Source organism: Anomalospiza imberbis, chromosome 26 (genome assembly GCF_031753505.1).
Source record: "Anomalospiza imberbis isolate Cuckoo-Finch-1a 21T00152 chromosome 26, ASM3175350v1, whole genome shotgun sequence".
Classification (NCBI taxonomy): Eukaryota; Metazoa; Chordata; class Aves; order Passeriformes; family Viduidae; genus Anomalospiza; species Anomalospiza imberbis.
This window is the reverse complement of record NC_089706.1, coordinates 897,278-968,775: the sequence shown is the minus strand read 5'-3', so window position 1 is coordinate 968,775 and position 71,498 is coordinate 897,278.

Below are 71,498 nucleotides of genomic sequence, written 5' to 3'. Positions count from 1 at the left end.
CTCGGAAATGCTCAGGGGTGGCACCAGGGGCTGTTGGCGTCCCTGCCCTCCTCCCAGGGATGTCCCTCTGCCCGGTTCCTGCGGAGGTGACATCGCTCAGCCAGCGCCACCTGAGCAGTTTAGAATGAGGGCTTGAGCTGGGAATGACGAAATATAATAAGGGAATAACGCAAATGCCCGGTTGTGTTAGAGGTCAAGGCACTGAGAAGTTAATTACCAGCCCCTGGGCACAAGGGAAGTCACCAAAGAATCCAAAATTCTGTGGTTGAGCCCTTGGAATTTGGCCTCCATCTCCCATAGACATATGGATCCTTTTCCTCTACCATAAACTAAAAGCTAATCCATCCTGTAGAGACAGCAGAAAAATCTGTATAGCAGATTATAAACAGATTTAGATGATCAGAGGACAGTTCTGTGCTTTTATATGGTTATTTTTTAAGGTTTAAAATCAAAAGAGAGATAACTTTACCAACGAGAGCTCACAGGCAGACACTCCTTTATCTTGCCATCCTACACACTCCCAACCCAGAGCTTTGCTGGAAATCTTTGCTGAGTATTTTGGGTAGCAAATGCCTGGTGAGGAGACATTCTGAGCATGTCAAGTGGAGGAATTTTTCTCACATTCCTTAAAAAAAATATCATTCCTCTCATGTTTTGAGAATTTCACATCTGTGAGGGTTTTATTTTTTGAGGGTTTTATTTTTTGAGTTCTAGAATGAAACACAGGCTGCTGTCTGAGGATGTGGGGTTTGATCCTGGGCTTGCTTCATCTCGGGGCCTTGGCAGTGTCCCTGCCTGACACTTGTCATTACCATTCCTCTCCATCCCCCTTCCCCTCCCTGGCAGCTCCTCCAGTCATGTCAATACTCATTTTTCTTTGCCACAGTAAGTTGGTTAATCAGACCTTTGAAAGCAAACTTTCAGCTGGGTATTTGTATGCAGCCCCTCGACAGAAATGCAGATTTGAGGAGGCAGCCATATGCAGGCGTGAAGGGAGCAGCTGTTCTACAATCAGGGGTAATTTAAAATCAGGGGGAAGGTGAGAGAAGGACGACACGAATCCAAAGTCAAGGGTTTTTTGTTGTTGCTGCAAACACAAAAATGATGTTTTACTTCACACCTCCTGGTCCCACGGAGAAAACACTGCTTGTCTTCTGGGTCACTGCCACCAAATGCCACCTCTCTGTTCCCAGATGTCATTTCAGAGTTGTGCCGTGGCTTTCTGCACTGAACAGGGAACTCATCCCGCACGTTTTCATCTTCCAGATTTTTGGAAGAAAGAGAATTCCTTAAAGTTCACCCAGTTCCAAGTCCTGCCATGGGCAGGGATCCCCTCTGTACTCTGGGTGCTCAGAAAGGCAGAACTCCCTGGGAACTCCTGGGTCTCTCTTTTCCTGGCCAGGAAAACCCAGCAGAAATAGGATCAATTCCTGTGGAACCTATGGATCAGTGGGTCAGGATGAGGTGAGGGCAGAGCTTTGGGCTGGCTCCACACCCAGGGCTTCAGCTCCCCACTCCTTTTAGAGCTGCCAGCCTTCACCTCCACAGAGATCAAGTTTTGCCTTCACTCATTTTAAAAGGATCAAGAAAGGAAAATAAAAGTAATTTTTTTTTTTTTTTTTTTTTTTTTTTTTTTTTTGCAATTCAGTGCAATCCTAATCAATTGTGACAGGACCTAGAGAATATTTTCACGGTGCCAATTACTTAAAGGGCAGAGATGCCACAGTGCCATTAAAGGAACAGCTCCTGCAGCTCTCGGGGACACGGCAGAACAAGGTACTAAATGTTGTTCCACTCGTTCCATGAAATAAAGGATTGGGTCATTAACCTTACCAATGTCAATGTGTTGTCACTATCAAATTCAGCTAAATGAGTGTCCAAGGTAATGGTGAGGAGCTCACTTCCCACTGAGCAATGCATTAGTACATTAGTGGCTGCTAAAAACGAGAGGCTGGGTGAGGAGCTGGGAGCTGAGCCATGGCTGGGGCTGGAAGGGACAGGGACAGCCTGGGTGGGACAGCCAGAAATCCAGGGGGACGGTCTGGGTGGGACAGCCAGAAATCCAGAGGGATGGCCAGGTGGGACAGCCAGAAATCCAAAGGGATGGCCAGGTGGGACAGCCAGAAATCCAAAGGGATGACCAGGTGGGACAGCCAGAAATCCAGAGGGATGGCCAGGTGGGACAGCCAGAAATCAAGGGGGACAGCCTGGGTGGGACAGCCAGAAATCCAGAGGGATGGCCGGGTGGGACAGCCAGAAATCAAGGGGGACAGCCTGGGTGGGACAGCCAGAAATCCAGAGGGATGGCCGGGTGGGACAGCCAGAAATCCAGAGGGATGGCCGGGTGGGACAGCCAGAAATCAAGGGGGACAGCCTGGGTGGGACAGCCAGAAATCCAGAGGGATGGCCGGGTGGGACAGCCAGAAATCAAGGGGGACAGCCTGGGTGGCACAGCCAGAAGCCCGGGGGGATGGCCTGGGTGGCCAGCAGCAGATTGATGCACTCACACTTGCACTCCACAGCCCATGAAATGGCTAAATGGGAAATTTATGGAAGCAAACTCTGGAGCTGGAAACATGCATTACAGGAGCAAATGTTTGCAAACTTCCTTTGCAGCAGGGTTTCAGCTCGGGATATAAATATCTCCAAGGAGCTGCCTGTGCATCCTCGCCGTGAGAGTCACCTCTGCTCAGCTCCCCCAAAAAATGGGCATCTGCAGAGCTGAGGGCAGCTCTGCTCTGCTGGGATCCCCCAGGGAAGGCTCCAACACCCCCTTGGCCCCAGGGAGGGGGAAGCTCTGGGATCTGCTGCATGCCAGAGCCCAGGGATCAGTTCAGGGATGGCTGAGCTCGATAACCCCTGGCACTGATGTGTGTGGAGAGGGGAAAAATGTTTCTAAGGAAAATGGACACTGCTTCAAAGAGAAAAAAAATGATCAAAATCCTTGGCCACGGTAAGATTTCAGTATTTTTAGTTAAAAGGCAATGTTCCTTCCTGATCATTCATGGGAGCAGGGATAATACAGCCTAGAATCATCGGATGTTTCGGGTTGAAAAGGACCTCAAAGCCCACCCAGCGCCACCCCTGCCATGGCAGGGACACCTTCCACTGTCCCAGGCTGCTCCAGCCCCATCCAGCCTGGCTCTGAACGATTCCAGGGATGTAGCCAGAGTTTCCCACAGCAGACATCCTTCAATCCTTGCAATCCTATTCTAATTTTCCAGTGAAATGGAAGGCAGAAAATACACAGATTTAAGATGTGCAGAGGTGGAAAAAACCCACCAGGATACTGGGCAGCTCTGCCATCATTCCTGGGCCGACTTCTATTTCATAATTAATAACTTAAATGGGGTAATTTAAAATTGTTAATTCTTTTCACAGAGCCTGCACGAGCGCAGGTGATGTCAGACACGCTGTCAGCAGGAAGGTTAAATACTCCTGGTAGTTGCTAATTACCTAATCACTATTGCCATCTCGTATGGATTCTGCCCGAAGCGCAGGTCGCATTCTGCCTGAGCGGGGTGCTTGGGGAAGGGGCTGCAGAGAGACCCCCCCCCCCGATGGCTGCAGAGATGTCAGGGTCTGCTGGCAAGACCCCAACAGTGTGAAAGTCCTTGTTCCTCTAGCCCGGCAGCCGAAGAAAAGGTCTGGAATGCGTGAAGCCGAGTTTTCAAGGTTGTTTATTTTTTCTTATCTATAATATTTTCTCTCTGACCACGAGGTCTGTCTGGTATAGAAGCCATGGCAGTCTGCCCTGAGCCCCGGGCGTCTCCCACATTATATACTCAAAACTACGTGTACCATGTTCACAGTTCCGGTACCAATACCTAAAATCTGTGTTGGACAGTGTGTCCCCATCCTAAACCAACAGTAAAGTGTCACCATCACAGCAAGACATGGAGGACAAGAAGGAGAAAGAAAAGGCTAGGGCACGCCCAGATTCCTCCATCTTGTACCCCTGAATTACATTCTAAAAAACCCCAAAATTCTACTTTTCCACCCTGTGTCAATTCCCCTATCACACTACTCAAACCCTTGTAGCTTGTAATTCCTCACACAGAGTTGGCAGCCTTTTCCATGGTCTAGAATGGAAGCCACAGGTGGTTTTGACTTGGTGCCAAGGTCCCTGAGCCCCCTGCCAGGGTCTCGAGGCATCCGGGGCAGCCAGAGGGATGCTCTGGACTCCGACACGGAGACTGTGACTGGCTGCAGGCAACCAGGGGGGAGGAGAAGCCCCTGCTCAGGCTGTTTGTCCCCAGCTCGGGCAGAGCCTGAGGAGCAGCAGAAGATCCAGGGATGGTTCGGAGTGGCGGAGGACAGGGAGAGGTTGGATGCTGGGAAGGGATTGTTCCCTGTGAGGCTGGGGAGGTGGGAGCCTGTTCCAATGTCTGACAACGCTTCCTGTTAGGAGATTGCTCCCAATAACCAGTCGAAGCCTCCCCTGGAGCAACCTGAGGCCCAGAATGCTGGATTTGCTGAAATCCCCATGGCTCAGCTCCCTCCTGGGCACGTGCCTGTGACGTGGCCAAGCAAGGGGACATTTGCTCTCCAGAACAGCTGCTCGTGCAGCACCCACCCCCCCAGGTACTTGCCAGGTACCTGTTACGCTGCAGAGCACCTAAAAACCCCAAAGCAATGAAAGGTCATGAGCCGCATCGATGATGACATTGCTCCTCTACAGTTTGTACATTGTGTTTTTACTGAATGCTGCACAGATGTCATTTCTCAGGATCTTCCATTTGTTGGTGTCCCTCTAGTGATGAGGGGGCTCCACCATGACCCCTTCTGAGCACAGGGCCTTCTGCTGTTCCCCTTGCAGAGGTTTCATCTGCCTGGCAGAGACCTTCTCCTTTCCCTGGGAGATTCACAGGAATCCCTGCAGCACGAGGGGGCTGAGGCAGCCTTTGCCCCCCGAGAGGGTTTGGAGGAGCTGGTGTCTGTGTGACCACAGTGTGCCCCTGTAGGGACCAGGAAATGCAGCCTCAAGAGAAACCACTGAGTAAAACCGACTTTAAATAATAAACTGACTTTAGGGGCATTGTGAAGTGGGTGACACCCCAAAAGTGCATCTGCCACCCCCAGCACTGCTCAGGCCCCAGCTCCAGGGGAGGTCCTGCTGCTCCATCACTCTCAGCAGAAGCTTAATGGGGACCAGGAGCGGAGTTAAGCATCAGGATTATTAATTAAGGGGCCTGGGCAGCCCTGGGAGCCAGCTGGGTTTGTGTCCCCCTGCGCTGGCATCAGCTCTGGGCCGTGTCCCTGCCCTGTCGCCCCTGTGAGGAGTGGCAGGTGTCACAGACACACAGCTCCAGGTCTGTTAGGGAGCTGCCAGGAGCACTTCCAAGGCAGAGGGAGTTTATGGCTGTTTTTAGTGCTGTGCTATTAATCTGTACATTTGATTCAAACTGAGTATTAGGGGATGGCAGCTACGGAGCTGCAACCTTTTGAAATGCTAATTGTCAACCCAAAGTTTAGAGAGACTCTTTCAAAGCAAAGTTGCCACTATTTGGAGGATGTGCTCTAAATGCAAGAGCTCAATTATCTGGAGTGTCAAACTTCAGACACCTCTGCTGATCCATAAAAACAAGGGAGATTAAAGAGTTTTCTGGAGAAGAATTTCATTTTTATGCTCAAGGTTATTTACTGAGTTATACATTGTGGCCAATCCCAAATCCAGCTCAATGATCAGGTACATAAATATTTATTTATGCTTACCCAGAGCACCCCAGTGAGGGACAGCATCAAGTTTGCAGAAACACCCTCTGTGTTTCAATGGATTTTTCCAAGCCAAGGTTCTGTTTTTAAGACTTTGAGAAGAGGAGCACTGGTGACTCTTTTCTGGCTTTCTTCTTAGAGACAACAAAGCTTTTCCTTTATTGTTGCCTTGATTTTTCTCTGCTGTTAGTGCATGGAAGAGCCCAGGAGTTTCTTAGGGGACAGAAGCTGGGAGTTACGTAAGGATGAAAGGTGCAGCATGGAAATGCAGTTTTGGTGGGGATTTGCATTTGCAGTTCAAGGTTCTGAGGAGCTGTGTCTCCTGAGAGCAGAGGAGGAGACTGTGGGGATGAGTTTTGCTGCTTCTGCACCAGAATCTGCAGCTGCCTGTGCCCGCCCAAGGAACCTCCAGCCAAATCCTCACCTCCCCAGAGCAGCAGAGCCCTGGCAGCTTGAAGAGAAGCTCTTATCAGGGAATGAGAAATGGGAAAGGTCTATCTCAAAAACTCCTGCATGGGGCCTGAGAGCAGCTTAAATCCCACTTGTGTCGAGGGTGTGATGGCAAATATTGACTGGCAGCAGCCTCCTCTGCCAGGAAACAGCTCCAAACAGGACCCTGAGCTGGGGCTGTGCTGTCCCAGCCCTCCTGAGCTCCCAGGTCTCACTCAAGTCTTGAAATATCCTTGTTCTCCTTGGACTCTCGCCCCAGGAGTGCAGCTGAGGAGCAGCCAGCTGAATTCCAGCTGGATGACAAGGTTTGGCTCAGCCTGCTTCGACTCGTTTCAAGAACACAGTGTGTTGTCCTGATGCAAAGGGATATGGCAGGAAACAGCTGGAGCTTTTGCAAGAGGAAATGCTCCTTTTTTGTCACATCCAGGGGCTCGTGTTACACTCCAGAGCACCTAAAAACCCCAAAGCAATGAAAGGTCATGAGCCGCATCGATGATGACATTGCTCCTCTACAGTTTGTACATTGTGTTTTTACTGAATGCTGCACAGATGTCATTTCTCAGGATCTTCCATCTGTTGGTGTCCCTCTAGTGATGAGGGGGCTCCACCATGACCCCTTCTGAGCACAGGGCCTTCTGCTGTTCCCCTTGCAGAGGTTTCATCTGCCTGGCAGAGACCTTCTCCTTTCCCTGGGAGATTCACAGGAATCCCTGCAGCACGAGGGGGCTGAGGCAGCCTTTGCCCCCCGAGAGGGTTTGGAGGAGCTGGTGTCTGTGTGACCACAGTGTGCCCCTGTGGGGACCAGGAAATGCAACCTCAAGAGAAACCACTGAGTAAAACTGACTTTAAATAATAAACTGACTTTAGGGGCATTGTGAAGGAGGTGACACCCCAAAAGTGCATCTGCCACCCCCAGCACTGCTCAGGCCCCAGCTCCAGGGGAGGTCCTGCTGCTCCATCACTCTCAGCAGAAGCTTAATGGGGACCAGGAGCGGAGTTAAGCATCAGGATTATTAATTAAGGGTTAATATGCTTGGCTGAACTTTTGTCTCCGTTGTTAAGTGGGTTGGAAGTGCCAGGAGTGGTTATGACTCCCTGGACGTGCTGGGGGTGGTCAGAGCACTCCTCCCCACAGGATTTACCCCTTTCCCCAGGCAGGGATGTGGGGCTGGGCTCTCCATCCCCACCCCACACCATCCCAGCCTTTCCCCTGAAACAGAGCAGTTCAAACAGCCCCAGCTCCCTCAGTTCTCCTGCCTCAGGAGCCCTGAGCCAAGCCAGGATTCGGCCACAGCTTTATTTGCCTTTGTCATCAGTAGCTCCTTCCCTAATGGTGCCTTTAAGGCGTTTTTATCCTGCTTGGAAAAGCACCGAAGGTGTCCTGTCCTTTTCTCCCTGTCCTTTCCCAGTCCCAAACAAGGCCAAATGTCAGTGGCAGCTTTCAGCTCCGGCCAGCTCTGAGCCTCAGCCTGTTCCCCGCGCTTCCTCCACTCCTGACACCTCTCTGGAGAGCCCCGAGAGGAGCCAGGGGTGATTCCATCCCTCCGGGAGGAGAGGCTGCACTCCCACCTCTCCCAGCGCTGCCCAAAGTCACCTCTGCAGCAGCCAGGAGCGGGCAGAGCCAGGTACATCTGGAATTTAAATCTCCTCGGGTTTCAAAGGGAATCATCATCATTTCCTGGGAAGCTCGGGAGCTCCAAGCGGAACACGGAGCTGCTGTTTCCAAGGGAAGCTGAAAGTTTTCACCAGGCTGCACAGAGGATTAGCAAAGTGCCTCCCTCCCTGTTTTAAAATGCACAAACAGGGCTGAGAGGCAGCACTGAACAGCTCCAAGTCTGTCAAGGAATGCAATAAATCAGCTCTGTACAAGCAAAGGACTTGAGCCCTTGGCATAGATAATTTCATATAAAGAATCTTCTGATGCTGTTCAGGGCCAGGGCAGCAGAAGGACATGGAATGGGGGTGGACAGGGCCAGGAGAGACAGGCTGGACACTTCCCACTGGATCCCTGCCTCACAGAGCCAGTGTGGGCTCAGGATGCCCCTTTGGAGCCCTGGGAATCTCCTGGTGCAGGACGAGGCACTCCAGGGGGAGCAGGAGCTGGCAGGGCAGGAGGGAGGGCTGGGCTGGTGCCTGGGAGCTGTTCCAGGTGGGACACCTCCACCAGCAGCATCAAATCCAGATTAAAGCAGAGCCATTTGGACCAAACCCCTGCCAGCCTCTGGGCACAGCCCCCAGGAGGGCTCTGAGCCCCCAGCTGTGGCACCCGTGGCCGAAGGGGCTCAGGCTGGGGTAGAGCTGCAGGTCCAGGGCATTGAACAGCTCCTAATGGTGCAGAACAGGGAGCCCACGGCCCCTGCTGCACTCCCAGAGCCCTGCTGGTCCCTGCAGGTGCTGGGAGCCCACCCTGAGCTCACTCCAAAGCCCCTCTGCCCAGGCTGGACAATGCCAGGGGTCAGGGCTCCAGGGCAGCCCTGCCCAGGCTGGACAGTGCCAGGGGTCAGGGCTCCAGGACAGCCCTGCCCAGGCTGGACAATGCCAGGGGTCAGGGGTCAGGGGTCCAGGGCTCCTCTGCCCAGGCTGGACAATGCCAGGGGTCAGGGGTCCAGAGCTCCTCTGCCCAGGCTGGACAGTGCCAGGGGTCAGGGGTCCAGGACAGCCCTGCCCAGGCTGGACAATGCCAGGGGTCAGGGGTCCAGAGCTCCTCTGCCCAGGCTGGACAATGCCAGGGGTCAGGGGTCCAGAGCTCCTCTGCCCAGGCTGGACAATGCCAGGGGTCAGGGGTCAGGGCTCCAGGACAGCCCTGCCCAGGCTGGACAATGCCAGGGGTCAGGGGTCAGGGGTCCAGGGCAGCCCTGCCCTGGCCCAGGAGCTCTGCAGTGCCTCCCTGCAAGGGGCATCCCAAGATCCTTACACTCAGCACAGAATTAGGAGGGAGCTGGGACAAATCCAGGAGAAGCCAGACCATGGAAAACCAGGGGACAAAGGAACAAAACATCATGAAATGAGGCTTATGGCAGAAAGGAGCCTAAGGAGCTGTTGTGATGTTTTAAGATCTAATCCATCACCTTTTCTTCTCACTCGCCTTTTAAATTTTTCTTTCTTTAATTTTTTTTTTTTTTTTAACAGAGCAATTTCATAAAAATAGATTTGGCTCTTGGACATTGGTGCCGTGGGGAAAAGCAGATAAAAGGCAATAATACAACTAATGGAAACAAACTTTACAGCACTAACTGGTCAGGAGCACAGGAGGAACCCCCAGCTAAGGGGTAGGGAAATGATGTCATCTTCTTATGTTCTACTTTTTTTTTCCCCCTCTGGCACATCAGTGCATAGAACTCAGATGTGAGGACACAGGTTTCCAGGGGAGAGATGAGAAAGACAAAATGAGTCATTTTCAGAGCAGCAAGGCGACAGCAAGGACTTGTGCTGCAGCTTCCATCCTTAATTCTCCTGCTAGCTCCAGCTCCAGATGTGGCTGCAGCTCAGGCTGGGCTCTGCAGCTCAGGGGGTTTGTGCCTCTCCCCAGGGAGTGCAGAGACCCCCAGACCTGAGCAGCAAAACCAGCTTGTTCAATAAGAATTAAAACCAGCCCAGAAATCCCCCTCCTGTGGGATTTATTGGGTCACATTTCCAGGTTCATGGGGGGCATCTTTATGGACTTCAGAGCGTTTTCACCTGGTGCCTCCAGAGGGGATTTTGTGTCTCTGCCTCCCCGCAGCAGCCCCAGGGAAAAGAGAAGTCCTGGGGGGTTCAGCCATGGGGCCACTCCCTGAGACAGAGATTTGTGTTCCCTGTCCTTGTGCCAGAGCCCAGCCATCCTTCCCTCGCCTGTGTTGTCAAGCACACCCTGGCACATAAATAAACATTAATTACCAATGGCTCGAACAGAGCTGCTCTTAATGAGCAGGTACATTAACGAGCCCTGGCTATCAAAGTGCTCTCTAATATTAAATGTTTGGCCCTTGCAGAGTTTCCCTGGGATGAATTCGGGGGAGTTGCCCCTCAGGGGTCTGAGGCAGATGGGACGGGGCATGGAGGGCTGAGATTTCCAAGCTTTCCACACTCCTGACTTCGACTGGGAAACAAAACCACTGCAGCCTGTGCTGGAACCAGGCTGGGGTCTGGGATGGCCTTGCCTGTCTGTGTGTCTGTCCCTCCCCCTGTCCTGCCTGCCCTCCCCACCTCAGAGGCTCCAACATCCAGGCAGGACAGGAATTCCGGGAGTGGGGGGAGAGGAAGAGCCCCTCTGTGTCACACTGTGACACGAAATAACTCACAGAGGCAGGCTAGATGTAAAAGGAAAGAAAAAGAACTCAAAAAAGTCAACTTTATTTTCTGACTCTACTATATGTACAATGGTAAAAGTGGCAGTGGATTGGAGGGTGAAACTGCCACCTCTCCAACCGCACTGTCAATTCTTTTTGCTTACAAAGAAGAATGCAAACCAGTCATTACTTACATGAACAGTATGTGAGAAAACTCATTTGAAATATGTAAATATCAGAAGGCATGGGAACTTTCAGAAGAACTTTAAAACTCAAAAGGACAGGGCGACACCTCTGTGCCTTTGGAGCCCCGGGAGAATCCTGGCGCAGGGTGAGGCACTGCAGAGGGAGCAGGAGCTGGCAGGGCAGGGCAGGGAGGGCTGGGATGCTGCGTCCGCTGAAGCTGCAGCACCGGGAGTCAGGGCTGTCAGCAGTGGACAGCTCCCCCGAAAATCAGAAAATGCCCTCCTGCTGCTGCTCACCACGCTCTGAGCCGCGTCCTGACAGGAGAAACAAGCCCTCATTAGGGCAGGATTGCTTCCTGGGACACGGCACTAATGAAGTACGGAGCAAATCAAAGCCTTGCTGCTCACAGTTATTAGCGCCCATCCAGATGTCTGGGGATTATTTTTTCAGCCACAACAGATCATTTTGGAATGATGTGCCTAACAGGGGCGAATCCTGCAGCCAGAGGAAGCCATCTATTAAATGAACAAGTATATCTTCAATTCCTCCAAAACAGAGCAGGCTTTAATCAGCTCTTCAAAGCCAGGGCAGAAATGTTCCGTGTCTTTCAGGAGGAATTCCTGCAGCGGGGATGGTGGCTTGGCAAGAGGACAGCCTAGAATCCCTTCCCAGGACAAGCAGCCCCAGCACCCCTCCTCAGTGATGAAGTTTGTCCCTCCTCCCTCGTCCCCCCCTCCCCCGTGGTCCCCTGACTCCAGCTCCAGTCATTAGCTATCGAATTAGTCCTGGCTGCAATCTGCAGCAATGCTTATTTGGGCCTGCAGGCAATTCCCTCACCTTTTAAATGCTGCTGGGGAGTGCTTAGAGTCTTTTTTTTTTTTTTTTTTTTTTCTTAATAAAACCAATTTCAGTTAATTTAATTATAGCTGGGATTTAATGTTTAAAAGCCATCAGCTTAATAAGTGCCAGGGATGTGTATCATTGTTATCAGCATCTTTGAAAACTGCTGAACAATGGCTGTGCCATTTAGGGATGCAGAGATGGAGCTGGGAGATTGCTCCATGCAGCTCCCCCCCGGTCCCAGAGGCACCTCCAGGCTCTCCAGCCCCTGTTCCTGCATGTCCCAGGCTGGTTCCACATCCCAGGGCAGAGCAGGGATCCCCCCCTGCCCCCGTGAGCCTGCTCAGGGCTTGGATCCTCCTCACTCCTCCAAAGGTCAGCCCAGCCCAGCCACATTTTCATTTGTTCTGAGCCAAAGGTGCCTCGAATGTTCATGTGTGGAGGTGGCTGAGCTCCATCCTGAGCCCTGGAGCCAGGAGAATGTGTGCCCGGGGAGGAGAGTGGGTGTGCCCACAGCAGCTGGCACCAGGGCACCCCAAAACCCCTCCAGATCCTTTCCTGGCTCCAGGGCTGGTGTGGGATGTGCTGCCTTCACCTGAGAGGGTCAGCACTGACCTCTGACCCTCTGTCCTGGAGCTCCTCATCCCCAGATCCCTGCTGATTCCCCGATTCCTTGGGAAAAGTGGGTCTGGTTCTCCTTTGGGCCACAGTCAGGGACTCCTGGCCAGCCAAAGGAGTTTGGGAACCCCTCAGAGCCCTCCCAGGGACAGGCTGAAGCTGTGCCAGGACCCAATTCCCTCCTGAACACAAACAAAACTCTCACTGCCAGCTCAGGGGCTTCCTGCTGCTCTGCCCAGGGGAAATCCCTGTCCAGGGTGGAAATCTCTGCCCAAGGTGGAAATCTCTGCCCAGGGAGAAATCCCTGCCCAAGGTGGAAATCTCTGCCCAAAGGGAAATCTCTGCCCAGGGGGAAATCTCTGCCCAGGGAGAAATCCTTGCCCAAGGTGGAAATCCCTGCCCAGGATAGAAATCTCTGCCCAAGGTGGAAATCCCTGGCCAGGATAGAAATCTCTGCCCAAGGTGGAAATCCCTGCCCAAGGTGGAAATCTCTGCCCCAGGTACAAAGCTCTCTCCAGGTGCACAGCTCTCTCCAGGTGCAAGGCACAGCTCAGCTCTGAGTCCAGGAAGGCCCTTGGTGCACAAATGGCTCTGCAGAGAATAACAAATTATCATCTTATCTCCACTGATGCTGCATTTTATTGCTTCTTAATATTTTTCCTGGGCTGCCCATGGCCTTTTATCATCTCTCCTGCACTTGATCACAGCTTTATGGCCCTGCTGTTCCCTCCCCATTTCTTTTACCCTCTGTCTCATTGGTCTCTATTTCTCCCTTCCAAACAAAGGCTTTTTGCAGGCACCTCATCCCAGCCTGGCTGCGGATATTCCTCAAGGCTCAGTTGCTTTCTGCATTGTTATTTGCAATTTATCTGATTCCAAAACCTGACATTATTCTTGGCTGTGATATACAGTAGCCTGGCTCTTGCTAACCATGTGCAAGCACATTATTCTGCATTGACAAATTTTATTTATTTATTTTGCCGCCCTGCCCGGTTCAGAGCAGCATTCACTGAATTACGGATTTTGATGTCTGCAAATCATAACCCCATCACGCAGATAAGACAGAATTCATTACTGCAGGCCCTGCCATCTCATGGAGGAATTTAGGTCAGGCTGCTTTGTCCTTGGACAGCATCCCTGCCTTTCAAACCCAGCATCCTCCTGTTGTTATTGGACACGAAATGAGTACACAGAAGCTTGGTAAGTTTAAAAGAGAAAAAGATTTAGTTTTATTTAAACATTTGGTATTTATAGAATTCTAAAGGTGACTGTGGATTGGAGGATGGAATTACTACTTCTCTAATAGCACTGGTCCAAAGATCAATCAATTATTTCTCTCCACCCACAGAGAGATATGTAAACTATTTTATTTATACATGAAATTGTGTGGGAACCCTGACTCTCAAATATGTAAACATCATCAGAAGGCTAAAGAAGTTTTATGAGAACTTAAAACTTCCAAAAGAACTACAAAAGAAAACTTAACACTTTCAAAAATCAGGGTAACATCCTCCTCCTGTCCAAGCTCTGTCTGCAGCACCAGAGACACTTCCCCTGTCCCATCTGCTCCCAGCTCTGTCCAGCCTGGCCTTGGAACTTTCCAGGGGTCCAGGGGCAGCCCCAGCTGCTCTGGGCACCTGTGCCAGGGCCTCCCACCCTCCCTGGGAAGGATTTCTTCCCAAAATCCCATCTGCACCTCCTTTCTGTCAAAGAGCCGTGCAATGGTAGCAAGGTCACCTTCCAGCCTTTGTTCCACTGCTGACCTGGAGGGCACCGTCCGCCCCTCGGGCTGCTCACTGCTGCCTTGGTGACAGGTTTGTCCCTTCCTGCCCAGGGCTGCCGTGTGCCACCCAGCCAGGGAACCCCACCCAGGAGAGCCCTGCGCTGCAGCCGTGGAGCAGCTCCCTTCACAGCCACGTGGAACCGTTTTTAGTTAGAATTCAGCCAACGACACAAATTCAGATTATCACCAGAACCATCGAGCATGAAGCAAGGGAAATAAATCACAAGGCAGCTGCTTAGTGAAGGAAGTGGCGAGGATTTGGTGGTGCTGCTGCAGTTTCCTTGGGCTGCATCCCATATTTTGCTCATTACGAGCTTCCAAAGGGAAATTTGAAGACTGGAGGCTCAATTTGCAAAGTGACTTCAAGCAGGGTCAGAAGTCTTCCTGTCCATTGGCTGTGCCCCTTTCTGGATTCGCTGGGGTGGGTCCCTGCCACACTGGAGCTGTTGTCAGGTTACAGCAGCAGGGCAGGAAATGCAAGGAAATTTAGTAGGGAAGGGATAGAATTAATTTATACCAGCTAAAAACCTGGCTTAAAAATTAAGGGACATGAGTAGCAATGAGGAATCCTCTCCATCTCCCTGCAGCCACTGTTATAAGAGCTGGTTCTCATTTTTTACAGGGATAATCTGGGTTAGCTCTGAACCCACTGGGTCAGACCATCCTGCAGCCCACACGCAGATTTTTCAGTGGAAGGTGCAAAACAATGCAAGAGCAAATAATTGCTCAAGAGAACTTCTCTGGAACTGACCCTGACTCCTCACAGAACCACCTAGGAGACACTCCAGCTCTTGGGGTTATTAACACAGAGAGCCTGGGGAAAAGTGGGATATCTTTCCATTTGTAAAATAAATTATAAATTTATTGATTATTTAAATCATATAAATGTATTTAAATCCTCTACATTTATGAATTATTGTAATATGTTTTTCATATCCTGCATCCAGGGGCAATCCATGGAGTGGCACTGCTGGAACAGGCAGGGCCAAGGTGGCACGGAGGGGCAGCACTCCTGGGGCTCAGGCTGGGAGTGAATCCTTGGATCAGGATGGGAATGGGGCACGAGGGAAAGGGATCAGGTGTGGGCAGGACAGGGGGACCCAGGGACAGGGGGACACAGGGACAGAAAGACTCAGGGACAGAGGGACACAGGGACAGAAAAACTCAGGGACAGGGGGACACAGGGACAGGGTGACACAGGGACAGAGGGACACAGGGACAGGGACACACAGGGACAGAGGGTGACACAGGGACAGGGAGACACAGGGACAGGGAGACCCAGGGACGGGGGGACACAGGGACAGGGGGACACAGGGACAGGGGGACCCAGGGACAGGGAACTGCCATCTCTGCAGGCTCCCAGCACCCCAGCACCACTCGATGCCCTCTGGTTTATGATGCCGGAGCCTGCTGACAAATCTGCATTTCCTGCCACAGCAGCAAGTGTCCCTGCAGCAGAGCCAAGCCCAGCAGGAGCTCCTTGGCTCCTTCTGAGCCAGTTCCTTTACAGCTTGCTGGGGATAACCCCAGAGCAGAGCCAGGGAGGAGCGATCCTTCCCCAGCCTCAGGAGCAGCTAATTGCTGTCCAGCCTAAGTCAGGCAGAGCCCTGTAGCTGTGCTGCTCAGAATTAACACGGAGGGCTTCTCAAGAAGTCCATTTCTGGAGTGGATTTACACCATTGCAGAGCTTTATTCCCAGCAGTAAAAGCAGGGATGCTCCGTTCAGCTCGCAGGGCCCGTGCCAGCTGCAGCAGCACAAAAAGCAGTTTTCAATTCATTTTTATGGCCCCTCTCTAAAAGCATTCCATTACAGGGATATTGCAGGGGATGGAGTTTCCAGGCACCACGGGCAGTTTATTTGCTGGTGTTGCTGGTGGGATGAGCAGGGACTGGCAGGAATTGTTGCTCTGGGCTGCACTCGAGGGTCAAGCCCAGTTTGCTCAGGGCTCCCCACTTCTCCTTCCCTTCTTAGCGACAGACTGGGCTGAAACTTCACTGCTGGTGGTGTTGGGTAGAGGGATTTTCGGACACGAAATGGGATTTTTTGATCAGTTCAGAAAATTGAGGGAGGGTCTTGCGAAATATTCTGAGCAAAAGGAATTTTGGTTGTGCTGTTTAAGTAAATAAGTAGGCAAATAAATAAATTGTAAAAGTATTGAAAAAATGTTTCACTGCAACTGAAGCTCTGAATTTGCAGCTGGCAAATAAAACCAACATATTTTAACCAATTCTTTTATAGCATCTGAGCCTTGAATAATCCAACAAACTTGGATAGGAGTTCCTCAGCTGTATTCTTAAATAATCCAGCAAACTTGGACAGAAATTCCAAACCTGTGTTCTTACCCCAGTTTACAAGATGTCCCTGGAATACCCAACCTGGTAGACACTACGATATTTCCAACTATTGAATTGGAGCCAAAGAAAATATACAAAAGAATTCTTCTTGAAAGCCCATTCTGGGTTTGTTTTTCCAATTGATTACGTGGAGTACAGAACCAGAGCTCACCCACTGTCCTGGCCAAACTGGAAAGTTACACTTGGAATAATTGCTACTCAATAAAGAAAATAATTAAAAATGTACAGCCTGGTCCTTCTTTCCAAGTCTTTACATTCCTCCATAAACAATTCTTTCCCCGTGGTGTTGCACTGAACAATTTGATATTTTATTGCTTTTAGTGTTAGAAACTCACTCACTATATTATGGGCTCGAGGAAAAAATATTGGAAGAAAAGATTTGTGTCTTCTTTGGACAGTAAAGCCAACAAATCTCTTCCAGCTTGGTTAGAAAATACAATTAAGTAGACTGTAGTGGACTCTCTGGTGAGAAAATTGTCTGGATTGAGATGTGAACAGCCTAAAAGCCAAACGTGTGAAAATCAATCCTTCCCAGTCCTTTGGGATTTGAGTGTTTGGGAAAAGTTTGCTCTGCTTTTCCTGTGCCCTGTGTGAGTGCATAATTCTTCAAGCAATCAATATAAACCCCTGAAATGAGAGACTGAAGCTGTCCACGCCTGGCCCAGCTCACAGGTGAGGAGGGATAGCTCAGGATTTGGGGCTGGCTGTCAGATCTCATCCTCAGAATCCCCAGACAGTCCCTGAGGGACAGACCTGGGACAGATTCCTTCAGCCTCCATCCCAGGGCAGAACAAACGACGAATGGGGATAATTCTGAGGAACCCAGCTGCTGCAGGGCAGAGCCAGGGCTCTCTCCATGATGAGCCTGGACCTTTCCTGCTCGGGCTGCACTTGAGGCTGTGCTGCTCCAGTCAGACCCCATTCCATGAATCATCAGTTAAATACATGTAAAAATCAATTACATCCTCTCCGTGTGCCCTGCATCTTAACCGATGCCATCTTTCATCTTTCTAATGATCCAGAAGATCTGGAAATGATTAAAAATCACTCTGGAGGGGCCAACCTTGTCTTTCCTTTTTCTTCTGCAGAAGAGGAATTTCACCTTCCAGGGAGATGTGACATCCTGGGCCGGGGCAGCAGGGGTTTAAGAGGGGGTGATTGCCAGGGGAAACTGAGTCAGCAGGACGGGCTGCTCTGGTCCAGCCACTCACCCCTGGAGTTCCAGGGACTTCCCTGAGGGCAGGGAAACGCAAGCCAAGGTGCTTTGGTGGGAATTGTTGGGCTGGCCAGGAGCTGTGTCACATTAAATGTGAGAGCTGCAGCTCTTCCTTCCCCAGGGAATTTCACCTCTGCAGAAGGTGAATTTCCTGGCCAGGTGAATTTCCTGGCCATTTTATCTTCCTGTGCAGAAATGTGATTTATTGGAAGGATTCTCCTTCCTGAGGATATCTCTGGGCAGGATTCCTGGGTGGGCTTGGGAAGCAGTCAGGGAGTTCATGGTCTGGATCAAAGCTTGCCTGGGTGAACCTTTGTGCATTTTAATGCTCACCTTCATTCCAGAGGAATGTTCTTGTAGGGGTAAAACAGCTGCTTGATTTTCAGGGCAGCTAAAAATCCAGGAGATTTCAGATCCCCAGATATATTTTCTCCAGCAAGATAAGGAAAGATGAGCAGACCTGAGAAAACACTGCCTTGAAATCCTCCAGTGTTACTTTTAACTTGGATTAAAACCACTCTTGCTGCCTCTAAACTTCCAGAAATAAGATGGTGCTGAAATGACAGCAAAGCCATCACTGATGGTTTCCTAACAAACCACAGAATAAGTGGATTTGGCCTCAGCCATTTCTAGAAACCCTGCACTTCCTAGACAAGCTCTGCTACCAAAAAAAAAAAAAAAAAAAAAAAAAAAAAAAATCAATACATATTAGATTAGCTGCATTTCAATTTGGACTCAGCTTCTCAGACTTGGCCAGCTTTAGGAAGATTAAAGTCCCAGTGTTGGATCCCTCCCAAGTTTAAGGGTCATGGAGCTGACCCATTGGAAGTCCATGGATCAGGGAATGGAAGGGCTGGCACACGTGCTGGTTTCAGGGAGGAACTGGACTGCAGCTGCAGTTCAGAGCTCAGAGCTCTTCTGCTGCTGCTGAAAACCTCAGTCCCTTTCCCCTGAGCAGAAGGAAGGCTCCCCTTCAAGCAGGGAATACTCTGCTGAGCCCCTTCAGGAGCTGTTTGAATTATCCTGTTAATTTCTGGTGTTGTTCTTCCCCTGTGGTTGGGGTAAATGCTGCTGGTAGGAACAATTCTTCTGGCAACATTTAAATTAATTTTCCTTGAAAGTATCTCAGTTCAGCTTTGGAAAAGGAATGCCAATGGCTGACACAGAACCTCTGAACTCCACCTCAGCCCGGGTGATATTTCACTCATTTACAGATTGTTGAGGCCAGAATCATTTGGAATTCTTGCATCCACCCTCCTGTGCAGCAGTGGCTGTTGACTTTCCATCCTCTCTCACCCTTCCTGTGAAGCTAAGGAAAATCAGATGAAGGTGAGAAGCAGACCTCCAGCAGATTCCCTGGGGATTTTGGGCAGTGATTCCCTCTATGAACGACCTTCACCAGAGTCCTGCTCCCCAGGTTTGCCTTCTCTAGCCTGGCACACTGAAACCTTGAAATGAGAACAGGGGACTCTGCTGCTCCCAGCCTCACCTGGGCTCCCAGCCCTGCTCCTGAGCTCTCCCCATCCCCTGGCAGCAGAACAAAACCAGGCCAAGGTTCATTCTCCAGTGGGCACGCTGTAATTAATGACTGCCTTGATGAGCCCGGGGGCAAAGTGCCATCCTGGCGTTTCCGTGCCAGGCTGGCCGGGAAGGAGCCGTGCCCGTCTGCCACTGCCAGCAGGGCCCTGCCCTCCGCAGCTCTGCACACCCAGCAGGGCTTGGGATGAGCAAAACCAGCCCCAAAATTCCCTCAGACCCTTCCGTGGAATTCCTTTCCATTAAAGCAAGGGAAAGGGAAGGAAGAGAGAGGCAGAAATGGCCTCCCCACCCTGTTCTGCAAGGGTTGTACCCTGGTTTTGTCCCTTCTGTCAGCATTTGCAGAGGAAGGAGTTTGGTTCAGCCCTGGCCTGCCCATGCAAATGCATTGAAATGAAATATTCCAGAGCTGTGCACAGGGAACGACGTCCATCGGCTCCGAGTGGGTGCTTTGTAGTCTTGATTGGAAATTGTTTTCATGAGACAGAGATGGTGCTTAGGAGAGTAAAAAAGGATCATTCAGTGAGTTAGAAAATTACTCCAACTTCCAGACCATGTCAAACTAAATAAAACCCAAACAAACTCTGGCAAACGAATGAATAATTTACAGCAGCAGCTTCTGTGCCTCAGCAGAGAGCGCAGCCCCGGGGCTTTGTGCTCAGGGGCTCTGTCCAGGGGCTGGTGCTGGAGCCTCTCTGCTCCCCTTCAGAGCCCCCTGCAGCCACAACAGCTCCCAAAATCTGGGTTCTCCCGTGGTTTTAGCCCTGGTGGGAAGCAGCAGCTGCAAGGAAGGAGCAGCAGTGGCAGGAGCCACACGTGGCTCTGACCCTGAGCACACAGACCCGAACTTGGCACCTGCATTCTGCGCTCCGCACACTTCATGGCCCTTTACCCTCATTGCAGGGGCACAGTCAGTCTCCAGATGCTCCCAAACCAAGCCCTGCCAGGCCCTCATGTCCTGTGGAATTCCACATTCCCCTCTTACAACCTGAACCATGCCCTGTGTGTCTCTGTGGGGTTGGGTCCACACCCCCCAAATCCTGGATTTCTGCACCCTGTGCTCCTCACTGAGCTGCTGGGAGAGGCTCCACATCTCCTCCCTTGCCAGCCCTCTCCTCACGGTTTGGGGAATGCTGAGGAGGAGGAACATCTGAGATGAGGAGGTAGAAATGTGTAATCAGGAAAAACAACATACGGAAGAGACGAAGCAAAGAGATAAAGAAAACACAGGGAAGGGTAATTTCTATTTTGTTACACAAAGGAACATGAAAAATAACCAGGAGACATATCTGAGGGAAGAAAGCCAAATATGAAGCTTGTTGAATTCAACAGAGAGATCCTCCTTTGCTTGAGCAGCTTTGAGGCAGACACGGCGATGAAGGAAAGAAACCAGAACCTGAGCTGGGATAAAAACAGGCACCAGATGCCAGATTTCTCCTGGTAGCTGCCGGGGTGATGGGTCAGTGGTGATGGATTGCAGAGGAGGAGCCAAGAGTGATGACAGAGGGCTCCTGGCCCAGGGCCAGTGGCTCTCAAGGATTTGGCTGCGTTTAAACTCCCACCATTCGTGCAGGGACTGGGGTAACTTGTCTCTGCCAGGCTGTTTATCAGGACAAAAATCCCTGAATGGAAAAACACAATCTCTATTACGTGCCTGTGTGTAGCATTAATAATCTGTCAGAGCAGATGACAACAGTCCTGATTAGAAAAATGGAAAGGAGGAAGGTCTGGGGGGAGATTTATTCAGCTCTGCTGATCCAAAATTCCCATGGTTTGCTCAATGTTCAACCAACACCAAGCAAAGGTTCCCTGAGAGGTGAATTAAAGTGGGAGCTGGCTGAGGGTTCACATCCTTACTGGTTAGAGACTGGGAACAACATCAATTCACATAAATATTGATCAGAGGCAGACAGAAATCAATGTGGAGGTTCCTCCCTGGCTGAACAGGAGCTGCATCCCTGGCAGGGAGCACCTGAGCAGGCAGCAGGAGGGGAAAGGGGGGCTGTGGTCCCCAGGAAGGTGTGGAGCGGGCAGGAAGATGGAGAAACGTGACAGGAATTGCCCAAAGCTGGAAAGGGGCTGTGGATGATGTGTGGACTGGAGACAAACATAAAGCCCCAAGCAAACAGGCAGCTAAAATTAAATGTACACCTCTAACAAACTCCCCATTAGCACAGAGCCATGAGAACACCAGTTTGTGTCAAGAGAGCATTAAAACAAACTGCCTCTGTTCTTATATTTACGTTCTGCAGGAACAGAAAGCTGTCTCAAAGGCTTTTAACTTCTCCAGTAAACAGCCACCCATTTCTGACCAGCTAATGCAAATAATTCCAGGCCTGAATTTTCTCCACAGAGGAAAAAAACGCCCTCCTATTTTAAGCATTTCATTTTGCAAATAGATTGTTTACTTCAATAAAAACTAGGGAGGAAGTAAAGAGTAAAGATTAGAATGGACATTTAAATTAAGCTATAACTATTTGGCATCCAATCTGTCCATAATAATAAGATGAGGATCTGCAGCTCCAGGAGCTGGAGCACACACAGTTGCTGAGATTAGGAGCCCTCATGCTTCAGGTTATGAAATGATGGAGGTCAGGAAGCAATTTCCTTGCATATATTGCTGACAGGCTGGGGACAGTGCAGGAATTTTTGCATATTTTTTGAAACATCAGTTATAAGTCACTGTCAAGAAGAAGAGCCCAGACAAGGTGGATATTGCTTTTTCTGTCGGTGGATTTCAAAAGAAGAGCCGGCTCCTGCAGCTCTCACTGTGACAAAAGCCCTGCCAGGGACAAAACCTGCCAGGAACGGTGGCAGTGACAGCACCCAGGGGAGAGGGCAGTGGCATCAGCAGTGACATCACCCAGGATGGGCAGTGACATCAGCAGTGACATCAGCAGTGACATCAGCAGTGACATCACCCAGGACGGGCAGTGACATCAGCAGTGACATCAGCAGTGACATCAGCAGTGACATCACCCAGGACGGACAGTGACATCAGCTGGGACATCAGCAGTGACATCATCCAGGTGGATAGACAGTGACATCACCCAGGTGGATGGACAGTGACATCAGCAGTGACATCACCCAGGATGGACAGTGACATCAGCAGTGACATCAGCAGTGACATCAGCAGTGACATCACCCAGGACGGGCAGTGACATCAGCAGTGACATCACCCAGGACGAGCAGTGACATCAGCTGGGACATCAGCAGTGACATCATCCAGGTGGATAGACAGTGACATCAGCAGTGACATCACCCAGGACGGGCAGTGACATCAGCTGGGACATCAGCAGTGACATCATCCAGGTGGATAGACAGTGACATCACCCAGGTGAGGGGGCAGTGACATCAGCAGTGATGTCACCCAGGTGGATGGACAGTGACATCACCCAGGTGGATGGACAGTGACATCAGCAGTGACATCACCCAGTATGGACAGTGACATCAGCAGTGACATCAGCAGTGACATCAGCAGTGACATCACCCAGGTGGATGGACAGTGACATCACCCAGGACGAGCAGTGACATCAGCTGGGACATCAGCAGTGACATCATCCAGGTGGATAGACAGTGACATCACCCAGGATGGGCAGTGACACCACCAGTGATGTCAGCGGTGACATCACCCAGGATGGGCAATGAGATCACCCAGGTGGAAGGACAGTGACATCACCAGTGACATCACCCAGGTGAGTGGGCAGTGACATCACCCAGGCGACAGGGCAGTGACATCACCAGTGACATCACCCAGGTGAGTGGGCAGTGACATCACCCAGGTGGAAGGACAGTGACATCACCAGTGACATCACCCAGGTGAGTGGGCAGTGACATCACCCAGGCGACAGGGCAGTGACATCACCAGTGACATCACCCAGGCAACGGGGCAGTGACATCCCCAGGTGGAAGGACAGTGACATCACCAGTGACATCACCCAGGTGAGTGGGCAGTGACATCACCCAGGTGACATCCCCAGGTGCAGCACACTCAGTCCCATGCCAGGAGAGGAAGGGACGTTCTCCTCTGTGCCCGTGCTGCCAGCCCCTCTCCCTGTGGGGGAGAATCCATCCCAGCCCTTGCAGCGCCGTGCACAGCCCAGAATTCCTGCCAGGAATTCCCATTTCCCCCAGGGTGTGTCCTGGGGGACCCCAGGCCAGCCAGGACTCGGGGACAGGGACAGGGACTGCAGGGACACGAGGAATGAAGCTGCAGCACCAGGCTGGGAGTGTGGGGGACATGCCTTCGTGTCTTTGCGAGGAAAGGAATAATGGTTTGTAAAAATAAATCTCTCTTCAAAGTGAAGTGAGTCATTCACAGCAGCCTCTTGAACATGGCAAACAGCTCGTGGAGCAAAACAAAGAGGAGATCTTCCAGTCTCATTACCAAGACTGAATGTACTCCCCGAGCTCTGAGAGCCACTTATGATTTATGCTGGTAAAAATCAATTGTATTTCATTGATTCTCGAGATTAAGAAACAGCAAAAAAAAGTTTGGTCAGGCCTGGGGAAGGGTTTTATCTTCAGGTCTGAAGCTAAAGCTGGCTGGAATCCTGGCAGGCTCCAATGCTGCCAAGGCAAATTGATCAGGAGAAGGGTGGGCATGTGTTTTACATGCAGACCTGAATATTTAACGTGGAGCTATCAAAGGATATCAAACTTTGGGTTTACACCACAAAATTCCTGTCAAGTAAATCCCAAAGTCAAAGCCAAGGTCATTTCTGATACCAAGATGGCAGAATTTCACCCAGCTGCAGAGAAAGAGAGGGAAGAAAGAGATGTTTGGCAGTTTGGGTTTGCATTGATCGTATTTAAGCACTTTGAAGCTGACTCATGATTGGTGCCAGATGCTCTCAATGCTCACAGGAACAGGCAGCCTTTGGTCATAAATTAATATTCCACAAAAAGCCAGGCAGCCAAAGGCTGTGGGAGGGAACAGGGAGGGTTCCCTGCGTGACAAAGGTGACGCCAGCACCTCAGGAGAGTCCCTGGGAATCACCTGGGCCCCAGCCATGGAAGAGGCTCCCGAGGCCTTGGGGACACAGGGGCCATCCCTGGGGACACAGGGACCTCCTTGGGGACACAGGGACTGTCCCTGGGGACACAAGGACTGTCCCTGGGGACACAAGGACTGTCCTTGGGGACACAGGGACCTCCTTGGGGACACAAGGACTGTTCTTGGGGACACAGGGACCTCCCTGGGGACACAGGGACCTCCTTGGGGACACAAGGACTGTCCTTGGGGACACAGGGGCCATTCTTGGGGACACAGGGGCCATTCTTGGGGACACAGGGACCTCCCTGGGGACACAAAGACTGTCCTTGGAGACACAGGGACCTCCCTGAGGACAGAGGGACTGTCCTTGGGGACACAGGGACCATTCTTGGGGGCAGAGGAACCTCCCTGGGGACACAGGGGCCATCCTTGGGGACACAGGGGCCATCCTTGGGGACACAGGGACAGTGCCCTGGGGCTGTGGGATGCCTCCTGACACGGCATCTCCCAGAAACTGCTAAATATTGCACGGCTGCAAGGGCTGGGGAAGCTGAAATCAGTGTGGGTATTTCTGTGTTTGTGCTGTTTCGAAGGCTCGGAAGCAGCCGGTTGTATTTGCATAACAAATTGGACATTTGTCACGTTACGTCTTTGCATAGAAAGTGCTTTTCAGAGCAGGGTTTGATGTTATCGTGGCCACATCGGGCCTGCAAGGAGGCAGAGTTAGCGCTGGTGCTGACACGGGGCTGGCTGGGAAACAGACTCTGAACTGAGCTTCCAGCAGTGGGGAAAGGATTCAGTGGAAAATGAACCACTCAGAACCAAAACACTAATATAAATAAATAAATAAAGAAAGAAAAAATAAATAAATAAATATAAAATATTATATATTGTTTTATATTATATATTATTTTATATATTATTTATATATTTTATAGTATTTATATATTATATATTGTTTATATAATATATAAAATATAATAACATATAGGTATAAAATAATAAATTTAAGTTCTAGATATTCAATATTAAATATTAACATAATAATAGTCATAATAATGGTAATAATAATAATAATGATGGTAATCGTAATAATAATAATAATAATAAATCACTTTCTGAATCAAATTTGGCACCTCCTGAACCAGGTCCATCACCTGGTGAACGCATGGATCCCCCAAGGAGAGGAAGGATTCCCCTGCTGGAAGCGGTTCTGCCCCGGCCCGGCGTGTTCAGCTCTTTGGCTCAGGAATTGGAACCCCTTTCACATCAGAGCTGGGAGGCTGGCAGGGTTTGAATGCTGCTGGCACAGGGACAGGGCAGGGAGGAATGCAGCCAGGCGTGCTGCTGGGATTAAGGAACGTGGCAAGGTCATCAGGGAGCCTCGAGGTGCTCAAACAGATTTCCCCCGGGGGAAGTGGCTCCAGGGCTCTGGGGTGAGCTCCCTTTGCCTCAGGAGCCCTTGGGAGGGGGAGTGGGAAGTTAAACCACGGATCCTGAGGAGATCAGCTCTCGGGGGTCAGGAGGCTGAGGTGACCCCGAGAGAGTAAAATGTCTTTTTCTCCCAGCCCGTGCAGCCAAAGGAGGAGTCGGAATGTGCAGGGTCGGCTCCTCAAGGTTGTTTCTGTTCTCTTATCTGTAACACGCTTTCTCAAGGAGCTGCGGTCTGTCCAGCAGGTCAGTCTGTGGCAGACTCCCACCCCCTTGGGCTGGTGTTACCATTTTATACCCAAAACTCCGTGTGCCACGTTTACAATAACGTGCCAATATCTGTCATTTCTGTTGGACAGTGTGTCTGCGCCTTAAACCAACAGAAAAGTGTCACCATCACAGCAACACATGGAGGGCAAGGAGAAGGAGAAGGTCAGGACACGCCCAAATTCCTCCATCTTGTCCCCTTGAACCCCATTCTAAAAACCCCAAAATTCCACTTTTCCACCCTGTGTTAATTCAACTACCACACTGCTCAAACCCTTGTGGCCTGTAATTCCTCACACAGAGTTGGCAGCTTTTTCCACGTGCTAAAATCAAAGCCACAGGTGGTTTTGACTTCGTGCCAAGGTCTCCGAGCCCCCTGCCAGGGTCTGGAGACAGCCAGGGCAGCCAGAGGGAAGTCCTGGGTTCCCACAATCAGCCTCATTCCAGGGGTGTTTTGCCTGCCCCTGCACCCCTGGCAGTGCCCCAGGCTGGGCTGGAAGGGGCACCCTGGGCCAGTGGGAGGTGTCCCTGCCATGGCAGGGGGGGAGCAGGATGAGCTTTAAGCTCCCTCCCAATCCAAAGCACACTGGGCTTCCATGACTCTGCTTTTCCCATAAGTACTAAATTTTGGTGCATGAGGCTTGCAGAAAGGTCTCCACACGAGCCTGCACTGAGTTCCTGCAGCTTGGATGTTCCTTTGAAACATCACTATTTTAAATAATATTTCTTTCCAATGTTTTTCTTGCCCTGATCAAAATACTGTAGGATCTGAACATCTCTTTTAACTTAAATGAAGGAACTGCTATCAAATGTCCCCCACACAGGTCTGAGTTCAAATAAAACCATGCTAAATGTGCCTGGCTTGGGAGCAGGAGCCATCCACACTGGCAGATAATGCAGGAGATATTTTTCCATCTCCCTTTCATTTATTTAGCTGCTCCACATTTCAGCCTTCAAGTTGATTAACATCACCTGCTGAAGTTAATTAAAGTATATAGGATGTAATAAGACTAATATGTTTGAGTTCTATCAATCACAGAATCTGGTGAGTCAATATTTGAAATTAATATATCACAGAGGGGAAAATCCTCGACATGGAGCTGAAATTAAAGGAGGACGAGGGAGTGCAGAGCACAGGGGAGAACATTTTGGGGAAAGCACGGGAGCAGAGCTGCACATGTCCTGTTGCCACACCCTGAGGGACAGGGACTGTGCTCAGCCTCACCCAAAATCCTCCTGGTGTTTTTTTAGGATATCAGGGACTGGTCAGAAAGCTGCAATCAAGCCTGTAACTCAGAGCCAGGGGTATCTGGTGCGTTTAAAATCTCTTGCCAGGTGATATTTCCCAAGAAACATTCCTTTGCTTCCCCAGCCCTGTCCTGTGCTGCTTCCCAGGCGTCCCAGGAGAGAAGGGGAAAAGGGCAAAGTCCCAGAGAGCTCTGCCCTGGTGATGCCAAAGCCTGCAAGGGAAATCTGGCTCCCACAGTGCCCAACTCCAGCCCCACAGCGATTGGGGAGAGCCCGGGGCAGGGAAGGGGGAGAAGGAGCCCAGGGAAAGCTGTCCTGGCTCTGCCTCCAGCCCAGTTCTGCCCACAGCACTGAGTCTGGCTCTCCCAAGGCACAGCTCTGAGATATGGCACAAGAAGCACCAAGAGGAGGGGAAGGGAGGAAAGAAGGGAGGGAGGGAGCGAGGGAGGAAGGGAGGGAGGGAGGGAGGAAAGAAGGGAGGAAAGAAGGGAGGAAAGAAGGGAGGAAGGGAGGAAGGGAGGAAGGGAGGAAGGGAGGAAGGGAGGAAGGGAAGGAAGGGAGGAAGGGAGGAAGGGAGGAAGGGAGGAAGGGAGGAAGGGAGGAAGGGAGGAAGGGAGGAAGGAAGGGAGGAAGGGAGGAAGGGAGGAAGGGAGGAAGGGAGGAAGGAAGGAAGGAAGGATGAGGGATGGATGGATGATGGTTGAACGGATGAGGGATGGATGGATGATGGATGAACAGATGAGGGATGGATGGATGATGGATGGATGGATGGATGGATGGATGGATGGATGGATGGATGGATGATGGATGGATGGAGGATGGATGATGAACGGATGGATGGATGGATGGGTGGATGGATGGATGGATGGATGGGTGGATGGATGGATGGATGGATGGATGGATGGGTGGATGGATGGATGGATGGATGGGTGGATGGATGGATGGATGGATGGATGGATGGATGGATGGATGGAGCCTGGAGGAGCTGGGCACCTTCGAGGGGGCTTTGGGAGCACCTGGAGCAGAGCTGCCCCCAGGGTCTGTGCACAGGCTGGCTTACTTACAGGCCCCTTCCTGCATAAAATATTGAAATACAATTTTATCAGCCATTCAAATCAGCAGCTACAAGATCCAGCCGTGCCGTACGGCAGGGCCACGGTGCATTAATATTTATTGGGCTTGATTTGTTTAAGGAAATACACCGAGCTTTTGGCGTAGGCAATTTCTGTGGAATCAAACTGTGAAAGGCATTAATCACTGTCAGTGATGTGTGTAGGGTACACAGATCCCCTGGAAATAAAGGCTGGATAAACACACGCTGTGGGATGGGGCTGGCAGTTGGCAGGGGCAGGTGGTTGTGTTTAGGAACCAGGGAATCCCAGAATTCCAGCCTGGCTTGGGCTGGGAAGGCACCTAAAACCCAAACCCCATCCAGCCCCACCTTCCAGCATCCCAGTGTCCATCCTCCCCCTTTGGCAGGAAATCAGCCACAGCCAGAGCTGCAGGCTGCGAGCCCTGGGGCTGCCCCAGGCCCACGGGTGTCCCTGTGCCCCTCTGGGTGACCACCAGGATCCACCTCTGGGCCTCTACCGGGGCCTTTCCAAGGAGGTTTTTTTGGAGCAGCCTGCCTGCAATGCAGCTTCTGCAATGGCCAATAACGCTGTGGCCATGAGGATGCTGAGTGGCCACTGAAATATGGCATTTGTGGTTTCCATGGCAATTCCGTAAGAGGTTAAGGGGAAATTAGAGACACTTTCATTCTCCCCTCAACATCTTTTTATTGGGCTTTAAATGAGAGTGCTATTAAGAAAGAGAAAGGTTTCAGGATGTGTATGTTCACAGGGGAGCTAAGCTTTAAACAGAAAAATGTGTTAATAAAGCAATTTTAGAATTTAATCTGAGAGTTTATTTTCTCCTTTGCTGCCTTTCCTCCCCTGGGGATAGATTTCCTTCTTGCCCTGCTAAGGATTTAGGAAGAAACCTTTTAAATTTTTGGAAGCAGCGTGAGACAGTCAGAAGTGAGAGGAGTTTAGCAATTCAGAGGTCAAGGAAATGATGGCTGCTGACCCCTTTGTTCTGAGCCAGTGGCTCAGACAGACCATAAACATGAGGGACATCCACCCCCTGCGCCCAGCCTGGCTGGGAGGCTCAGATAAATTCGGGTAAAAATAATTTGCACTCTCAGTTCCGCTCCTGACACTTTCCAAGCCCATGGAATGAGCTGGAAATGGAAACCCCAAGCGTGGTGAGAAAGGCTCTTTCTGCACATGTCAGGGCTCACCCCAAGGGGAAGCTCTGGAAACCTCATCAGGACCCCACTGAAAGTGAGATTTCTGCTGTGCTGCTCAGGCTCAGGCCCTGATCAACCCACAGGGTTTGGTTTGGGGTCTGAGCCCAGCTTGAAGCCCCGAGAGTCCTGCAGGACCAGCAGCTCCGAACCCTGGAAGGTGTCTCCTGTTCTTGACATGTAAAATACTGATTTTCCTCACCCCTGCCTGGCTGGGCAGGGAGTCCCAGAGATGAGGAGGAGGGAGGAGATTCCCTGATGGAGCCAAGGCAGCGTCAGGGCAGGGATAGAGCTCTCCTGACTCCGGTTTCTGTGTTTCAGGGAGACGTGAGGTGCTGCCACACTGGGGCAGGACCCTGATTTTGTGCTGTAGGGCTCCCCTACTCTGCCTGGAAAGCACAGCCTGGGAAAAGCTGCTGCTGGTTCTGTGCCATCACTCATGAACTGCCAGATCCTGTAGTTCAGAACTATTTCTCCCTTTTTCTTCAAACTTTTACAGTGCTGGATGAATGAATTAATTTAATTAAACAAAGGTTACCCTGGCTTGCTGATAGTTGTGAGCACTTGGCAAGTGGGACTTGGTGAAGAAGCAAATGAAGATCTCTCACACTTCGTGTCTGGGTTTTGGGTTTTTTTTCCCTCCTGATGTGTTTACACGGTTTTGGGATAGTGTTGCAATAAAGGAAGGAGCTGGATAAGCCCAGGGAGCAGCTTTGGCAGCTTCAGCCCAGCTGCTCCCTGCCTGCAGCCAGGCTTGGGACGGGGTGCAACATCTGGATCTTGGGAGAGGGTTCTGAAACGTGGAAAAGGCTTCCTCTGGAACAGCAGCTGCTGGGGGTGTCAGGGTTTCAGGAAAACAGAGCAGACTTGGCCTTTGCAGGGAAAAACACAGGAATGAGGGGATGCAAAATTAAACTGAGTCACTGCGTATTGACCTCCACTTGAAGAATGCCAGATCCAATTAACAATCGTTAATGAGGCTCAGGGAAGGCAGGAGTGACCTTCCCAAGGACCAGGTGAACTCTGGGAGTTGTGAATTTGCACAGAGCACAATAAAACGGAGGGCAGGAATGCCAAGGTAAGGAGTGCAGGAATTCAGCAAACCCACGTGGAAAAACCTCTGCTGAAATCTGCTCCAGAGCAAAGCTGCTTGGGAGACCTTGGAAATTCATTTGTGAAGATCAGGTGAGCCCTGAGTGTGTTCCAAGGGTTTAAAATGACTCTCATTAACTCCTTAAACGAGGAAGAGTTTCTGCAGTCTCAGTATCGTGCCCAGAGGAGCAGTAAGAAGTGAGATTTAAGGAAACTTCAATCAAATCTGACTTTCATTTCAACTTGCATATGATCAGGGAGGCAGCAGTGCTCTGTGGTTCAGGGTGAGGAGGGTGGTAAGAAAATCCAGAGCGCCCCAGAAATCCCCATTTAAAACCTCTGTCCTAGGGGGGATAAAATCCATTTGTCTCCCACTGAGAGCTGCATTTGCCAGGACCTGAAGCTCCCTTGGAATGAGGGATGAGGGATGAGGTTTGGGCTGCTGAACACCCCAGCCACGATCAGAGTGCTGCAGTCCTTGGGCTTGGAAAAGCCCTCTGGGATCATCCCAGCCCAGCAGCACCGTGGTGCTTCCCTCTAAACCACGTCCAGAGGGTTCCTGGGGTGCAAAGTGATGCTGGGGGAGCTGAGGGAGCTTTGCTGGGTGGGTTTGCAGTGTCCCGAGGGTGAGGAGCGGGCTGAGCAGGGATTCCTGGAAGAGTTTTACTCCAAATCCTTACACCAAGCCAGGGCAGCATTCCCTGCCCTGAGGTGAAGCTCCAGAACAGAAACCCTGCAGCCCTGCTGGACAGGGAATGTTAATTGATCCTAATGACGCCTTTAGAGGTGGAAATCTGAGAGCGGGTAACTCCCAGTCCATTTATTATTCCTGGAGAGGGGTGCGGGCCATTAGAACGCCTTTGTGCCAGCGCTTTCCCCCGTGTCCGAGCGGTTGTGCTGAAATAAAACCCCCGTGATCATTTCCAGAGCCACGGAAAGGTGTTCAGGGAAAACGAGCGCTCTGCTCCCTACACCAGACTGCTTGTTGTTTTTTTTTTTTTTTTTTTTTTCAGTCATTCAAAACTATCTTCTCTTTCTGAAATGTGAAGGAAAAGCCATATCCCTCCAGCTGTTGAGTTAAGCAGAGTCTTATTCAAATTATGTAGGGGAAAAAAAATGTCATAACATAATGAGAATCAAATGTTGGCTCCAGGCGCCTTCATATTCCAGGGCTTTAAAAAACAACAATAGCAACAAAACACTTCAATCTTTTATCTGCCAGTGGAAAATGGTCATTTAAATAAACATTAACTAAGCTGGGGAACTTTGATGTTGCGGTAGCAATTGGTTTCTGACAGAGAAGATAGTTAAAGTCTTATTGTTTTTAATAGGTAGCGTTTTTGGAGGCAGATTAGCTGAATTACTGCCCATAAGTGCTCCTCTCCCGGAGCTGGCTCCTCCGAGGAGTGCAGCTGGGCTTCCAGGGCCAGGGGAGGGCAGGGAGGGGGTTTGTGGCTGGCAGAGACTGAGACAAGGAGCCAAAGCATCCAACTGTCCGTGCCCAGGGCTGATGTGCAGGGAATCAATCTCCCAAACCTGGGGTTGTTTGATTTTGGGAAATGTGTGTGGGTATTCTCAGTTCGGTCAGAGAGAAAAAGAGAAAAAATTCTGCCAGGCTAAGCCTAGGAAAAGTAAAAAAAAACCCAACCAACCAACCAAACAAACAAATCTATTATCTTGTTTTCCGTTCATATTGTTTGTAGATATGTTCTGCCACACTGACCTGAGTCCAGTGTACCAATCAAGTGAAATATTTTTACTGTAAAACCAATGGAATTAATGATGTTCTCTATAAAAGAGCGAGGTGCTTTTGAATAAACACTCATTCACCTTCTAAAACCATACGAGTCATTTCGCCCGTCCCTGGCTCAACGGCGACAAGTGTGGAGTAGAGCCATCTCCCGTGGAAGCTCCAAGGGGGCTGGAGCTGGGGTCTTTAGGGCCCTTCCAACGCGAGCCATTCTGGGTTTCTGCGCTTCCCTGGGATTGTCAGGATGCTGTCACACGGACACGGCTCAGCTCCTGCCGCCAGGCTGAGCGCCTTTCCCTCTCTGAAGCCCAGCCTGGCAGCTGGGGCTGGGCACCAAGAGCCCGGGGATGGCAGCCGGGAGTGGGGCTGGAAGGAGCCGAGAGCTCGGGAACAAAGAGCACTCGGGATCCACGAGCAGCCAGGAGCGAGGGAAGAAATGATGAATGCCATTAATTTGATTTGCAGCAGGGATTGCAGCCTCACCACGGGCAGGGAAGGCTCTGAGTCAGCGCTGCAGGAACCGGGGGATGCTCGGCACAAACATCTCACTCCGAGAGCCGGGGAAGGCTTTGCCAGGATTTGGGATGTCTGAGCAAACGGCTCGGGGCTAAGGAGCCCAGCACAGAACCCGCAGCGAGCTCGGGAATCCCGAATCGGGGAATGAGCGAGAGGGGAAGAACAAAAGGCTCCTTTGATGTGCTCACCCGCACCATGTTCAGCACAAAATGCAAATGTTCCCTCACGCTGGAGAACACTTATCAATATTAAGGCATACACGGAGCAGAAGAAAGGAGGAAGAACAAAATACAACACTTAACAAGAGGGTAATTTAGCCCGTTGGCAAGTGCTTTAAGCCGAGTTCATGAAAAATTACTCACACAATTGTTTTGCGGGCTTTCTGGGCTGTTATGCATAAATCATGATGTTGATTCCGTGGGAGGCTGGTGCTTGCTCAGGTGTGCGAGTGCACGGGGGCACCGGGAAGGCAAGGGAGGAGTGGAGTGTGGAAACTGGGGAGGGAAGGAACCTTCCCCCCCTGTTGCTCCTACAAGCTCAGCTCCAGTTGTCAGGCAGCTGGAGTGTGTGCAGGCTGTAATTAAAGCTCGGCGGGACCACCCCGGGCAGCCTCTCAGGAGAGCAGCCAGGCTCACAGAGCTGCCAGGCTGCCAGCCTCCCTTCCTGCCTCCTGCCTTCCTTACGGAGAAAAAACCAGAGGGCACTGGGAGGCGAAGGATGGCCGAGAGAAAGGGAAATCAAACCAATTGGATGCTGCAGCTACAGCAAACACTGGGGAGGGAAGGGCCAGGGAGAACTCGGGGGGGTTTGCTTCGTGGCATTCCTATTTCCCAGCCACATTTCTGTTCCCTAAAACAGAGGGAAGGGCTCCTGCAGCACCACCACGGGCACAGGAGGGGCACGGGGAGGGTCGGCAGGGGCTGTGCCAGGCAGGAGGGCTGGGAAAGGCTCAGCCCTGGGAATGAGAACGGAGCATCCACACCACCTGCTCGGGCATGCTGCTCTTTCATTGCCTCCTCTCCTCGCTCAGCCTCAGCCTCCTCTGCTCAAGCACGTTGTACTCAGCACCCAGAGCCCAGCTGGGCCCAGCCCATGGCCTGGAAAATCCTCCTGATCCCTTCCTCCATGCCATGCAAGGCCTCAAGAAGCTCCAGGTGAACAACCCACACCCAGTTCCAGCCTCACGGAGAGCTCCCCGTGCCATGGAGGGTGGTGCCCAGCTGGCACTGACAGCCCTGCCTAAAGAACACCCTCATTTCTAACCTGCATCCCCTCACCCTGCGCTGGCACTGCTGTCATTCCCTCCTGAGGTGATTTCATCTGATTATTTCGGGGACAAATCTCTCCTGCACATCTGCAACAGCACGGGTTCTCCAGGGAAAAGCCAAATTAGGTTGTGCCCTGGAAAGCCACCACGGTTCCAGCTGGAGAGGGCAAATCTGAGCTGCAAAATCTGCCCTCGATTCAATGTTCTCAGAGAAAAGCACCTCAATTCTCTTTTTCTCATTTCCCAATCTGCAAAGTGGGAATAAAACCACCCACTTCTGCTGGAAATCCTGGGGCTGCCCAGGCCTGCACGCCCCTGGAGTAAATGATACTGTTAGAGATGAAAGCATTTTGGGGTATTTTAGGAGTTCATTCTCAGAAATGTCAGTGATTTGTGAGTTTCTGTATTTGTCATGCAGCATTTCCTTGCTCCATTTGCAGGAGGAACAGAATTGCCAGGACAATCACAGCCACTCCTGCTCCCAGTCCTAGAACAGGATATTGCTTTTTGAAGAGAGGAATAGAGCTTCTCCTTTTCCATAAAATCCTCTTTGTTTTGTTTTTATTCCTAAAATTACTTTAGGTTATTTAATAGAAGAAAAATCTGGGCTAATTTTTGAGTAATTGCTGCAGAATTTATTGAGAATTTTCAGTTTCACCAGCTGCTGCTTTTTGAGGACAGCAGGAGTTTTTTTCCTAGCTTTTGTTTTACTTCTAAGAGTTCACTGAAATGACAAACCCAAATCACTGCCGACAGCCAGTATTTCTCTTTAAAACAGAAATTAGATCATCAGGCACCATCACATCCATTTCCTGCTCTGTCTCAAAACCCTGCCAGGCTTCCTGCCCTGCTGAAATACCTGCAGCCACATTCCTGGTTATTCTCTGGTATGTTTCCACATCACAGGAACTGGCCGTGGAGGCAGGACAGGCTCATTTTAACGGGTCTTAAAGGGTTTTCCCCCCCTTCATTAAAGTAGAATAATTGTCACAGCAGAATGAAGCCTGATGCCAAAGCAGACGCAGCCCCTCTCCCCTCTCAGGGTAATTACATTTTAAACCCATGCCCTGTGCTGTGTTTGTCTCTCCAACACATGGGAGGCGGTTTGGGGACTTATTTAAAATGTGGCGTTTGTGCAGGAGCAGATTGGGAATGGGGACTTTGCCAGGGGGAGCTGGGCTCAGCCCAGAGGGGTCCCAGCAGGGCCTCCAGGAGCTGCTGAATCCCCAGCACAGCATCCCTGGGGTCAAACACCTGTAAAAGGTGATTTTAGCTCTCTGCAGACGATGCCTTGCCAGGGGCCTGATTCGAGAGCTGAGGGAATCAGCGTGAAACAGCCCAGACAGCCCACTCAGAAATGAATTTTTCCATAATTAGGCCACAAAGTGGGAAAGTCCTCTTAACACTGCATTACTGAGCACCTGAAAGGAGAGAATGAAAAGTTTCTCAAGGGGCCACCAGACCTGGAAAAGCAAATCACTGAGGCCAACGAAAATGAGATTAAATTGAAACCTCTGAAATGCAGTGTGTCTATTGACCTCCCTCATGCCAAGTGCTTTCTTCGTATTCCTGTTATGAAAAAAAGGGGGGAAAATCTCTCCAGGAGGATGCAGGCTGCTCAGCAGATAGCTGGAGGCTGAGTTGGATTTGAATTTTGATCAAAGTTTCTCTCATTTGCCATGCTTTCCTGTGTCTGCACTCCCAATCTGCCTCTTTTGCTTAAAATAATGCTTCCCATACAGGGAGTCGGAGCTGCCATCCATAATAAGGGAACCTGGGCTCCTGAAAATGTCCTTTGTGCTGTCTGGGGGTTCTTCTCCAGAATCCAGGCTGCTGGAAAAGGAGCATCAGGAGTCCTCTGGCTGCCCCTGCCCACGGGGGCTGCTCAGGGTGGGCACCCTGGCACTGCCCCCACACCAACCCTCCGCCTCTCTGCACCCCCAGCTCCTTCACGAGCAAGAAAAGTGTCAATTCCCAGCAAGCTGCACAATTTCCTCACTCCTTCAGCTGGAATAACGTCACCTGCAATCCTTTCCTTCTGCTTCTGTGGCACAAAAGATGCAGGAGCAGCAAAGGAGGAGTGCGGCAGAGGAACCACCTGGGAAGGGCCCTCCCCCGTCCCCATCCACAGGGATTGGCATTCCTGCCTTGGCAAAGCTGCAGATCCTTGGTTTGCTTTGAGGATTGTCCAACGTGGGCCAGGCTGTGATGGAATTGTTTTACAAAGCTCCTTCCTTGTGCCTTCCTGCACTGCCCTCACACCTGAGACAGCAATGGGGTGACTTTGCTGTGCCAGCCAGCACCAGGGCAATATTCAACATTGAACATTCAAAATTCAATGAAGAAAACGTCCAGTGGGGAGGAATGAGGGCGAGGATTGCCCAGCTTGGTGTTTTTGGAGCTGTTTTTACTCCCTTGCCAAGGGCAGTGCTCCACTGAGGTGCCAGAAAATCTTGGTATCGACCGAAAAGCCATTCCAGGGTGCCAGGATCAGTCTTCAGTCTGGATCAGGGCACCTGCACCCCATGGAATGATCTGATGGAGATTTGCACACTCAGCTGAGAGAGGTATTGGCTCCCCACACTCGGGATGCTCACGTCTCATTGCAGGGCAGAGCTGTGGGGCCCAAAGCACAAAAAACCACGGAATATTTCTTCCTCCAAAGCCTGCAAACCACTGCAGTATTTTAAAATATGGATTATCTCCAGCTCCTGCTCCTCTTGATGGTTCCACCTCATTTGTATTGCTACTCTAATTTCCTTAAATGTGTGTTTTCTTTACAGGCTGCTAACTGCAGACAATCAGCTGGAGTTTGTGCCCTGGCATCGAACTTTGCTCGCTGGGAATTCATTTCCAGGGGACGGTGAACTTGAATGAACTTGGGAATTGGATCACTCCCTTGTGTCCAGGGACACACAGAAGGCTGAGGGAGGGCTGGCCATGGCAAAGGGTCCTGGAATGATTGAGAGGTGAAAACGCAGCTTGATCAAGCTTTGGTTCTCCCAGCCCCTGCCTCTCCTCCGCCACCATGGTTTGCTGGTGAACGTGGTGGTGGTGGTGGGTTCATGACTGAGCTGGATGATCTTACAGGTCATTTCCAGCCTTAACTGTTTCACCATTCCAGGACATTGCTGGGGCCCTTTTTGGCCCCAAAGAGTCACCAGGCTGACCCTGCTGTGCCACCTAACAGGAGAGCTGCACTGAGCACCACGGGCTGCCTGGACATGTGCGTTTATATTTTCCCTTTTTTAAACATTATTTTTGAGATGTGAACATCCTTAATATAACTTTCATCTCAGAAACACTCTAGAGTGTTGCTACAGAATTTGGTTTTCCAGCAGCACCTGCTCTCCTTGGCTGATCTGACAGATTTTTCTTTGGAACAATTTCTTCCTTCATGGATTTGTTATCTGGGGAAGGTCAGGGTACTACCCTGCACTCTGCATTATCTTCCCCCCTCCGAGTCCCTGTCCCTGCAGCAATCCCACCTTCAGCACTTTCCTGCCCGGCTCTGGCACTCCCAAATCCAGCAGAGACTTCTCAGGACTTTAATTAATGAGATAACAAAAGGGAAAACACCCAAAGAGTGAACCCCCAAGTTGAAGACTTTATCTGCTCTTTGCAGCTGCATCTTTTTTTCCTCCTTTTTTTCCTTTTTTTCCCTTTTTTTTTGGGAGCTGCCTTCCCGGCCCATCAATACTGTTTCTCATTAAATTAAATAGCTTATTGAGCGGAGAGAGCCGGAGCCGCGCGGCCGCCGGGATCCGCGCGCGCACCGTCCCCGTGCAGACAGCCACAGGTCAGTGCACGGTAAATCAGCTGCTAATGGACTTGGAACTCGGGGAATCACTGCTGTGTACCCTTTTTATTTGTTTTTAATTTGTATCAATGGTAATTCTGTCGCTTCCAATTCCCGTGACGGCCGCGGGTTGCGGAGCAGCGGAAGCCCCGTTTTCCTTCTGGCCGAGCGTCGCCGTGGCAGCCAAGGGCCCCAGCTCACGGGGTTCAGGGCCCTTTCCTGCTCTCCTTCCCTTTCTGTTCCACAACACCAGCGGGATCATTCCTCATGGAAGGGTTCTCAGGCCTTGGAAGGGGAGTCCCCAACCCTGCAGGTATCCAAGGACACTCAGAGCTCTGGGCTGGTGACAAACTGGGGACTGGGCACAGCTTGGACGGGGTGATTTTGGATGTCCATCCCACCCCCTGATCTGTTCTCTCTGGAGGTGTGAGCTGGCCCATCCCAGTTTCCCCCAGCACATCCCAGAGTGCCTGGGGACAGTGGGGCTGGAACGGCTCCAGCTCTGCCTGCAGATGCTCCTGACTGCAGGGCCACGGCCAGGGAGAGTCCTGTGATATTCCCACATGATGCTGTTGAGCCAGGGACGGGCGAAATGACTCACACGATTTCAGAAGGCAAAATGAGCCTTTATTCAAAAGCACCTCTCTCTTTTATAGAGAACATCGTGAACATTAATTTCATTGGTCTTAAAGTAAAAACATTTCACCTGCTTGGCACACCGGACTCAGGTCAGTGTGGCAGAACAGATCCATAAACAATATGAACGGAAAGCAAGGTAATAGATTGTTTACTTCCTCTCGGACTTCTTCCCAGGCTTAGCCTGGCAGAAATCTTTCTCTTTTTCCCTCTGAGTGAACTGAGAATATCCACACCCACAGGTGCTGGAAGAGAAGAGTCTGCAGGGACTGGGAGCTTTGTCAGAGGTGCTGGCAGGAGGGGAGGCCCAGCTCCCTGGGACTGCGTGTGTGCTTCCCTGGCTGCACAAAGGGGCCGTGCAGAACACGTCTGTTTGCAGAGTCACACGCACACGTTTCTCCTCCACAATATTTTGGGAAGCTCCACAGACGTGTTAGGAAAGCTGTCACTTGCACAAACTTCCCTGCAACCGGAGTGTGATTTTTTTTTCAGAGCTATTAATGGAGGGCTAGAGTGGAACCAGCTTGGCAAAAAAGGAACAAAAACAAACACCCGTGGACTCCAGAGAGGAACCAAAGGAGCACTCGAGGGAGGTGCACTGAGGAGTTAAAGCTCCACACAGGTGCTCACACTGCCCAGGCCAGCTGGGGCTTTGTGCAGAGCTTTGGGGACCAAGCAGCTGCCATCACTCCCAGCCCATCCTGCTCCCCACAGTCCCAGGGATGATAATGCCACCACCATGGTGGAATTTTCTGTCTCGGGCAAGGGAGGAAGGTGCTGAAGGGCAGGAGGAGCAGGGATGGCACTGGGCAATTTCCTTGGGTATGACTTTGTCTGTGCTGAACTGGCAAGGAACACAGCAGGAGGAGATTTCAGCTGCTAATGAGGGTCTGGAGTGTGCCGGGAGCACTCCTGCCTAAAACTTGGCGTCTCCAAGGATTTTGGATCAACACAAGCTGAGGCTGGGCTATTTAAACCCTCAAACATCTCTCAACCCAGGACTCCCCCAGAAGAAAGAAACATTTGCTATTCCCTGTTCTTGCTCTGCTTTGCCTGCACCGAGAGCTTGTTCGTTGTCAGTACTTGTGGATTTTTAGGTTTTTAGTGCCAGTCATCAGCAAATTCCAGCTTTCTATTGACTCAGGAAGAAAAGCTGACTGCTGGACAGACCCGGGCTGCAGCTGGAGCAGCAGGAGAGGACCGGGCTCTGTCTCAGCTCAGTGCTACCCTGGGATGCTCCTTCTCCTGCCCTCCCCTCCCCTGGCAGAGAACAAACCCCAGCTAGGGAGTGACTGATGGAATATCCACGATAAACCATGCACAGCTCAGCCCCTGCCAGGCAAAGCTGTCAAAGTGTCCTGAGGAGGAAGTGCATGAATAAAACCCACGAGCCGCACACAAACAGAAAAGGGCTGAATTCTTCAAATAAATGGCTCCCAACAAATAATTTGACCGGCTCTCATGAGCGGCTTAGGCCCTCGAGCATGAAGATTATCAGCCCCATGTAATTTTCTCCTGGCTGATGTAGCTGCAAAGACCATTCATATTCATATAAATGTCTAATGTCTAATCCTCTAATCTAATCCTTTTTTTTTTTCCCCTGTTCATGCTAAAGCTTCCCAGCCCGGGCTCCAAAGCCCTCTGAGCAATGGAATTATTGATAAATTACTGCAGAGAGGAGGAGCACAGCACAGACACCAAACCCACCAAGCTCTGCCTCCTCTGCAAGAGTTGGAATTCCTCTGTTGGGTGAGTTTGAAGGGCAATTGCAGGTGTTTCCCCTCCCTGATACTTTCCACATCCTGGCCCAGTGCTGGAGGAAGGTGATTTCTCCTCCACTGGGCCTGTCAGAGAGCTTGAGGAATGGTCTCACTTTGTCACAAGTCACTTAAGCTCCATTTGTGCAAATTAAAAATATAAACCCAAAAAATGAAAAATACAAAACAAAAATAAAAACATAAAAAGAGCCTCCAGAAAGTCACGGAATGGTTTGGGTTGGGAGGGCCCTCAAAGCTTACCCAGTCCCACCCGTCCCAGGGACGGGAGCAGATTCAGAAGCAGCAAAAGCCCAGCTCCCAAGCCCAGCCTTATTTCTGCCTCTCCCCTGCCCTGCGAGCAGCCCCACATTTATTTATGGATGTTCCTTCTGTGCTCACTCAGGGGGAAAGATTTGTACCATGGGCAGGAATTGTAAATCCAGGCACAGTCTGTGGCCTCTGAGCATTTCTATAATAAAAATTATCATCCTGGAACTGGTTTTCATTTGGAATTAGGCTGAGGCTCATCAGTGCATTATCTCACTTAGACCAACAAATAAGCATCAGACGGGAACTTCTTTCAAATCACGGCGGGCTTGGGCCAATCCTGAAATCCTGCCCTACAGCAGCAGACTCAGGATCCCATTTATTGCTCCCCCAAGGCCAGCCAGTTCTCCATTAACTTTTACCTCCAACTAATGGCACATTCATAAGCAATTTTGTGGGTGACTCCAAGACTTTAGGCTGCTCTGGGGTTTTTTCCCCTTATAAATTATCTTTTTGCTTGATGATATGGAATTATTTAGATGACAACTCCCATTACAAGAACCTGTGCTCTTACAGGCAAAGCCGTTTTTTCCCAGACAACACTGCTAGAAAATTGTTCTGAATGCATGGAACAGAGTTTTGCCACGATTAAAAAGGAAGGGAGACTTTTCCATTTGAATATTTCCCATTTTGGTAGCTCAAACACACATTTCCAAGTCAATAAGTTTTCAGCTTTGTTGTCAGATGAAGCTGGTTTGTATTATAATTCTCCCCGTTGCTTTTCAAAGGTACGGAATGTTTTTTAAATAGAATTTATTTGTAAAATGTCGCTTTCTGTCCCTGTTGTTGGACATTTAGTGCTGTTCTAGCCTGGCCATGGACAGAAGGACAATGGCCCCGCTTGCTCCTGGAGCTCCTTCTGTTCAGCTCCATCAGCTGCCCTCAGAAATGTTAGGAGGTTTTGTGTGGATTTGTGTGAGTGGACATACGCCTATGTCCTTCAAAAACACCCCCAGGGCTGGGGCAGCAGCTCCAGCTCCACAGAAAGCTTTGGGGAATTTGTGGGGATAGATTTCACCGTTAATGCAGAGCTGCAGGGCAGGTGAGGGCACAGCACGGGCTCGCAGGGGCTTTGGGTGGGAAGGGACCTTCAGGTTTATTTAGGAGAGACAACTTCCACTGTCCCAGGGGGCTCCTGGCCTGTCCAGCCTGGCCTGGGCACTGCCACACTGGGGGAGAGCTCCTGTCATTGAGGAGGGGACAGGGACAGAGCCCAGGTGTGACAGACACGGCCACCGTGTCCCAGGTGTGACAAAGCCACCGTGTCCCAGGTGTGACAAAGCCACCATGTCCCAGGTGTGACAGCCACCATGTCCCAGGTGTGACAGCCACCACATCCCAGGTGTGACAGCCACCGTGTCCCAGGTGTGACAAAGCCACCATGTCCCAGGTGTGACAGCCACCATGTCCCAGGTGTGACAGCCACCACATCCCAGGTGTGACAGCCACCGTGTCCCAGGTGTGACAGACACCATGTCCCAGGTGTGACAGCCACCGCATCCCAGGTGTGACAGACACCATGTCCCAGGTGTGACAGCCACCATGTCCCAGGTGTGACAAAGCCACCGTGTCCCAGGTGTGACAAAGCCACCACATCCCAGGTGTGACAGCCACCACATCCCAGGTGTGACAGCCACCATGTCCCAGGTGTGACAGACACCATGTCCCAGGTGTGACAGCCACCACATCCCAGGTGTGACAGCCACCATGTCCCAGGTGTGACAAAGCCACCATGTCCCAGGTGTGACAGCCACCATGTCCCAGTGTGACAGCCACCATGTCCCAGGTGTGACAGCCACCACATCCCAGGTGTGACAGCCACCATGTCCCAGGTGTGACAAAGCCACCATGTCCCAGGTGTGACAGCCACTGTGTCCCAGGTGTGACAGCCACCATGTCCCAGGTGTGCTGAGGAGTTCACGGTGCTCCCTCTGGCATGGAGGGATGGACAGAGGAGTGTCTGTCTGTCCTTCCCTCCCTGAGCTGCAGGGACAGAGGCAGCGCCAGGAAATGGCCCCTGCTGGCTCCAGCGGGGTTCAGCCCAAGGGACAAAACCCCTGGAGGGGATGGAGCCTCCAGCAGCTCCTGCCCTGCAGGCACCTGGCACCTGTGGCAGCAGGGAAGGGTGGATTTATGGATGGACATCCCAGAAGCTCCTCAGACCACTTACAAAGCTCGCTGGTGCTTTCTCAGGCACTTTTAAACATCTTTCCAACTGCGTTCCAAGCACTGACCTTTGGCTGTGCACGGAAATAAATAGGCACACACAGAACGGAAAATAAAAATGTTGACATTAATAAATCATTAAAGGATTTTGATGCCCAACAGCAAGCGCAGACCTTTCATCCCTTATTTCTCGCTCTGCATCTGGCAACTAACCTTGTGAAAACAAGAAGAAATTATTTATATTATTTTAGCATTCTGTAAATCGAGTGTTGCTGTGAGGACTGAGCTAATATTTTGAGAAGTGAGGATGGGGTTTGGTGTGGTTTGCTCCATGCACCGAATCTTTGGCTGCTGGGATAACAAAAGGCCAGGATGAAACCTAGAGCAGGAAGGAATCTGAAATGTAGGCAGCAGAAGGAAATAATTGAGCAGAGCAGTGCCTAGTTTGGCTTTGTAGAGGGAGAGTTATGGGCTGCAGTTATTGTGCTTTCTGTGTGGTGCTTGGCTTTTAAATGCAGATACTGGAATCCATCACAGCATCATTTGTTTGCTTGTGTCCCTCTCCCTGCACGTGAGAGGACATCGACAGAGCTTAACTGCAAAAATACACCCATCCACCCTCTGCACCTCCTGCACATCCATCCACCCTCTGCACCTCCTTTATCAAGCTACAGCCTAGCAAGGAAAAATAATAATAAAAAAAAGCCATATACAGCCACTTGTGTTTTAAAGAAACAGCAAAACCAGGAGCTACAAACCTCAACCTGATTTACATCCCTGGCAGAGCAGCACTCCCCGTTACAGCCACCTGCAAAGCAAGTTTATAAACCCACTGCCAGACCTGCCACTGCAGCTGAGAGGGCCACGAGGGCTCCTATAAACAAAATTTTATTGATTAGAATAGGCAGAAACTCCTGTTATTTACACTAGACGTTTTCACAGCGTTTATCGATGCTCCTGAGGCTCAGAGGAGATGGAGAGAGAGACCTGGAAACTGGGACACACCGAGCTGGGCTGGAAACCAGCCCTGGGGGAACAGCCCTGCAGGGCCCTGAGCCCCCAAACCCCTCTCATCCTACATCTTCCTTTCAGCTTTCCAACAGTTATTTATTTATTCACTGGAACCTGTTCCACCTGCACCTTGATCAGCATCCAAACTCTCCTTCGGCACCAAGAGGCACTTGCTGCATCCCACTCCCTCTGGAAGCCTGCAGCACAGCCAGGGTGCAGACGTGCAGGTGGAGGAGGGCACTGGTGCCACTGCAGTTTGCCTTTGGTCCCTTTGTTTTTGTTGCCACCCTTTTCCCTGGTCCCTGGGTCCAAACTCCCTCCCCGTGGCTCTGATCTCCTGCCCAGCAGCCCTGGGAAGGCTTCAAAGAATCCCAGGTTTGGGCAGAGCACAGAAAGGCTCTGCCAGGTTTGGATGCTCTGCTAAGGCTTATCTGAGCCTGGCCCAGGCTCTAAAGCTGGGCTCCAAGGCCCCCGAGAGCACATTTGCATTGGAGCTGGAAATTCCTCCAACAGGATACATCCCCCGGTGGCCTCGCACCTCTTCTGTGGGTGAGAGGCAAGCACAAGAGAAGGACTTCAGGGCACAGAAACATGGAAAATAAGCAAAGAACTGCATGCATTTATCCCGAGCCCTGCAGCAGCAGGAACATTGCAGTTCCCTCCTGCAGCAGGAACATTGCAGTTCCTTCCTGCAGCAGGAATTTTGCTGTTTGTTCCCTCCTGCAGCAGGAATTTTGCTGTTTGTTCCCTCCTGCAGCAGGAATTTTGCTGTTCTCTTTCAGCAGGAATTTTGCTGTTTGTTCCCTCCTGCAGCAGGAATTTTGCTGTTACCACGGCCACCAAAAATCTACTTTCTTAACCAAAACCAAGATGCGATGTGTCATTAATGCACTGTTAAAAACACCCAGTCTGATTTGATGTGTTTTGACCCAATGTTTTATCCCTAACGAGGCGAGGAGGGATTTTCCTGCCACAGGGACTGTGCAGGGGTTTGGTGGAGGCTGAGTGATTTGATTTTTGTGACCCTGCTGCAGTGCTGTTCCTCCTGCTGCAGCTTTTCCTGTGCAAACGCCCAGCAAAGGTGCAGAACAGCCCTGGGGAGGGATCTGGGGGCCTCTGCCTGCTCAGGACTTCATTTCAGCACCATTTGGAGCCTGGAGCCCTGCGAAGGTGATGCTCTGAGCTGTCACAGGGAGCAGCAGTTAATGCTCAGATAGGGAGGCTGATTTTTCTTCTCTCTGCAGCCTGTAAGAAAATTAAATTCATGCCCAATGGGCCTAAACATTCTTGGTAGCATTGAAGTGCAAAATTGAGCTAATACCTTTCTGATGTTTAAACAAGTACTCATGATATTTTTATGCCCATCAAGAAGCAGCTCTAAAGCTTTCGGAGCTGCCATCGCAAACCAAAAGGGAGGCGAGACATAAAGGAAGGGAAAAATCTATTTATGGGTCATGGGGAGTTCTCTGGATAACAGGGACTGGATGAAATGCCAGAGTGGCTCTCAAAGCTTCCTCCTGTGCTGCAGAATCCCCTCGTGGGACTCACGGGGCTGGGAGCTGCTGGGTCTGCTGGGGCTTCTCTTTTCCCCACTGAAGCAAATAATCCCTTTGTGAAAACGCAACAATTTCCTGCAGTTCTGACCCAATATTCCTCTAGCTCTTCATCTACAGAGAGAAACTGTTCCTTGTGAGGCAGCCCTGGCACAGGGTGCCCAGAGAAGCTGTGGCTGCCCCTGGATCCCTGGGAGAGTCCCAGGCCAGGCTGAATTCATCAATAAGCAAACAATGCCCATTAAAAATGGGCACAATCCAGGGAGGAAGGAAGGCTGGAGAGGTTTCAGCCCCATCCCACCTCAGCCTGTTGGAGCACATATGGGCAAAGGGATTGTTTCCCTCCCTGAGGTTTGCAGGGAGGGAATCAGGAGCAGATGGGAGCCGGGCACTGCCGACCCCAGCAGATAAAAGACAATTACAAGCAGAAAATGGAGCTGCTGATCACAGGCAGCTTCCATTGGGATGTTCAGTTCGGCTGCTGGGATAAAGAACATTGAGAAAAGGAGGGCTGGGAGCTGCCCTCCTGGCAGCAGCGTCCCGTGCTGCAGACCTGCTGATTCAGGCATCGTGCAGCTCCTTGCAGACGTGGGGAGGAACGTTTGAGGGCTCAATTTGAGCCGTTTGTTTCTCATTTTTGAGCGCTCATTAAAATAATCTGTCCTGATTGTCTGTGGGAGCTATTTTTTGTTCCTCTAAACGGCTGCAGAAGACAGCAGAGATTAGAAAAAAAAAGAATGAACCCTGGTGAGGCTGTGACTCATCAAATCCAGGCTCCTGCTCCATTCCAGCAGCAGCCCCTGGAACGTGGCAGGGACAGGGGCAAAACCCGGCCCTGCCCTGTCTGAACAAGAGGTTTGAGGAATTTTACCTTCATTGATGTGGGATATGGGCCATCCTGATCCCTGCCTGCAAGGATGCCTCTGGAAGGGCAGGTTTTCTCCCCTCTCCAGGGCCACACCACTAATTTGGGATGAAAAGGCCCTGCCTCCCCATGCCACGATTTTATTCCTTCACTCAGAGCCCCAGGCTGGAGAGGCCGAGTGCTGCCAGCACAACCAACCCAGGGAAAAGGTGTTTGGAAGGAATTTTTAGGACACAAGGAGTTCTTTCTAGTCCAGCCACGTGCAACCTCAAAACCACCAGGAATTATGAGGAAGTGCAAATTCCTTCCTCCGTTCCTCCCCTGTGACCGCCCCATCTCCCCCATCTCTGGCTGTCCTGGGGTTCCTACAGGAGTAATTTCAATTCCTTTGGATTGCCATCCTGGCCTGGGCACTTGGAGCTCCTGACTCAAACCCAGCCTGAACCTGAACCTTGCTGAGCACCCCCCAGGCCCTGCCAAGGGATGCAGGACTCTGCCATTCCCGAGGGAAAGCTCGAGGATTCCTGAGGGCACACCTGGGACAAAGCCTGACCCCCACCTGTGGGTGCTGAGCCCTCCCCAGACCATTCCTGCAGGAAGAGCCCAGCAGGGGCTGGGATGTCCCAGCTGCACCTCCGGGGCTCCCAAGTGACCACCCCAAACTGGGTCATTTGAGTGACAAAATGTCCAGGAGCCTCTCCCTTTAATTAAAACTCAGGGGCCAGCACCTTTCACTCCCAGCACAAAGGATTTCCAATTCTTACTCTATTTCCTCTCCTCCTGTCTCCATAAACCCACAGAAAACGCCTTTTGTTTCAGTGCCAGGCTACAGAGGGGCTGTTTGTTCTCTGGCCATTTCAATGTCCCTATCAGTGACATTTTTAAAGCTACGAGAAAGGATTTTAATTGGCTGAAATGCTGATTGCCATAACAACTGGCTAATGAACCATCTGTTAGCATATGTAATATTTATTTATACATTTCAGAAACACAGCTCAAGATCTGGACAGGCTCTGCTGCAAGGGCAGGGCAGCCCGGGCCCAGTGCAGATGGGCAGGGGGCACAGGGGGAGGGTCCCCAGGGACCCCCCGAGCTCAGCCCCGCAGTGCCAGCAGAGCTGGCAGCTTGTCCCCAGCCAGTCCTGCGGGTCAGCCTGGGCTGGGGGAGCCTCCCCAGCAGCACAGGGCACCTGCCCCTCTCCAGCGGGACGGGCAGTGCCAGGAAATCCGGGAAAAGATGGATTTGGGACCAGCACCGAGAACAGTGAGGGTGGGAAAGGCCTCCAAGGTCACCGAGCTCGGGCCGAGCCCCACAAAGCCCGAGCCCAGCACACCTGAACTCCAGAAGTGCGCTGTTTTCCTGCTCCCCTCCCCGTGCCCGTGCCGGGGCAGGGACCCCCAGCCCGAATTGCCCCTGCAGAGGGAGGAGCGCTGGGATCTCCCCGGCAGCAGCTCCTTCCCGGCAGGTTTTAGCAAGGGCAGCTCCGGATCCATCTGCCAGCGAGCCCCGGCCCTTGCTGGGCTCGGCGGGCGCCCTGCTCCCCTCCAGAGGGGCGGTGAACCCGCGGAGCCCCGGGGAGGAGGAGGATGCTGCGGCCGGCGCGGAGATGCCTTTTTGGATGTATTTTTAGCCTGTTGATGAAGAGCGGGGAAGAAGGGAGCGGAGAAAGCCCCGCTCCGCAGAAGTCGCATGCATATGCAAAAGGCTCCTAATTGCCCCTCTTTAGAAACTAATCATTGGGGATTTCACAAGGCACATTATAGAACCTGACATGCTTATTTTTCCTTTTATTATGTTTGTAAGCAGTGATCCTATTGAAAAGAAAATCAAACCCTATTTTTGCCAGTCACAACCATCTCCCTTTCTCTTTCTGCCGGCTTTATTTTATTTTATTTTCCTTTTTTTCCATCAGTTGAATAGAGCAGCATTTTCATGTGTATTAATTGCCCTGTAAAATGCCCTCGAAGTCATTAGAATTCCCCATTCAAAACTATTATCTGTGCCATTATGTCTTTGCATTATATTTATTTAAATGTGACTCTTCTGAATTAGCTTATTTTTAACGGCTAGCCATGCCTGAAATATTGTTCCAGGCCAAGCTGTTCTCAAATCTCTTTTTTTTTTTTTTTTAATGATAACTTCATGGAAACTCTTAACGCTTTATCCCAAGTGGAATCACCATTTTAGGCGTTTAACCCTCTTTCCTTTTTCTCTGTTTTCAGAGGGATTGGAAGTTGCCTCGCAGAATTTTTCCTATGGAGCCCCAAGACTTTCTCCTCCCATGACTGCAGAACTGACAGCTGCGGTTCGTGGCTCTCACACGGAGTTAAACCTGGTGATTGCAGAGCTGGCTAAGAGAAAAATGCACCGTAATTCCCTGAATGCAGGACCAAATTGTTGAGTTTCCTCAAGACACGCACGTATGGATTTCCCGCCCATCCTGACGGGGAATTTTGGCATCACCGTGGCAAGATGAGGGAGCAGCTGGATTTTGGGGAGCGCTGGCTGGTGAAGGACAGAAGGCAGCGCTCCCTACCCCAGGAGTTGCTTTGCGGAGGTGTTTCCAGCTTGGTAGCGCAGGGCTGGAGTGGGAATTCTGTGTCCTGCCCCATCCCCTCCGTCTGAGCAGGGTTCCCAGCACTGTGCCGGGCACAGGAAAGCGCCCCGTGAGAACGAGGAGCTGGACCCCAAACCAGCCCCCGCACCCCGCTGCTCCCCGTCCCTGCCCCAGCCGGGCCATCCCTGAGCAGGGACCGACCAGGCCCTCCCCCTGCCCCGCATCATTGTCGTGTTTTAATGAGAGCAGCCGCTCCGCGTCCGCCTTCATTAACCGCGCCGCAATTAGCGGCAGCCGCTCGCCCCCGGCCAGGCTGCGCCGGGCCCTTTGTGCTCCCGGTTCCAGATCCGGCAGGAGCCCGTGCCAGGTCCCGGCTGATGCCCCCGGGCACGCAGCGGGTGTCCCCGGCTGCCAGGCTGTGCCACGGCCCGGGAACCATCCCCGCCCGCTCCGGGATCACCGCAGCTCCCGCTTATCCCGAGGATGCGCTGGGGATGCTCGCCCGCCTGCGGCCCCTGCCCGCTCTCCTTGCTGGGGCTTTGAGCTTTGGGGTCAAGGCTTTCACCCCACCAGGTCCTTGGCACAGGGAGGGGATAGCCAGGGGAGCTCGGGACAGTTTGATAGCGTTCCCTCCCTCCCTCCGGGCTGCGGGAAAGCCTCGGGCTGTGCGGGCAAGGAAACACTCACTGGCCTGGGCAGCTGAATTTATCTCGCTAAAAACCAGGCTCGGGCCAATCCCCACGAGTCCTTGGCTGGGCTTTGGGATAGGGCACCTCCCCCAGCCCGGCCCTAAGTCCATCCAAGCCCCAGGGCAGCTGAAGAAAACCCTGACACGATGTGGCACAGCAGGAGCTCGGCATGTCCCCTTTTCCTGGGCACGGAGCCGGGAGCAGAGGGGCTTTTCCTGCGGGGAGCGTGGGGAGCAGAGCCCCGGGCCGGGCAGGACCCCCTTCCTTCCCCTGCAGCCCCACCTCTGGCCGCCAGCGCAGCCCATTGTTGTTTTGACAGCTTTGCACAGAGCATCAGCAAAATCTCTCCATTTGAATCCCATCCCTCATAAGGTTCTTTTGAATATTTAAGAGCGAGAGCAGCGCCCAGATCCTATCTGCTGTTATATCCTCCTTCATTTCCTCCCACAGGGCTCGGATAACGCTGACCCTCACGGGCCAGCACAAGGCTATAAAAGATGGACAGATACTCCAGGAGCTGCCAGGAGCTCCTGCTTTGCCATCCAGCCAGAATTCCCTGCAATTTTCCCCTTTATTACACCAGGACTGCTTTTTTACACCACGAAATGCCTTCATTCCCGGGACAGAGCGCAGCACGTGGGGTTTAACCCTTGGGAGAGAGACAGCTCCTGCCCTGGATGCACCCATGAGTGACCCAGGCAAGTTTCCAGCTGCCATGGAAAGCCCTAAGCCCATCTTCGGGGGAATCAGCTCCCACTCACCCCACGGGGCTCCCACCATCACAAAATGCCGAGTTTTTTTCCACTAGATGGAGTTTGGACAGCCCGGAGCTGGCTGCCCCATGGCCAGCCCGGATTCCAGCAGCTCCCACAGCAGGGGTCTGGGGCTTTGGGGTCTGCACGGTGGCACGCGGGCAGGGATGGCTGGCAGCCACCTGGCAACTCGAGGTTGGTGTCTGCTGAAAAGCCACACAAGAAAAGCCACCCCCAGCTGGGGCTGGGCCTTCTGCAGGGGCCACACGTGGATCCTGGGCACAGGGACACAGGCAGGGACAAAGATCTGTCACTGACCCCAGAGCAGGACAGGCCCAGGGGTGTCCCCAGCCTCCCCTGGGCCAACCTGCTCTGCTGGGCCACCCCGACCCCGCAGCTGCCTCAGGAGTTCTATGAAATAATAAATATCAATCACATTGGGCAGGATATTGATCTGCAGTTTTCACTGACATTTACAAATAAATGATGTATTGCAGTTTTCATTTTGCTGGCTGGGCTGACCCTAATGGCCTTTACATAATTTACTTTTGATTAAAGAAGTGCTTTGACGCAGAGAACCAAAAAAAATAAATCGATACAATTATGAGATCAGCTTTAAAACAATGTGCTGTGGCGGGGGGGGGGAAGGCAGATCCTTTGAAGGTGCTCACGTGGAGCTGTGATGTCTGAAGACATTTCAGAGATCAACAGATCTTCTCCTAGCTGGGAGCTGGGAATGGGCTGAGGAACATCAGGAGCTGCAGATTGATTTAATGGCAGGCCAGGGTCAGGAGTGGTCCCCCCAGCCAGGTCTGCAAAGGAGGAGCAGCTCCACCGCCCCCTCCCCTGAGCATTTCAATATTCAGCAGGGTTTGTGATGTACACAATGCCCGCTGCAGCTACTGGGAAACCAACTTTGTTAGCAAATCAGGGGCTGGCATGAGCTAATGCGCTGCCATATGTTCATTTAAACACCACAACGTGCAAAATAATGGTGACAGTAGGTTAAAGTCATATTCTGGTGAACAATATCCAAAAATATGATTTTTTGGCAACTGAACTGCGAGCATTATACATAATTAATGAGTGTTCTTGCACTTACTATGCCCTTGCATACAGGGAATAACCACAACCTGTTTGCGTTTGTGAGGCATGAAAAAACCCCCACATTCACTTTTTTTCCTCCTCCCCTGCTCAGCAGTGCCACACGACTCCAACTTCTTTTGCCTTCTAAGAAAAGTGGGGAGGGAAACGTGGGATTTTGGAGCTGCAAGTCCCTGAGATGGCGCCAGGGATATTCAGGAATTCACGGGTGCTGCTTCCCTCCCCTGTGCTCTGAGAGCTGCAACAGTGCTGCCAGGGAAGGGAAAAAGGGACAAAAAATGTAACTGCAGGTGACCCCTGGCTGTGCACCCTGCTGGAGAGAGGCAGTCCTGCTCTCTTTGCGTTTTTTTAGGAATTCCAGGGGAATTCCAGAGAGGGAAAAGCCCTCGGGGTGTGGATGCCTGAGTGGGGAACCGAGGGTGGACAGAGAAAAAGTCCTCCGGGAATTGCTTTTGCCATCGTGGGCACTGGATGGAGTCCTGGGAAGTGGAGGGAGATGGAGGGAATTCCCATCCGTGGGGCGCCCAGCCCTGCTCCTGCCCCTCCCCACAGCCCCACAGCCCTGTCCTGCTCCTCAGGCAGGGAATCCCCTGGGAATTCAGGAGAGAGAGGATCAGGCTTGGTGCTGCTTGTCACAGTGACTCTGCCCCCCTCAGTCCCAGGCTCTTCCATCCCTGACTGCTGCTGTCCCAGGGCTCAGCATCCTGCAAATCCTGCAGGGATGGGCAGGGAAGGTGAAGCTGCCTGTGCTCCCATTTCCCTCACCACAAGTCACGGTAGCAAAAAAAAAAAAAAAAAAAAAGAAAGAAAGAAAAAATTAAAAAAAGAAAAAACACCAAAATCAACAAAAAACCCAAGACAAAACAAAAGTCCCAGATCTACACCCATAAAATTAAACAAATACAAATGCAATGACTGATCTGAAGGAAAACAATCAACTGCAAGCCAGTTGATTCAATCTGCCTAATGTGAGGAGGTTGCAAACATCCCACTGTTTACTCTGACTTTTTTTTTCCCTTTTGGCAGCAATAAAAACAAATAAAGCAGAACCACTTGCTATTCAATCTGAGGTCTGACTATACCCAGAGAATCAAAGCCAGCAGCAGAGAGATGGAAGACATTTGGCCCAAACCCTTTTTCATGAGGAATCCTGTAAAATTTCCTCTTTGTAAACTGCATTTAGGAGGATTTTTTCCTTACTGGATGCCCCCAGGATTCCCTCAAAGCCACTGCAGAACCCGGTCCCTGCTGGCTGCATCCTCCTGTCAGGGAGTTCGGGTAGAAGGTGTCCCCTCACGCCTCAGGACAGCGCACAGATTTTCCAGGATGGATTTGTGGTTCCAAACACCTCCCTGGCATCGTTAAGCTCAGAAATCCTGGCTCGGCGTCCCAGAGGAGGTGAAATACAGTCACTTGTGAGGAGAGAACAACAATAAAAGGAGAATGAACGCTCCCCAAGTGCTTCCTAAAACCAAAAATTTGCTATGCAGCCTGTGTACCCACGCAATTACGGAGCTTTCTCGCTCTGAGCTGTAACAGATGGAATTTTCTCCCCCTGTCTCTCTTCGGAGAGGAGGTGAACGGATCCCTCAAGGGAAGAGCAGCCAGAGCTGCTGAGTTGGCAGGGCTGGTGCCAAGCAGCTGGTTCCTGATGAAATGATGGGTCTGGCTGGGCACGGCCTTTCTGTCAGCAGCCCTTGCAGGGGTGCAGCAGCTCCTGGACGTGCTCCTGAAGGCACAGGAGGGGAAACAACAGCGCTGCAAGGAGGTACCAGCAAATGAGGCAGATTTGCTGTTCATTTCTTGACGTGGCACCTTTCCTCTGGACCTGTCTGTGCTGCAGCTCACACGCTCCTCCTGAGCCCTGGGCTCCTGGGGCAGCCTCAGCAGAGATGGGAAGGAGAACTCGCAGCCTTCACCAGGAAACAGGGAAAGGGGAAAGCTGCTGACGGCACAGCTCTGCTCCGAAACAAGCGTGTTCTAGAAGGTCTCAAAGCTCTGCTTGAATATTAAAACCAATCTGTACTCACACAACCTTTACTTGAAACAAACACTTCATTTTAACCTCGTTTTACAGCGATGAGGCAGAAAAGAGGCTGGATGAGGCTTGGAGCAGCGTGGGATGGTGCAAGGTGTTCCTGCCCATGGCAGTGGTGGGATGAGTTGGGATTTAAGGTCCTTCCCAAGCCAAACCTTTCCAGGATTCTGGGAGGTAGATGTGAATACCTGAACTTTCCCTGCACACCCATCAGCCCCTGCCTGCGAGCTCACCACGGTCCCAATGCCATCAGCACAAGGCTCTGCGCCTGCCAGCCAGGCTCTGGACCAGCACACACCTGAGCAGTGCCCAGGGAGCACGGGGGACTCGTGGCACAGCCCCAGGGCACGGCATGGCAAACGCTGATGAGAATTCAGCAAGGGGACTTCGCACTGACACGGGGAGGAGCAGAAGAATTCAGAGGAACTCGTGCAGTCCCCAGATTAAAACCAGTTGGCTCTGGCCCCCAGCTCGCTCCCAGTTGCAGGTATTGACCCAGGCTCCCAAAGCAGAACATCTCCAGCAGCAGCAGCTCGTTTCTGGAGGGGCAGAGGCTCTGCCAGCCCTCCTGAGGAGCTGTTGGCAGTCTGGAATGTCAGGGGCTCTGCCCTCCATTCTTTTCCCAATCACAACACGACAAAGCCGTTTGGGTTTGTAAAATGTCAGCGTGCCTGCCCAGAGCCCTGCTGCAGACAAGGTAATTATCCCTCCCTGTCACCCCTGCTCGCTGCAGCTTGCTTAAAATGAACTGCTTGTACCCAGTCTGTCAAGCAGTGTCCCAGGAAATGGCTCTGCATTTCAGCTGCTGAGGGGAAACAGGGCAGCTCTGGGGACACCTGGGGACACCTGAGGACAGGGAGGGGTCACTTGGCCACCTCGCTCCTCCCCAGTCCCTGCTGAGCTCTGGCACCTGATACCAACCATAAGTTAATCAGGCTGCTGGAAAGCCCCCATTTGAAAGAGAGGAGAGCTTATCTTTCATTTTCTATGATCAGTTTTGCAGCGTGTTGATGTATTTATAGTTTTAATACCCACCCATAAATGCCCCCTAAGCAGGGAATATTGCACCTCTCGATTACTGTTATTGCTTTATTGCTCCAGGGAACCATAAATTAACAGCTTCCCCCAGCAATGCTCGCAGGGTACAGAATTACATTACAATGTACACACACAGGAGCCTATTAAGGCACTGCCATTCCATAAAAGTCTTTATAGTTTTTAAGTGTACACCTCTAAGTGTTTCAATTAAAGAACTACATGCTCGCCTGGTAATTGCCCTCCCATTTGTGATAGGGTTCCATAGCAGAAAGAGGAAGAAGCAAGACTAAAAGGTGGAAAATTGGAATATAAAACACCGAATATGAAGCTGCCATAAAAAGAAAACCACAGGTTTAAATTATGCTTATTAGAGTCGTTTGCATGGTTTAACTCTTGCTGCCAGGAATGCGTTGTTTGCTTCTCGCAGAGAAAACTCTTCTCTCCCCATCCCGAGCTCCCGAGTTTGGCAGGGAATCAGTCACTGGCAGAAAATGGCTTTGATTTCTGGGATCACCTGGGATGCCCACAGAGGCAGGGCAGCAGGTCCGGCCCGGCTGAGCCAGGAAGGCAGACCTGTCGGAAGGATGACATCTTGTGGCAGGACGGCTCCGAGGAGCAGGGACCAATTAAACCTGCAAATGAAGCTGCAGCAGCATCCTGCGAGGAGCTCGGCATTCCTGCGGCCCTCAGAGCTGCGGAGGGAAACCTCAGCCAGCTCTGCTTTGCACGTGGTGACTTCAAAGTGCAGGGAAGGGATTTCTCACCTGTGCTTTGGGAGAGCCTTTAAAGCCAGCGGCTCAGGTGAGCTGTGCTGCGGTTTTGGGGGTCATAACCTCCAAACTGAGCCTGGGAAATGGCAGAAGCTGACCCCTGGGTTTCATTTCAGCCAGAACTGGGAGTCTGTGGGCTTTTAACCCCACTCTGTAACGCAGTGTCTCTAAGGAGTGCACGAAGCTGAACCTGGAAGGTTCTGGAGAATTAATAAGGAAATTCATCACAGAACCACTCTTGAAAATGGTCTCAGCTCCTCGGCAAACCTCATTTTACTGCTAAGTTTGGAAGAAAGTTGTCTTATTTTGATACAAGTGTGGCATCAGAACCAAAATTTGACTTTTTGCACCCCATAGAGATTCCCTGGCACCAGTGGCAGTTCCTGCAGCATTCCCAGGTGTAATTCCGCAAGAATCAGAGTGGGATGGAAGGGAGAAGTGGGCACCCCTTGATAAGCAGAAGACATTAATTAGTGCTCCATTACAATGGAATTCAGCTGGGATAATGTATGGAGGCCACAGGAACAGTAAAGGGAAATTCATCATGGTTAATGTTATTACAGTGAATGTCAGAGGAAGCAGCGATGATTTGCCACTTACTGTGGGATGGAGTGTAATCTAAAAGCAATTGTGGCTGGATTGCCTGGAACATCCACGTGAAGGGGAACTGGCAGGAAAAGCAGGATTCACTCCTCTTCCATGGCTGCTTCGTGGGACCCTGAACTTGCAAGTCCAACTTGGGAACGACGCCTGTGTTTGCCACGGCGTGAGCAAGACAGATTTTCAAATCAGAGACTCTGTATTTATCCTCCCTTTTAAAGGCTGTAACACTTGGGTGTGCTTAGATTCAACAGGGCAGGTTCTGGCATCCTTTTGGGATGACCCTGGAAAAGCAAATCAGCTCCTGGTGGCTTTTTCTCCTCCCCATCAGACATTTGTGTCTCACCCTCCTTCCTGGCAATCCTCTTCACCTACAGATGTTGAAACCTTCTCCAGTGGAGGTTCAGGTGCCCATTTAGTCAAATTTCCCTGCAGCTGGGAGCTCTGGTTGGGTTTGGTTCTCACTGGTGGCTTCCTGGGAGCAGCTTGTGGGCCCCGAGAGGCAGAGCAGGAATGATGCCCCAAAGTAATCATTTATCCTCTAGAATAAAAGCTTTTCCCTTCAGAAATAACAACTCTGCCAGATCCTTCCTGATATTTCTTCAGCAGAAAAAAATGCCTCTTCCAGAGTTTAGTGTTTGTCTGGATGGTTTAAAGCATTCCAGAGCAAAACCCATCCACCAGTGTAATGTCTGCAAGACGCCCTGCACAGGGAGAGGCTTTTGCAGGGAATTGTTCAGGATTTATCCTGTTCTTCCCCACTTAGTGCTGGGTTTCACTGAGAGCTCCTGGGGAACAGAAGTCAACAGGTTGTTGTAAAATCTCCCTCCTTTCCCCAGCGGAAGCCATCATCACACATCCCCTTTTGGAACAAATAAAAAAAAATAATCTACAGGGATTTATTTTCCTTTAAATATCTATAAATCAGCATTCATCGGCACACTATAAATTCTTATTATTTAAAGGAAATAGTGTCTAATATTTGCAGCTGATTCCATTCGAGTCTCACACAGCTGCTCCAGGGCTGCTTTGTCATTGAAATAAAAACTCAGAGGTTTCCATTAGCTTTAGGTCTATGAAAAGAAATACACTTATGTATCTTTTAGAAGATTCTAAATTGTTATTATTTATTTATGCAGCCCTGGAAGCTTGCTAGGCATTTCACAGGCACGCAAGGAGAGCTCAGACTAAACCACAAACAAATAAATCCAGCAGAGAAAAGAAGGAGAAACAAAATTTCTGCTCTCAGTGTTGTCAGTCAGTGACACAGTGCCCTGCCTCTGCCACTTCTCCCCAAGTTTTGTCTTATTTGCAGCTGCTTTATCTTTTCCAGCACCATTCAGCACCTCAGGGAGGAAAGGGATTTCTGCAGGAAGAGCAAAGGCGAAGTTCAGGGGAGGTCAATGATCAGAAAATCAGACTGGTGTGGGTTGGGAGGGACTAAAGCCCATCCAGTGCCACGGCAGGGACACCCGCCCCTGTCCCAGGCTGCTCCAGCCCGCCCAGCCTGGCCTGGCACCCGAACTTGGTGTTTCAGACCTTCCCTGTCCCCATGCTCAGGACACTCCGCCTCTGCCACAATGCAAATGAAGAATCCTTATCTTTCATTACTTTTCACTCCCTTCCCCGTTTAACAGCTCCAGGTCTCTTCCCCGCTGTCATGCAAAACAAAACTCTGGACAAAATTCTCTCCTTTTCCTTTGAAGGAGCTAATGAGAGCCAGGGTGACATTAATGGATAATTAAAGGCAACTCTGATGAGCCCGACAGTTGCAATTTCTCTTTCAACAGAAGAAGCCTTTTTAATCCAGGTCATCTTTGGTCACCAGCTTTAAAGCTGTAACAATTTCTCCAGGAACACTGTCAGAGGTTGTAAACTTTAATGACCTTTTACTTTCCGGGGCCTTGTTCTTCCCTAGCTGTAATTAAGCAGGGGTGTGTGTACCTATACATTTAAAGGATAAAAAAGATTCATATTACAATAAAAATCATCTCCATGCTCACCAGTACAAACTTCAGCAGCCCAGACTCAGCTGTGGCCAACAATCCAAGAGGAGTCATTACTGTAACTAAATTAGACCGTTTGTTTTCTTTCCCTCAAATCGAATTGTGGAGGAGCTGCTTTATTGCAAAACAGACATTAAAATTCCAGCTAGACCTCCGAGAGAAAGTAATTTCTATTTTATCAGCACTGTAAAGCTGTCTTTATGTTCTGAAGCAGGAAATATTGCAGGGATATTTATAGCTCCAGCACCAAAGCCAGTTTGAATAGAAATGTTACTGCGGTCGGCAGAGCTGTCACATTGCTCAGTGGAGCAGGGAATTTTAGTGAATTTGTGAATTACCCTTTCAGTCTTGACAAGTCTTTCAGCGAGCCTGGTGTGTGTCTGGAGCTGCTTTGTGCTTCCGGGATAATGATTAAAGACTCGGATTGCTTCAGGAGGAGATCTGCTGCTACCTCGGGGATAAACTGCTCCCATCTCCAGGGAACCCCGGGCTCCCGAACTTTGCTGTGCCCCGTCAGCTCAGCCCTGGGCTCCCCTGCTCCTCCTCACCAGCTGCATTCTCACTGCAGGTCCTGCATTGCTCCAGGAATGCAGATTCCACACGGCTGGCCCGTTTTTCCAAAGGATTAACAACTTTTGTCCTTCCTCGCCTGCGTGGTGCAGGAGGAACTCTGCTCCATCCTTCTCAGTCCTCGGCCGTGGGCTCAACGCTGCCATTACCCAGCTGAACCAACTGGGGCCGGGAGGGAACAGAATCGTTTGTCTTTGCAAACTTTCTGCCTTGGTGGCAGAGGCTGGGGAGCACCTTGGATTTTCCACGTGTCCAGGACCCCCCTGGCCTTTGTAATTAACCAGGACTGCAAATGGGAGAGAATCTAAAGGAAATCCTTTCTGTCCTGACTAAAGCCATCCATCCTCACCCTCGTGGATTGCTGCAGAGAGCCACAGCAGAGGCCCTGCAGACACAGCAGAGCTCAGCCCCACAAATGTTCCCATCGTGCTGGGACAAAATAATCTTTATTGTGCTGCTGAAACACAGAGCCAGAGCCCGGACCAGCTGGAATGCCAGGCTGAGCCTCCCAGTGCTGGCTCAGGTGTGGATTTACCTTGCTCCTGAGCAGCTCTTGCCAGAGGCAGGAAACCCCTGGCAGGTCTGGGAGCGCTGCTCCTGCTGTCCTGCTCACACCAGGCTGGCAGAACTCAGCCAGACCCGCTCTGTGTCTCCAAACCTCGCACCTGGCTTTGCTGAGAGAGGAGGAAAAACCCTTCAGGACTGTAGGGGAGCGTGTTTGGAGTGTCAGTAAGTGAAACAGAGCCCCGAGTCCTCACAGGGCAGCAGCTCCAGCAGTAAATGTTATCCTGATGGGTTTCCACTTTACTCTGAGCTTGATCTTTTGCCTGATTTGATTTTTGTTTCAGCTTGCCATTTCCCTCCTTTCACCTTTTATTCTCCTGCTTCTTTTTCATCATCACTGTCTTCCATTAATCTGTGTTCTCCCACCTCTCTTCCCTGTCAGCTTCACTTCAACCCTAAAACCCACCTGCACTTTCCAAATCCCACTAAATCTTAGTCCCACCAAACTCACCTGTGAACCCCCCTCCCTGTCCTCTTCTCCCAAATGTTTGGATTGGTTTGGGTTTTCCTGCTGTATCATCCTTTTTCTGTCATCCATTTATGCCACATTTCATTGCTGATGAACATCCCAGACCTTACCCAGCTCTCCCTGGAGCCTCTGAGCATCCCCAGTGCCATTTGCAGGTGCTGAACAAGGAGCAGGTTTGTACCTGGGGGTGAGGGGGGCATCAGGCCTGCAGTCCCTGCATAGTTAATGCAATCATCCTGCTGGGAATAAAAGCAGGAGCCTGCTGCTCCGTGGCCTCCACTGGATGTGCTTCCCAAGGATCTGGTAATCATCAGTTGTTTGAAAGGAATTTAGCTGCCTTTTCATTCTCTGCCTCTTTCTATCTCCACTCCATGAATTTTCTCTTGTGTTTAGCAGAGCCATTTATAAAATCCAGATTCCTATTGATTCCCAAGGAGAATGAACATTAATGTGCTCCCGTGTCCATCCCTGTTCTCCCCCACATGGCAAGGAAAGATTTATATGATTTTCTGGGTGTGCTGCTTCCCTGCAATCGAGCCAACAATCAAGTCACACTAAATTAAACACAGATATATTTCTTCTCCTGGAGATGTGCCCCTGGGGAAGGCACATCCCTCCCTTAGGTCAGGAAAAGCCAAATTCATTTGGACCAGAAGTAAATTGGCACTCAGAGAACACCTGAGCAGCTGGAGACCATTCACCAGTGAGAGCTGTGTGCTGCTCCAGGGGGTTTGAGATGGGACCTTCTGTGCCTGAACACGTCCAGGAGTGTGTAGATACAGAATTCATGGAATCAGAGGAGGGTTGGGATTGGGAGGGGCCTTAAGGCTCACCTAGTTCCAACCCCAAAAACCAAATGTACACATATCTATGTGTGATGGGAGGTATAAACACACCTGGGAGTGTCCCAGGCCAGGCTGGAGCAACCTGGCACAGTGGAAGTGTCCCTGCCCATGGCAGGATGTGGAATGGGATGGGATTTAAGGTCATTCCAACCCAAACCCTCTTGGGATTCCCTGTGGACATCCACACTCCTTCACCCCGCTCCCCTGGGTGCTCTTCATCCATTGGGGAACTCTTCCTCATGAACAGTGACCAGGAGCTCCCTGCTCCCAGCAGGTCCCATCCAGCCCTGCCACAGGAAAAGCTCTGGACAACGAGGAATGGAAGATGCCACAAAACCTCTCCAGATCAATTGCTGTAATTATTCCTCGAATAACTCCCCAGCCATTTTTCAGGCCCTGCCTATTCCCATGAAAGGCTCTTCTGAGGCCAACCAGAGGCTCTCCAGCTTTAGGATTTACAGCTGATTGTAGACAGAAGATTTAGGGTTGCACCCTTAGGAAATTCATCTGTGGATCGTGGCGAAGATAAAGAAAAATATAAAGGACATTAAGATTAAAGGAGCTTATCTGCTGCTCATTACTGCTCCATCCATTTCCTGGGAAGCTGTGACAACGCCAGCCTCGGTGGCCCCTCGCACACAGCTCCTTGTCCCCTTGTCCAGGGTGACATTTACAAACTGCCAGGCACCAGCACGGCCGGAGCAGAGAGCGGAGCCTCATCCTTCCTGCATTAATTCAAGGTTCAGCCCCTGCGCTGCCAGGGGAAGGGATAACAAAAGGGACAGGAGGGTTCATAAGCTCATAAATACGTGACAAGCAGCCTTGTCTTATTGCTGCTTTTAGCAGCCTGTGGAACTGCAATTGATGGTGTAATAGACTGCCAAATACACCGAGCCCATCACCAGCTCTCTCGTTTTTATCAGACCTAATTTCTATGCTGACAAAAAAAATTATCAGCGAAAGGCAAAAATGGGAGCTGTTTGCTACAGCATTAATTTTAAACATCTGGAATGGGGTATAATGTATGCAGATGTTTTGTAATGGAGACAGGTTACAAGGAAAATCAAATATATCGCGTGTTGCCTCTGCTCGTTAATATAAATTGACATCTGCTGAGTCTGGAGGTGAGCTCTATGCTCTCCTGCCATCCAGGCTGGAATAATGCTCCATCTGCTGTGCTAATGCAGCTGAACATCCCCTGTCCCTTAAGTCATCCTTGATAGGAACAGGCCTGGAAACGCAGGTCCAGATAATACCGGGCTTATAGATGGGCCTGATCTAAATATCTCTTAGAGCATGTGAAAAACTGCTGAAAAATATCAGCTCAGGCTGCTCCAGCCAAGCTGGAAAATATCTCATCCCCACACAACTTCCCTGATCAGACACTGAGCATAATTTGGGATTTATTTCCAGAGGAGTTATTTAGTAGCAGACAGTTGGAGGCTGTGTTCACAAGTCCAGGAATAAAATTCTGCTCCAACCTGTTAAACCATAATGGGCATGGTGGGCCCAGATGAGGGATTCGCACACAGGGAGCCTTTTTCCATGGATTTCTGACATTTCCAGAGTGGCTTTGTGGTGCTCAGCTGAAAACTGGGCCAGCAACAGCAGTGATAAGGAAATTAAAAATAATCAGATTTGACTAAATTCACTGAAAATGAGAATTGAAGGAGCTGAATTTTTTGTGTTTGAGGCAGGGACTTCCTGACTTCAGCCAGCTCCAAGGTCAGGAATTCCTGGCACCTCCCCAGTCCAGAACTGGTCCGGAACCCTCCAAACACTGGAGAACTCGTATGGAAGGAGTTCACCATGGGATCCTCCTTTGGACCTTGGCTTTCCTCAAAAATCCCTCCCTAACTCAGAGAAACTTCTGCAAAAACATTCAAAGGACAATCCCGCCGTGACATCTGACCAGGAGCACTGCCTTTGGGAAAGGAACTGGAGAACCAGAGGGGAGCAGGGGAGCACAGCTCTCTGACAGCCCAGGATTCCCTTTATCTTTGTGTTTTGGAAACCCCTCCAAAGCCACACAAACCCTGGCCACAACCTAAAACAACACCGTGGGTTTTTCTCCTCATTTGCTTTTAAAAATTGTTCTCTGATTGAATCCCCAGGGATGCTGAAGGCAGGAAAATGTGCTGTGCATGCTGAAATCCCTAAATGAGACTGTGGGGAGAACAGGAGCAGCCCCACTCCCACGGGAGGAATTGGGTCACATGTCAAACATTTCCAAACACAAGGTGGGGAAAAAATAAGCTCAAGGCAACTCCTGGAAAAAAAAAAAAAAAAAAAAACACCTTTGGGGACTCAATGAAAAATTGCCACCAAATGAAAGCATTACAAGAAAACAGATGGAGAGTAAGAGAGGAACATCAAAAAAAATCAAATGACATGTTTAAAAGGGCAAAACATCAATACTCCCCAGAGAACTGATAAAATGTGTCATTTGAAAGGATGCTGTAAAGCAAAGAAATCATGAAATGCATCATGACTATGAAAGGGAATAAGAGAAAAAACCCCAGCACCTGCATTTACCTTTATAGATGGTTTCAGCAGGCAGGAAATTAGATTTGATTTCCAGGCTGGGTGTATATCTATGTAAATACATAAAGGCAGATGCATTGCTGCTCACAAAGGGTTGAAGTCATTAGAGGATGTCAGGATGTGACACAGGAATAGTGGCAAGGTCTGTTCAGTTACCTTGATAAAAGTTCCAGGAGTGGCTGTTGGTGCTGAGAGATCCCTAAATCTGCATTTCCTGGGTTTGTTTCCTCCTGAGCTGGGGGTGCAGGGGAGGACACTCAGCTGTGTATCCACAGGCAAATTGAATATGAAAACCAATTAATTAAAGCACTCTGATCATTAAATCCAATCCTGGTGTTTACCCACAGGATCTGTGGGAAGATGCTCTGACCACATTATCCAGAGTTTAAGAAATGAGACCTGAGATGTTTCAAATATGTGCAAATTTACCTTTTTTTTCCCCTGCTAGAGGGATTAATTCTTTCATTTCTTCTGTGTGCCACACTCTTAAAAGTCAAACTGAATCCTTCTTAAGAAAAAAAATTAGGGCAGCTTAGGAATTAAGCCTGGCCTGTGATGTCCAGTGCAGCTCTGTGTTCATCATCCTAATTTATATCATCAGGACCCGCAGCCACTTCATTAATCAGCTGCAACAGGTGCTAAGCACTAGAAATGAACTATAAAATAATGTTTAAATGTGGCTATTCCCCACTCCAGGTGGGAGGAGGTGTTCAGAGGAGCAGGGTTTGACTCAACAAGCAAACTCCTCCCGTTGCAGGTGGCTTCAGGGAGGGTGGCAGTCTGGGGAGGAGCTGGCACAGAACTTCAGGGCAGGAAAAGTTCTTGCCCAGAGAAGCAGTGGCTGCCCCTGGATCGCTGGGAGTGTCCAAAGGCAGGCTGGAGCAGCCTGGGACAGTGGAAGGTGTCCCTGCCCACGGCAAGGATGGGATGGGATGAGCTTTAGGGTCCCTTCCAACCCCAACCACTCCCCGATTCCAGGATGGAGAAATTCAAAACTGCACAGACAAAGCTGCCCGGAGCTGCTCTGCACAGAGGAGGGAGAGGAAAAGCAGAGTGATGCCTCATTTCTTTGTTTTTCCCTTTAATCACAGGGGATGCAGCATCTGCAGGGCAGTCAGCTGCTCTCCCTTCCTTGGCAATCCCTGCAGAGAGGCAGGGATCGGAGGGGCTCAGCCCCCAGGCCAGCCCTGCTGAGCTTCACAGCACTTTGCATAAACCCACGTTTGGATGCTCAGCTCGTGCCTGGATTAAGGGCTGGGATATCTGGCAAACAGGAAGGTTTAGCTGGATTGCAAACAAATCAGACAGAAGTATTGGGTCCTCCTGGAAAATCAGCTGGGTTTGCTGATAATGCACCCAAGCAGCAAACAAAGGGAGCAAGAGCAAATGCAAGACTTGGAGTTCATATCCAAGGCAGGGGAAATGGCAGTGGGCAGGACTGGAGTCTGCATCCTCTTGGAAAAAACCAAATAATGCTCAGGAGCTGTGGATTCCGAGGCCAAACACTCAGGGAAAGAGCTGCAGTAATGAGAGCCGCTTTTCTCATTTCACAACTATTCAGTGAGCTGCCTCCTTTTTTCTTTTTTTTTTTTTTTCTTGTGGTTCCATTTGTTTTCAAAGAAAGTAAATGGAAATGTGGATATAATTTTGGAATAATTGCCTGTAATCCATTGGTCACAGAAGAATGAATCACAGCACTTTCTCTTTGAAAGTTCCTGAGCGGGTTCCCAGCTGGCAGGGCTGGGAGCAGCTCGGGATTCATGGAGGGACCAGCCCCCACAGCTCCTCCCTGCCTGGACAGGGCAGGATCTGCCACAAAGGGAACTGGAGAGTGTCTGAGGATGCCCCAGAGCCGTGGGGCACAGCCTGGAGGGGCTGGGGTGATGGGCAGGTTCAGTTCTGCTCAGAGCAGGTGGTTTTGCCACCTCCCTGGACCCCACACCAGCCGTGGATCCGTGTCAGACACGAGCACCAGCTCCAGGCAGAGCTCCCTGCAAGGCTTGGTTCTCCCTACGCCAGGAAAAGGCAGTTTTATAAAAACAAAACCTTATCCTGCAGTAAAATCTCACTTAGCTCCTAATATTTTCATTGTGTCTCCACCTCGATTCCAGAAGGAGCCATTCCATGTTCCCAGGAGGACTCCAGTGCAGAGCCCCAGGTATCCTGCTGTTCCCTGCCCCGCTGGGGCTCCTGCAGTGAATATTTGCCAGTTTAGCACGGGAAGCAGAGGGAAAAGCCTCCCTGAGCAGCTCTGCATCCCTGACGTGCTGTGCAGCCACGGCTGCTGTGCCAGGGACCCCACACCCTGCAAGGAGAGCAGAAAATGAGCAGCTCTGCCCCTGTGATTGGGAATTATGGAAAGCAGGGCTTTGTTGTGGCTCTGCTGCCTGGATCTCCCCATGCACCTCCACGTTCCAGAATAGATGAGATGTAAAACTCATTTGAAACCCAACTACCAGCATGGAAGTGTTTCACTGCAGCTCTGTGGAAAGGCTGCTCCTCACATCTCTATCTCTCAGAGCAGGGCTGAAAGTCCCAGCCATAACTCCAGGGATGCTGTGGAGGGGGGATTTACACACCTGAACCACAGGTCCAACTTTAATGTGCACTTACCCATCAATTATTGACTCAGATAAGCAGTCACTGCCCAACTGCTGCTGCTCTGGTGCCTGAAGCGCCCTTTGCCTCTGAATTATTGACATGCAGGAAGTTCTAAATCAACTGACAAATCTGACATGCTGCAGGCCTCCACCTGTGGCTCTGCATCTGCTTTTTAGGCCAAGATCACTTGCCAAGGAAGTGGCAGCAGTGGAGATAAGATAATCAGGCAGAGATTGGTGCTACCAGTCCAAGTTGGAAAATCAGAACCAGGAATTCCAGCAGAGATCTGTTTCACTAGAACTGATTTGCTGACAATAAAAGCCTTGATTTTTACAAGTAAGTACTCCCTGGGAAAACAAACCCCATCCCCCAAATTCTGCCTCAATTCACATGTTTTTTTTCAGGGCCAAACTCCCACTTTATTCACCACGCCTGCTCCTCTGGCCTGGGAGCCCAGGCATGAGGCACTTCAGGATGAGCTGCACAGGGACCTGGGTCCCTCAGCTGCCATCCCTGCAGCCCCTCTGCTCGTGTGTGTCTGGCTGATATCCTGGATTAGAGAGCTAGGAATTCATTTCAGCAGCACAATTCCACCACATAAACTGTGCTGCTTGTTTTCAGATGCCATCATTTAGAGAATGTTCAAGGGAATTGTAGAACAGGATTCACTTTATGATGCGGATGAAGTCGGCACTGAATTCCAAATGAGCTGGGTACCACATGCTAAATTGTGTCAGCAACACCTCAGTGAGCAGAAATATGAGCTTTTCTCTGTCTCTGAGACACCTCTCCTCGAGTGATCCATGGAGTGGCATCCTTATCAGCCCAGACAGAACAGAGTAGATTTGATGACAAATCTGTCACTTGAGCAGGGTTTGAGATGCGTTTCCAGCTGGGAGCAGCCAGCAGGTGGAACAGGCTGTGGGCTCAGATCAGCGCTCCTCAGGGCTGGAGTTTAGATAAGGCATTAAACCCACCTGGATCTCCCATCCCTGCAGAGATTAAACCCACCTGAAACCCCAGTTCAGTTTGGGATCCAAGGTTCTGCAGGCATTGGTGACAAGAAAGAAGCAATGAAACCCCAATGGATAACCTTGGACGGCCGCACTCTGCCCTTGCCCGGGGCTGTAATCTCCCAGGCACAGGCTCTGGGACCCTGGGGTCAGGTGCTGGGAATGACACAGGGATTAGAGCTCTCCTCATATCATGGCATTTGCAATATTTCATATATTCAGAACGAGATGGAGCCGAAGTGCTAAACCCAGGATTAGCTCCAAGCACTGGGGCTGTGTTTACTCAAACCCCTCTCAGGAGCTCGGGATTTGTGCCCTGCTCAGCTGAGCACAATTAATCCCTGTGGCCCCTCACAGCCACCCCCAGATCTGAGAGCACAGCCAGCTCTGACTTTTGAAGTTTGTGCATCCAGCCAAGGAGGGAAACAGGTGATTGCATCTGGCATGAAAGCCAGAGATTTGCTCAGGAAGGCTTCAACCTGAAGCACCAGATACAAGCAATTGATAAAAGCAAGGTGCTTTCATGTTGTTTCATCTCCCCTGTCCCCTCTGCAGTTTGACAGAGCAGACCCAGGACAGAGATGTGAGCTGCTTGAAATTCCCCCAGCACTGCCTCACGCTCCACGCGTCGTTTGGGCTCTACCCATTGCTCTTGAAAGAACATATTTTATTGTCTCTCAATAAAAGGCAGCGTGGTCAAAACAGCCCCTGCCAGTCTGCAGTCTGGCTGATGTTTATGTTGGGATGGAGATGGGCTGGAAGGAGACACAAATCAGCTGTGCTGAGCCCCCACACAGAAGGTTTGATGAGCCCAGCCCGGCCTTGGCACCCAAGAGCCTCAGGGAAGAAAAACTCAGGAAAAATATCCCTGCCGAGGCTGCAGCTGGAGCCAGGGCTGTGCCAGGGGCACCTCCATCTCCTGGAGCCAGGGCTGTGCTAGGGGCTCCTCCATCCCGAGCTCTGCGGCCACACAGCTCCATTAACCCTTGTGTGACCCTCTGGGATGGGCCTGGCAGTGTGGCAGGCACAGTCTTCTCTCTCTCAGGATTTTTTCATAGAGGAGCACAGAAGAAAGAAAGAGAAGACAATTTCTATTTCTGCTCCTTGCTTGTCAGGATCTGTGATATTTAGATGCTCCCGAGATTGTAGAAAGTCTCTGTCTTTCAGCCCCGCTGCCAAAGAAGGAGTTGTAATTCGTCTGTGCTGGTTTTCAAGGCTGTTTATTTCTTCTTATCTACAATATTTTCTCTCTGACCTGCAGCAGGTCTGTCCTGCAGGACAGCGTGTGGGGCTCTGCCCCTCAGTGGGATGTTACAAACATTATATACCAAAAACTACGTGTGCTATATTTACAATAGTGTGCCAGTACCTATCACCCATGTTGAACAGTGTGTCCCCAGCCCAAACCAACAGAAAAATGCCAACACCACAGTGAAACACGGAGGGCATGAAGAAGAAGAAAAAGGACAAGGCACGCCCAGTTTCCTCCATCTTTCCCCCTTTGAACCTCTTATCTAGAATCCTAAAATTCTACTTTTGCACCCGTGCCACACTAATTACTACTTACATCAAACACTCAAAGCTTGTAATTCATCCTGAAAGACTGAAAACTCTTTCCCATGGACAGAGATCAGAGACAGTGTCTCTTGGGGCTCTGTACAGGGGGCACCTGACCCCTGCCAGGCTCCCAGACCTTCCAGGGCAGCCAGAGGGATGCCCTGGATTCCCACACTTGCTTTTCTTATGTGGAATGTGTTTGGAGAATTGTTCACCTGGGGTGATTGCTTGGTTGGGTTCTGGTGAGGATTGTTTGAGCTGCTGGCCAATCCAACCCACCTGTGGCTGCACTCTCAGAGAGGGGCAGGAGTTGTGGGTTAGATATGGGAGTTAGAAAAGCAGGTTTGTAGTTTTAGTGTCTCCTTTAAAGAGTATATTAATGTATTATAGCACAGTTATAATAAAGAAAACATTCAGCTTTCTGGACTGGAGTCACACATCAGCATTTCTTCCCACTGGCTTCGCCTACATGTACAATACTGCAGGAATTTACAATACTGCAGGAGCCAGGACATGGTGGGACATGGGAGCACCTGCGTTCCCCCTGCCCTGCTCAGCCCTGCCAGCTCCCACAGACCCCGTGCTAACCCCAAAGGGATGTCAGGGATGTCGTCCCTGACCCCACAGGACAGCCTGGGCTGCCTCACCAGGGCTCTGCTGGCCCTTCTGGACTCCGTTTTTGCCACTCTGTTGTGCCCACAGCCCTGCTCCAGCCCCTGCACCCTCCCTGTTATCCTCAGGAACAACATTTCTAGCAGGACTCTGCAAATCCCAGACAGGGAGACTGTGAATATTTCAAACTTGTCATGTTCAAAAGCTTTATTTATGTCAAAAAAAAAAAAAAAATCTAATTTAGTGCAGGGTTTGGTGACAAGCTCTGGTGACAAGGCCCAGTCCCTGCCAGGAAAACACTGATGAGAAAAAGCCTCTCCCCAAGTTCCTGGGAGCTCAGTGACTGCAGGCTCTCCCTCAAGGGAATGTCAGTCCCAGGTGTGAGCAGAGCTGTTACCATGACAGGGGTTTGATCTCCACAGAAATCTTTGAGTCTGCCTCCAACACAAGTGATGATAAAACAAAACTTAACCTTTCCCACAGCAAAAGGCAAGCGGGTGCTTCTCAGATCACGAGCTGCTCCTGGCTCTACCTTGCTCCTCTCCTTCTAAGATTAAGTGAAACTGGGACAATGGGCACCCAATCCTTAACTCCTTCACCTCCCCTGGGGATTCAAATCCAGGTTTTGGCAAGGCAGCACTAGAAAAGGTCACCAGCACCTCAAAAATCCTCATTATACCTCAGAGCCAGCCCTGTCCCAGCTCCCCCTGCCCTCAAGCCACAGCTGCACCCCCAGGGCCACCCCCGAATTCTGGCAGGAGCCTCTGCCCTCCCTTTGTGCTCCTAAACGGTGACACTAACGAGCACACGCAGAGGGGGGCCGTGTGCCAATTAACAACCCTTGTTAGCTTAATTAGGGGACACATGTTTTTAATCACAGCTAAGAATGGGGAGGGATTGAGGAGCTGATTCAGAGCTGTGGAAAGCGCCGGTGTCAGTGCAGGCAATTTAATTTCAAAGTTAGAGCAAAGGTCTCCACTGGCTTTGGCTGCTGGGCTCAGGAGAGGCTGGAGGAAACATCCACAGGGACAGCACTGCACATCAGCACCAGGGACAGCCTGCCCTGGGTCTGCAAGACACTGGGAAATGCAAAAACAGCGCCACTGGTTTGGTTCTTGGGCTGGCATCAGTCGGTTAGCAGCACAAACGTGTCCTGCTAGAAGTGCCCCTCACCAGAGCTGGTGTCCAGGATCAGAGCAGCAGCACCTGAGCCAGAGCTCTGGCAAAGGAGCTGCAGCTTCCCTTGCTTTGTCATCAGGGGATGTCCAGCTGGAGAAACACAGACCCTCCTAAAGGGCTTCATCTCAGAAACTCCAGATGGGAAATCCTGACCACTCTGTGCCTCCATCCCCTGGATCAGCAGTTGTCATTCCCCCGTTCACTGCAGCCCCAGCTTTCATTTAATAGTGTGACTGAACACATTCCCTTTGTCATCCCACCCTGACCTTGCCAGTGAGAGCTGGAACAGCTCGTTCTGCAGCATTTGCACAATGCAAGAAACGATGACATTTACCAGCAATCACAGAGCTGGGAATGAAAGCCCCAAGGTCTCTGTAGCAGGAACAGTGTTTATGCAAGTGCTGAAATGAGTGGTTTCAGGCAACACAAACAACCAAATTGAACAATTGGCAGCGGGGCTCCACAAAGAGAGGTCACCTGTGATGGAGCTGGGTCAGCAGCTCCGAGCCTGCCCCCACACTGCCTCTATAACCAAACACCTCCTGAGTTCCATCCAGCCCTCTGCTCCTCAGGCCCCACTGCTGCCTCTTTACTGAGCAGATTAAACAGCTTCTCCAAGTTTAAATCCACCTGGAAGCCATTCACACCCCAGACTTCCATGGCCTGGCCTGTGTGTGGCATTTCCACTCACCACCAGAGCCTGGCACCATTCTCTGGACACTGGAAATGACCGGGCAGCTTTTGGGCTGGAGAGATTTAAGGACCAGATCTGACCAGCCCTGCCCCAGGTCTACATTTTTAACCCTCCCAAAATCCCATTCCCATTCCAGACAGCCAGCTGAGCAGTTCTGCTCTGCAGAACCCACTCTTTTCATCCGTCAGGCTCTGGAGAGCCAGGAGTTCGAGCTCCTCCTGTGGCAGGTCCCTGCCAGGCTGCGGGCACAGTGTGGGCACTGCAACAGCAGACCCTGGTGGGCTCCAAACCATCTCGGAGCTGTTTGTCACAGGCTGGTGCTGACCTTGTTACAGCCTTGTTGTCTTAACAAATTTGGAATGTGTCGTGTGAGAGGAGAGCGAGCTGGCTGCTCCCCAGACGGTGTGAGGAGATCCCGCTCCTCCCCTCGGTTTGCGGCTAACGCCTTCTCCTTCTCCCCACCCAGACACATGAGCGCTGTGGGCAGCTCGGGGTCAGGAGCAGATGGATTCTCTGAGCTGGCAAAGTGGAATATCCAAGGGAGGAAAGCAGCAGAAGCCCAGCCAGCCCTAATGGCTTTCATCTGTTACGTTTGCCTTCTCTCGCTGATCTAATGCCCGTGTTTTTGTAACAGAGGAGCTCAACATAACTTTTTTTTTTTTCCCTTCCCAGATTTATGAGTAATAAGCAGCAAATTGGGCAAATCACTCATGCAAACAGTAGCTCTCCAATTCTCAGCAACATTCATCTCCAATAAAAATGGCATGTGGAATTTTTTAGAAACGTCTCAGCCCAGCTATTGATTTCACCTTTAGAGGAGCAATTAGAAGATATATTTGTGATGTCAGTGTTGGTGTTAATGAAACATCTCTTTCCCTACTCAATATTCTGCTTATTTTCTCGGATACAGAACCTGAAGGAAGTTAAAAACTGTGCTGCAGGACGAGCTGGTGAGGGATTACAAAACACAAAAAAGTGTTCAATTCTGACCATGAGGCCAGGAAGTCAAGGGCCAAAAAAGTCCATAAAAGCAGATGAAGAACAAACAATGCACTGGGGGAAGCCAGAGAAAATTATTCTTAATTTTGAGTCTTGGATGGCAGCTGGCAATACCAGGGGTGGTCAGCAGGACATCAGGCCGAGGGGCTTGGACAGGAGCTGAAGCTCACTGGGAAAAGGACAAAGTGAAAGAGAATAATTCTTATGAAGAATTAAAATAGTTTAAACATTTGTAGAATATGAAATAATTACTGAAAAGATTGAGAAAAAGAGGGAAATTGTTAAACAAATAAAATGTCTAAAACAAGCACGTTTCTCGATGAAATAAAAGGATTATGGCAAAGCCTGCCTGTGGAAATTGA